This window comes from Acipenser ruthenus, chromosome 23, assembly GCF_902713425.1.
Source record: "Acipenser ruthenus chromosome 23, fAciRut3.2 maternal haplotype, whole genome shotgun sequence".
Classification (NCBI taxonomy): domain Eukaryota; kingdom Metazoa; phylum Chordata; class Actinopteri; order Acipenseriformes; family Acipenseridae; genus Acipenser; species Acipenser ruthenus.
The window spans coordinates 5,797,143-5,858,090 of record NC_081211.1 but is presented as its reverse complement, the minus strand read 5'-3'; the positions used below and the strand labels follow the sequence as shown (position 1 = coordinate 5,858,090).

General features: G+C 39.3%; 1 protein-coding gene across 6 annotated transcripts; it reads right to left on the bottom strand.

Moving 5' to 3' along the window:
• Positions 1–1,802: 1,802 nt before the first annotated feature.
• On the bottom strand, positions 1,803–58,897 carry LOC117413259 (leucine zipper protein 1-like). 6 transcript variants are annotated; one of them, XM_058997598.1, is made up of 6 exons: positions 49,488–49,648; positions 49,078–49,211; positions 34,238–34,321; positions 12,885–16,133; positions 4,978–5,202; positions 1,803–4,428 (listed from the first exon to the last, which is right to left on the bottom strand). In XM_058997598.1, exons 4-5 carry the CDS (start codon positions 15,849–15,851, stop codon positions 4,999–5,001), a joined length of 3,171 nt encoding a protein of 1,056 aa, XP_058853581.1. In that variant the 5' UTR covers positions 15,852–16,133; positions 34,238–34,321; positions 49,078–49,211; positions 49,488–49,648; the 3' UTR covers positions 1,803–4,428; positions 4,978–4,998. The 6 variants fall into 6 exon arrangements, with proteins under 6 accessions (XP_058853581.1, XP_058853582.1, XP_033878054.3 ...); XM_058997599.1 differs by lacking the exons at positions 49,078–49,211; positions 49,488–49,648 and adding an exon at positions 58,702–58,897; XM_034022163.3 differs by lacking the exon at positions 49,078–49,211 and having other exon boundaries at positions 49,241–49,648.
• Positions 58,898–60,948: the final 2,051 nt, after the last annotated feature.

The following is a 60,948-nucleotide window of genomic DNA, read 5'->3' as shown; positions in this document are numbered from 1 at the left end:
ACTGTATAAACTAACAGATATAGAATACGAGGGAGCGAAAACTGCCAAAGAGTCTTGCTTCCTGGTATTTATATCCAACATTTCAGGGGAAATCCATGATTAGCTACAGCCGTGACCTGCAACCTTTCTGCACCCAGGGGCCATATATCAGCAATGCTCGCCAACTCTGTAAGCTAAAGCAGCGAAACAGCAGTACTTGACTTAGTAGGAATAAAAAACTGTAGGCTTACTATTGTAGAAATGAATACTGTGGATTTAAAGCCATGCTTTGAGAAGCTGGGGTTTCAAAAGAGTCAATCCGCCTTGTTTTTTCTTTTATTATCATCAAAGTGAAGAAAGTGAATTGCTCCTAATTAGAAATTCCTAGAGCTGGGTTATGGAAAAAGATTGGAGATCACAAGGCTGTGTATACTAATATGATTTGCATCCAAAGAAACTGGGGATGTCTAGAGCCATCACCATAATTCCAGTAAATCAAACCAAATAACACTTCACGGCTCTCACATGTTCCTATATGAAAGAAGACGACATTATGGTATGTTACTTTCTAATGGTTTGTTCACAGCAATCAATGACCATTGCTCTTGCACGCTCTACATCTCCATGAGAAGCTAGTTCATGAATATTAGGTAAGATTTACTGGAATTTCATTTAAGAAAAGTTGCAGAACATTCTTCTCATTCCTGTGCACGCTGGTTAAAATGAAGACAAGAGGACCGATATAATTTAGTACATAACCAGCCACCTCTCACAGGACTGTAAGACAGCCATACCCCAAACCTCATTTTAGTGGAAGAATACAAATACTGAAAGCAGAAGCTGAAATCCCGATAGGATACAATTAGAGTTTATTTACGAGAAGGATTTTTTTTAAACGGTGGGGAAAACCAGCGTTTTCATAATTAACAATACATATGGCTACAAATCAGCTTTGACAAGTCTGCAAGGCAAAGCTTGAGGCATGTCCAGGGTGACTCCTGGTCTTTAACAGACAAACACAGAGGCCTTCGGGTTAGAATTATTATACAGCTGGGGGATTGCACACACTCCTACTATCAGAAGTATGGCAAATTAAATGCTTTTCTTTAAACTGTAACTGAAATGAATGGATGAGAGACAGGGGATTATTAAATAATACCCGCCAGCAATCGCTTTCTGATTTATCCTCCTTAGGGTTTTGCCATATGTAGCTCCCTTGTATTTTGGCTAGTTTTTGGTTCCCAGCTCCTCCGTCCAGACATAGTCCTCTTCAGAGGTTGTAGTAGTAGGGTAGTTCACAATTAAACTAGTTTCCATTTACAAGATATTCTTGATGTAAGGTTATTACTCTGAACATGGCAACTGGGTGGTACTAAAAATCTAAGCAGATTTTTCCACAGGTCTTCACATCTTACACCTGGGTAATGCACTGCGCTTATGTAATGACATCACACCAAGGCTCTATACAAACCAGTCAACCAATGAAAACAGTTCACTGCTTTTTACAGGCAGGTACAGAGGAGAGGTCACTGAGGTGAACCAATCATCTTTGTTTAAGATACTTGCAACCGTCGAAAAAAGTGTTGACACCCAAGTGGAATCCATGGTCAGGTCACCACAAATGAACGTCTAGACATTGGCTTTCGATAACATACATGGTGGTCTTTGTTTATGGAGAATGATGCAACACAGATGGGAGTTTGTCACTTGAACAGTAGAGTTTACAGGAATAATATCATCAGCTTTAGAGCTGGAGTCTGACTGTGGCTTTCCGCAGATGTCTTGTGAGAGGAATTCAAATAACAACCCAAGGGTGAAGACACTACAGCTGAACCTCTTTATTAAGGAGAAACAAACCAGTGTGCTAGCTCCTTAAGGGTCCATGCAGAAAGGACAAAAATTAAATACAAGATCTGGATAATAAAGATTTGCATTGACGTTCTTTAAATTGTATGGCACAGTGTTGTGTGAAATATCCTCCTGCAATGCCCAAAGGTATCTACACAGACTGTTAAATAAAATTAATTTAAAAATAACCACACACAGTTCAGGGAGTTTGCACTGCAAACACTCCATTTGGTGGTCCTTGTGGGTCTGCGCACTGTGCAAAACAACTGCCAAAGAGGACCAGGAGATGGAAGGTTTCTTGTAGTTTGTTAGGTTTGCAGAAACGCAGGTTTTGACAGTGGCAACCCCATCAGGAGAATACAGGATTGCAAGGAATCACATCAGCTAAGCATTGCTGAGAATGCGAAGTCCCAGGAAAGCCAGAGTGTGGGAATCCATGGCGGTGCAATGACCTCCATTTGAACTCAGATTGCTATCAGTCTACAGTACATTAATTCAGAAAGACCTCTGACCACAAGGCTACATTTTAATCACAGATCATCTCAAATCATGGCTGACCCATTCCCTAGATTTCAAGGAACTTTCAGAATGTTGATTTCTTTATTGAGTTTCAAGAAGCCATTTACTGTACTTGGATAAGCAAAGCAAAATGCTGTGGCAAAGGACAGCAGGGAGCGAATTACAGAAGACACAGGCTTGACAAAACGTACATGCTCATGGCAACATCACACCCTAAAGATTTTCAGTGGAAGAATGTGATCCATTATTTGAAAGCAAAAGAGTATTAACCTTCTTCAACCAGTTAGTAAAGCCAATAGTATGATATCAGGAGTCTCCAAAGGTGTTGCTTGTACATCAGAATAATGCCTACATTTAATTTCAAAATATCTAATGTGTTTTTGAAACACTGCAGGGGGTTCCATTCAGGTCCACCATTCCTCTACTGTGACAGGAGTTGGAAATCATCAGTTATCAATGTAATAGTGGGGCGAGGATAGTTTCACTGGTCATTAAATTGACACTAATTGCTTGATTAGCATAATTTAACATTGGCAAACTGTCAAATAGGTTTTAGTTAAAATCCTTTTCAGTGCTTCCAATTTATATAAAGTTTATTTAAACAATTTGTTTAAAATAGCTTCAATATTGTATTTTGTTTTATTAGGTGCTTAACCTTCTGGAACACAACCCTTTCTAACTGCAATTGATCCCAATTTCCACCAACCAGAACTAAGCTAAGAATGTAGAACTCTGCATTAGCAATCTTCAGCACACACTGACTGGGAATTCTGAGATTCTACTGTGGCTACTATTCAAACATTGCTAGTGAAGCAAGTGTATAACGTTGTTCTACAGCTCACAAAGCCAAGACTCTTTAAGTCTCCACAAAGGAAGACACATTACATATCGCACAAATACATTTAAAAACAATTCACTTTAAATGGTTTAATGGAATTATTTGAATGTAATAATGCATTTAGATAAATCCATTTTAATAAATCCACTGTAACAAATCAGTACTAATGAAGAATAATTCAGTTGCATTACTGTTGAATTTAAATTGTCTTTTCAGTATGCATTACACAGCAATGCTTATAACACATCTCTTTGCAAAAAGGTCCTATTTTGCTTGTTTTCTATTTTATAACAGTGTGTGTATGTGTGTGTTATGCTTGCTATACATTACATTTAGTGGTGTTTAAACTGTGCATTCCTGTACTCCAGTGCTGGAGTTCCTGTATCGGATATGCCAGTGCATTTTATTATAGAAAAGTCCTTCGTCTATTGTAGTATATCTATACAAAGTCTTTCTTTAGTTACAGAACACAAACAAAGAGACTTGTGAAACTTTGTAATCATTCAAACAATTACAAGAAATAAAAAAAAAAAAAAAAAAAAAAATTATTTAAAAAAAGAAGTAATTCGCTCCCTGCGTTTGGTCAATTCTGACTCCCACATCTGGTCAGTAACTTACAATTTAATTACAAAAGAGCCCTATTTTAAGGCAATTGCAAAAGCACATTTTCTATGAGGAATACAATTATAACGGTGCATAATTAGCTACCCTAGTCTTACTCCTTATGCACAAGCGAACCTGTGCCGAGAACATGATTGTGAATGAGATTTTCAATAACGCAGTAATCGCGCATTATTTAAGTAGTACACCATTTAAATGAATGTATTCCTCCCCTGATAACGTGCCTTTTGTCCTTGCAGTTCAAAATAAAAGCCCAAAGTGTGAATCAGCAACAGGTGCCTTATTGCCAGTTCTGACTGTAATGAGTCCTATTGTGAGAGTTTCTCCTGAGTGATGGATATGCAAAGGTCTCCCTCGTCAAAAAAATAAACACACATTTATATATTTAGATATACAATACATATGTATGCAGGTTGTATGTATCTATCAGCTGGTAAAACTACATCCATGGAGAATAGTTCCTAGAAAAATATACAAGTGCCATTTCCTGTGGAATGGGCAAAAACAATATGACAACAGTATCTCAGGAATATTTTCTTTCAGAAAGGCGAGAGGTGCTACTCAAAAGAACTATGTATAACGGAGATGTCTTCCCCAAGGGCACCTGGAATGGGGGGAAAACCCTGAAATGAAAACAAAACATAGTTAAAACAAACAATTATATTCTGGTAACAACAAGAAAGCTATTTATTACACCATTCAATAGTTTAGCTCTGTATCATTAGAATGCAGGCTTGGTTTACACTCCCAGTTTATTTATACTCCCTCCAGTGAAATCAAGTTGCTACTACAACTCCAGTAATAAAAATTAAAACATGCTACTGTTTGGGTTCCATTCCACATACCCTCCTAAGTTTTAGGAGTATATTTCTTCATTTCTACCTACGCTGTAAGAGCAGGTAGCGTTGGTAAATCACAGTTAATCTTAGAACTATTATTAACTCTTAACTGATTTGAACAGTGTTGGTTATAAATCCCGCTACCCTTTAAATTCTGTATGAATCCGGAGGATTCCTCCAGGGAGGATTAATCGAACCCCTTATTACCATCACTAAATACAATGATAATATTTGCAAGATTCACCACTTTTATGGCAGGTTAACCAGTTTTATGGCAGCAGTATTTGGATCCTCCAGTGTTTAATCATTAAAAGCAGTTTAGCAGTTCCTTACCGGTGAACAGGGGCGGCTGGTTTAGTTGTCGGATTGCCGGTGGTTCCAGGTTCGTCCCGTGGAGCCCCTCCCCTCAGACCGGCTGCTCAGGGGCCGGCTGGATATCCCCCCTTGGCTTGGACACAGCTCGTGATTGGAGGACTGCCTCTTGCTCACAGAGCCCAGGTCCGATGGAGACTGCCTTCTTCGGGAGGTGGCCGATAGGTCTGTGCTGTCCTCTCTTGCCTGCAAACAGGGAATCACACTTCACATAATGGCTAAAAACAGCAGTCTCTAGCGCATAGCTCCTTCTTATACAGCACAGCTTTCAAATAATGGCTGTAGGGTGCTAGCTGGAGAGCACTCCTTGGAGATCTGGGACAGAATATAGCTAAGGGGCCAATGAAATAAGTTTGGTCTAAATTTAGTCGCAACAGTCCACATCACAAACCACTGCACAATTCAGTCTCATGTAGAGAGAGGCCCATGACTGAATGGCAGACAGGTCTTTCAGGTCAGGTGTACTAGCAGCTCCCATGGATACTGCTGGCACCGTGCTTGACCGAGACATCTCGCTTCCCATATTTTATAGTAATTCACAGCTAGCTCATAGACCCCGATTAGCAATATTCTTTGATTTCTATTTCTGAATCGGGTCTGTAAAACTAGCTGTAAAAGTTAAAATTAAAATAGAAAAGGACAAATAAATAAATTCCTGTACAGATTCGGATGTACCCCCTTTTTAAAATCCGATCTGTTACACTGTATTCAGTTTGGTGTATTACATGACGCGTTTCCATACAAGGCACACTTCAATGAGAATCACACACCTAAAGTAAATAACATAGAAGGAAGTTGATGCGGTCCTCAAGCTTCAGTAAACAGCTGCACGATGAGGAATACAAAACGCATTTAACAAGACATGAGCAGGTTTACACGTGCAGTACACTCACAAACTAGAAACCTGTATAAACAAACACACACGAATGCTACCGGAACAGAATGCAGGCACTCGTACTCCAATAATACAAGGCTCTAGAAGATGGACATTTCACCTACAAGTCATGAAATGTATACTACAAACATTGCTTCATATTTAATAGGGTATATTTGCAGGAATTAACCACCCTATAGCCACATTGTTATTTTTACCAGGTGTATCGAATCCTGCTGTATGGAGGCACATTTGTGCAATTTTGCTAGTTTTTAAATGCGAGACCCACCTTTAAACAAGTCTTCAGTATGTTTAGTGTTTTGAGATGTGATAAATAGTAAAAATTACCTTTAAAACTATAGCAATTGCACAAGCGAGCCTACAAAAGTTTACACATGTAGTTCCGTTACAGGTGAAAATCAACTTCCATTATAATATTTTTGGCCATGACTTGGAGGCTAAAGTCCCCATCTACAGACCCTTGTCGCTGGACATGACTATCCAGCAGCCTGGCAGTCAGTCAGTTTTGATCACAGCTGAAGTAAAACCCCTGCTCTTATTCACTGCTGTTCTCGGGAGCGGCTGAGCTGTTGTGTTTGAACTTGGCCCTCTGTCCATTAAGGCTGTCCAATTTCAAAAGGCTGCTAAACCCGGTTTGTGTTGATTTGTATACGACTACAGGTGCATTCCTGTGTTGGCAACCACAAAGCCAAAAAGTTGTCTTATTTATAGTTCAATAAAGCAAGCATTCACGTTGCACAGGATGTTGTGTAAGGAATGTACTGTGGACTAGAATAGCAGTGAAAGGTGTGGGGAAACATTCATCGGGAAAACAATATTCACTTTTCACATGCTCAGCTCACCACACGTAACTCGGTGGCATATTTCAAACAGGTTGTGCTGAGATCATTCTCAGGATTTCATATTGGTTTTGTCAAGATCATAAGATGAACGGTTTTAAATGCGAAATCCTGAGACACAGTCCTTAATGAGCCACTGTACACATGGGTCATTTATGTGTTAATGTGCACAAGACTCTACTTCCGCTAGATAAGCCACAGCATGTGTGTATACAACCCAAGCAACTTTGTCAGCCCTCTACATACTTTGTTTTTATGACAATCAAAAAAATAAATCAATAAAATACTAGCAGGGGTGTTTTTGCAGGGAAGCAAGCTCGAGTCAGAAGCAGTGAAGACTTCATAAAGCAGAACTGCAGCTCAGGATGGCCGCTGTACGCCCCTGTAAAAGCGTCTGGCTGGTTGTTATTACAGAGCTCCCTGAATCACCACTGTGCAAAGCTGTGCTGCCGAGTCGCCAGACAGTGTCTGAGAGCTCTTGGCTGCATTTCCACTGCGGCCTGCTGGCCCTCCAGTTGAGGAGGGGCCTACAAGTAGTGAGAAATGATAAGCTTAGGTCTAGAGCGCTTACTAGGCAGGGCATTGCCATACATGGTCCAGTGAACCCGAGGAAAAAAAAAAAAAACAACTACAAAATGATTATTCAGATATTCAGCTGTGGCCAAATTAACTAATTTTGCTTCATAGTCAAATGTGTTGAATAATGTTACATTGACGTATTGAATTACTAAGTATTTAAAATGATCTATTTGCTTTATAACCTGCAGCTGAAAATCTGGCAAAGAAAATGACAAAAATAGAAAAATGTGACATTTCGAAATTGAACGTGAAATACTGTACTATTATTACGGCTTCAATTATGCTCACAGCCTCAATCCTATAATTCTTGGTGATGCAAAACTTTTGGCCATAGCTGTATATTAGAGTATTAAATAATATCCAAGTGGCTTTTAGGCAACAGTAGTAAAAGAAATTGCAATCCCTGACTCCAGTTAGATGTATTAACAACACTGTACTATTTTTCCACATGCAGGAACAGCTATATTAAAAGTGGACTTCAAAGGTTAGTACATTACCACATATGTACCTTATGCTCTGTATTGGTTGTTAAGGTAACTCCAGGTATTTTCTTTAAAAACAATTAGGACCGTTTTATGAGCTCAAGTGAGATCCTACAGTGAGTTTCCATGGAGGGTAGCGGTCAAGGCAGAATTGTTAACAGAGTCACTGCCAAGCGGAAGGCTTGGTAATTTAGGAGTGAACACAGGGGAGCTGGAAGCCACTTAGATTGTTACAGTTAAAAAACAGAAAGGAGACTTGGTTAGGTATGCAATGCAAAACAGAGACGCTTCATAACCTGCGGCTGAAAATCTGGTAAAGACCTAACACCTTTTCTTTCAGTCTGGTTGTCATACCCTAACAAGGTGAAGCAACTCTGTTCCCACGTTTCTTTACCAGTTCAATGGTGACTGATACAGAAATGTAAACATGTAGATGTTTCAAGTGGAGATATCTTCTTTGAGAGTAAACATCAACCCCCTACCCTTTGTTAGCATACTAATCCCACTGTCCATTTTCTTCACTTTGAACAGACAATAAAGAGAAGCTTACTGGCCAAATAAAAGCCCCTTACCATTTTCACAAATCTCCATGGTTGCCTATAACTAATCAAATGAAACATTGTATCAAATTTGTGGGTTTGTTGGTCTGGAAATACTGGAAAATTAAAAGCTGCTAATCAAAAAAAAAAAAAGTAAATGTTGGCTGACTGGCTTCATTAAAAGGAATCAGATTGCCTGTGCTATGAATGGGAGAAATGTCCATGGTCCCTAGGTAGATATGATAACCAGCTCGCATTTCATGCATGGCTTTTGTATTCACGAAAGCATTGTAAAATAACCTATAAATTAAGTCATTCAACAGAGCTTTCTTTAACCTACAGTACCAGATGTGAGCCCTACAGTGTAATGAAAATGGAAGTGACGAGAATAGTGATATCCAACCTACTATTACAACAAATGAGTGCAAACTGTTATCATCATCAATAGACATTTGGTTATCTTTTTAACATATTGACATGTAATTAACAGTTATCAAATAAAGGGGACGGAAAGGGGGACAGGAATTGAGACACCCTCTCCCTCCTCCACATATTTGTTGCCATGTTTGCTTTCACACTATTCCAGGGTCACTTCAAAGAATGATAATTGCATTTTAATATTAAGAATATACTGGCTTGGAAAGACCATGCCACTGTAATACAATGTCCTATTAGTCTGCTGTATTCCTATGTGCCGATGTGAAACTAGCTGCCTGTGGGTCAGAGTGGCTCACTGTCCATCCATGTCATCCGTCACTGAAGACTGCCTCCTGCTGGAGACAAACTCATATTTTACAACCACAGTAAGTGGTCTTGACTACTGGAAACACCAACCTCTGTTCAGCTATCATTTTTTTAATGCAGAAATGGAATTGCTGGCAAAGATCTCATAATCTGAATGTGTGTTAACAGGAATAAAGTAGGAAATGGAAGTGAACGAAAAGCACACCACCTATAAACGTCAACCCCCTCTGGACAAATTGTGGCACAGTCTCTCAATGTTTGACCCCTTTAAAGAGAGTACCAAATGGAAATAAGTACAAATTACACCAGAATGCTACAGTAAGATAGAAACAAAATTGTGTAATGAAAACCCCAATGGCAATTATCAGTGTACAGTGTGACTGGTTCGGCTAGGTCATCTGGTTCCAAATGGGCTGAGTGCCAAGAGATCCTGACAAATCCCAGCTGAACCACGGACTCCTCATGCATCCCTTGGGGTCATGTCCTTTACCCCCTTGGGCACCAACAGAAAGCGATTGGCTTTGTTGCTGTTGATCCTGCGCCAGCGCTCAGGAATACACATAAAACGATGACATCATTGCTTTGCTACAGTTATGAATCTTTAGTATGATAAATATTAAATTATAAGCTGCTGAGGATCCTTCATGCAATCAAAGTGCCGGCCTCGCCTGCTGTATGCCTCAAACAAACCCTGCATCATATTTTGTTTCTGCTGTGCTGAATCCTCAATATTGTTATGGTTGACATCAATATCTTGAAGAAAACATTTTCGACACCTTATCAACAGCAAAGTCAATTGAAAACAGTTAGTCACAATTGGTCACGTACCACAACCACCTAAAACAGAATTCATCTTTTGCTTCTTTGTATGACAACAGACAAAATAAAAGGTGTGTTAATACAGTTGGACCTTGTTATTCATACAATAAATCAGTAGGTACAGTAATAGTTATATGATTGTAAGTGTGTGTGTCGAAAGTGTGTGTTTGAGGCTGCATGCTTACTGTCTCCACAGTGCTATGTGGAATGCTGACTCCTAGGTTTCACACAGGAGCCTCATAAACCCCAGGATCCCCCCTAGGCTGCAGACCTGAAGTTACACAGGTCGTATACGACACAAAAACAAGCCATGTCTTGACTGGTATCAATGAGAAAGTCAATGAGGTGGAGTTTTCCAACAATAAGGCATCATATAAAATCATTCATTACCAAGAATGTGCATGACAGGTGCTTGTTACTTACCAAATGTATACACACCAAGCAACTATATAGAAAGATAACCAACAGTCCTAGCGTCTTATACTGAAAAAAACATTGAAATGGTTGCATAGAGTTACAGAGGTAACCCACAAATGCACGCTGTACCTTTTTAAAAAAAAAAAAAAAAAAAAAGTGGGGGGGGGGGGGCTTTTTTCAAATGCTGTATGACTCTCTTGAAAACTTCAGTTGATTTAGCATGATTTCATTTGTAATACTGTATGAGTAATTAATTAATATCGAGCAAAGTATCTGAAAATACAGTACTGCCTGTAGTGCAGGGTCATGGTATTTTAAAACACTAGAATAGGTGACTGCTACTAAATTGTACAATTAGCAGCTACCAGTTAGAGACAGATTAACAACATTTTCAATAAAACATGCTTAAGCATGACTTCCGTTGTACATCATAGCAATTACTGGGTAGGCTAGCGCATTGCAGATACTTTTTTGCATTTTTTTAATTTTTTTTTTTTGCTTACGCTGATTTCTTGGAATCAGCTTTGTAAAACTGCTGTTCCCAGCAAAGTCTTTCGCTATTGCTGCAAAACATGTGAGCTTACTTTATATAGCCTAGTGAAATCCAGTAGTTGAGCAATTTAAAAAGTGGACTTGTTTCAATTATAAATGTGAAAGTGAAACCTGTGTAAAAATGGTTTTAGTTTTACATAAAAGATGGAATTTCTACTGCAGTTGAAAGTAAACTCTTATTTTACTTTGGTGGTGTGTGCTTGCTTGAACAGGAACTTCGTTCATGAATTTCCACCCTGAGCACTTTGTCTGTGATTCAGCACTAGTAAAAATACAGAACCTTACAGTGCTCTCTAAGATATGCAACAACTACATACCAGTTTAGACTGTGATAGTTACTGTAAAGTAACTGGGCTATTTCAGGTTTTACCTACAATAGTAGCTACTGTGTTGTCTCATTAAATCCCAGTTTTGACAGACATCCCAAATCTCTGTTTGTGACCTATATAAATGCCTGCTTTGAATTTTGAAGTAGGCCATGGATATTAGTTGTTGAACATACGCATCTACAGTTGAATTGAGCTTTTTTCCCCCTAGTAACAGTTTTCCCTTAGAAAACTGCTGTTGGTAGCCATTAAAAGGTTGGACGAGTCAGGACACAACATAACAAGCATAAGTCTTTCCACATTCCCTTTAGGTTAAGCAACTCAAGCTAAGCATTTAACAGGAATAGAAATCTAATTTAACAGTAAAAATGTTTAATAACAAAAGTATACTTAAAGAGAATTGTTTGAGCTTTCTGAGTTAAATAAGGTCATGTCTTATCATTACAGCACAGCTGCCTTGTATTTAGTTTATTATATATTTATCTTACAGTATCATTGAAATGTATTTGTTGTTGTTTTTTTTTTCTGCTGTATGTTGTTTCGAACTACGGCAATGTGTATTTTTCCCTGGGAACTCAATGGAAATGAGACCTCAGTCTGTCAGTAAGGAATTATTACCGTAAAAAAAATTACGTAGTGTGCGGAATGTGATTTCCTGACAATTGTATTAAATTTACTAACATTCTATACAGGGTTACAACTAGACTTCCCTCCTTGAACACTGGCATAGAACAACATATACAAGACACACAAAAAGCACTGTGTTTCCTTATTGTAGCTATTACCTTAGTCTGATTTGTGCTTTCCCTTACTGCACTCTGTAAAATACAAGCTTGTGTTAATGCTGACAAGCCAGCGAGCAATACCCGATTCAGAGGAGAGTGGCGGTAACGCACCAAGTGGGCTGCAAGTCGAGACGCATCCTCTTGCTGAACCTCCCAGCATTTAGAGAATGTCAACAGCAGCCAGACAAAACACTCTGGATGTGTGTTCCTGGGGCCTTGCCTAGCTGAGAAACGCAGTAGAAAAGAACTGGCGACAGATCTGCACAGAAAAGGCTATCATCCCTGTGAGGAGAAGCAGTGTTACCCGAGATGGTGCTGTTCTCTACGATTCTACTGGAAATGTATATTGAGCAGTGTATATAAAAAGGGGGTAGGCTAGTGTGTGTACCGACCTTTCCTTCGCACCATTTCTGCTACAATCACTGTAGTTTGTGTAAAGAATTCCCTTGTTTAGGTCACACTGTCACGAGGAAGTAGAGAACAGTGCAGAGGGAGGCTGTTAACGTTTTCATATTTTGAAGCGACACACTTCCTTGTACCAGGACAGGAAATAAAAATAAATCAATAGATGTGACCCAAATATGAGACTTTGTGCAAGTGTCTTCTCATGAGACAGGACTGCTAAGCTGATCTTCTATCATAAGACTCATGATTTATAACTAATGCTTATAAATCTTCTGGAGCAGCATCTAGACTTCCAGTAAATAATTGGGCAAGTCCTTGTCATCTTGCATCACCATATCTATTCCACCTAAAATACAACAATATTGTTTAAAGTATGCAACCATAGTGAAAAAGCAAGTTGCACTGAAAAGCAGAATTCAAATGAACAATGAACTGTGGCTGTTGAATATAACTGGGTGTCATTCAAAGGTGATGCCATTGACTTACCGGTGACTTTGGGCGGTTCCTATAGGACAGCTCCTGCGCGGTTATTGGCTCATGGGCTTGGGTGTAGCTCTTCCTCAGGAGGCCCTCGGTTTTGCTCCTTCTCACCGGTTCTGGTGGTTCCCAGGGACCCACAGTGCTGTTTATCCTCCGCATGTACAGCTCAGCAGGGCTGGGCTTAGAGGTGTGGCTGGTCTCCTCCCCGTCCAGGACGGTGGTGGCCCGATAAGCCCTCCACGTACTGGAGGAGTCAGAGTCCTCGTCGCCGGCATCACTCTTGGGTCCCTTGCCCTCATCAGTGGAGAATGCCCCTTGCTTGGTCCTCCAGGTGCTCCTCACAGTCACGTTCTTCACATCTGGAGTGTTCTCCTCCCTGGTAGACTGGTGGCTCCTCCAGCTGCTGCTGCTGCTACTGCCGCTGCTACTGCCGCTGCTGCTGCTACTTTCAAAGGACGTCTCATTATTGTTATTCTCCATTGGTTCCAGGGCCTTGATGGTGAACGTGCTCCTGGAGACCTGAGCTTCTATCTTGTCCTCTGCTGGAAGGTCATCCTCGGCCTCCTCTGAGGATTTTAGAGTGAATTCACTCTTGGGGATAGAGATCTCGTAGGGTATGGATACAGTATTAGGGGACTCCCTTGGAGTTATCACTATATTGCTGGTAGAGGTATGCCTTTCCTTCGGTGCATCGCTGCTATTGCTACTGCTGCAGCTGGACCGAGTAAATGTTGGCTCGGAGGGGTATATGGTAATGCTACTAGACATCTTGCTCACTGATTTGGTGGAGGTTCTGGATTTGTTTTCTGGAATCAATGGCTCCACCCCAGTACCACTCATAACCTCCTTACAGTCGATCTCCACAATGGCTGGCTTGATGACTGCTTTGGATCTCAGCGCCTCCCTTGGGCTGCACACTCTACGGATCTCAATCCCTGTCGGGGTGTGTGTTGCTTCCGAAGACATGCCTTCAGTGGCCGTGGCTCTGGCTGTTTCTTCCTCAAAGGAACTTCGAGTGGATGATCCTTCTGAAACAGAATCCTGCAGTCTGGCATAGCGAGTATACTTCGAGGACACAGACGACCTACCACTTAACGCAGTCACCTCAGGGGCTGGATCGAACTCACCCAGGGAGGACAAGCGCCTGGATCCTGTGGATTCAGTCTCAAAGGCCGAAGATGGGCTCTCAGACCTATTATCCTGCAGTAGTAAAGCAGCTGAATGAGAACGGTAAGACAGGACTGACCCGTTGGACTTGGAAACAGGGGTTGACGCCAGTCTCTCCACTGGCTGATCCAGAGAACATGCCTTTGTATTCTGCTTTTCAGAGAGTAGTGCACTGGCAGATTTATTTGGCTTCTCCAAAAGTGTATCAGTGTTAACGGATTCAAGGTCGCTTCCAGAGTACAACCTCTCTGCCCGGTTTTTGCCATCACTCTCATTGGTTTTAGAAGATGCTTTCCAAGGCTTTTGGACACTCTGGACGTTAGCAGCCGGAGGGTAGCGACTGAGAACCGAAGGCAGCTCCCTTGTTTTCTTCACCTCATTCTGGGATGTGCTTGTGGACATGTAGCTGGAAGTCACAGCTTTTTCTTCCACTCCCCTTCCCCTTTCCTTGACCCCAGCCTCAATCGGTGCTGTTGTGCCACCTTTCCCAGCCCTTCTGCTCTTCAAACTAGGACTAAGAGCCCTGCGGACAGATTTAGGAGAGCTCTCCTCTGGTTGACTGTAGTCTCTGTTCCTTATCCTTTCCCTTCTCTGCTGAGGAGAGAGTTCTCGGGTTTTGTACTTGGAGACCGACTGATCTGTTGCCCCGCTCCTGTACTTGGGCTTTTCCTGCCGGAAGCCTCCCCGGACATTAATTTCCTCATTCTCTGCTTTGCCATTCTCAAGGATTTTAGCACCGCTGAGCAGCACCTTCAACTGTTCCATCTGATCGCTCAGGGCTTTGCTGTGGTTTTTCTCCATCTGGAATTTCTCCTGAAGCTCTCCATTCTTGGCCTCTGTGTTTTTGAGTTCCTCCTCAACCAATTCGAGCTGCTTCAGGCGGTTTTTGAGTCTCTCAATCTCCTGGTTGAGATCCTTCACCTTGTTGTCCTCCTGGCCCTCACTACTGTTCTTTATGTTCTCAGATTTGTTTCGCAGACCCACGTCATCTGACAGCTTCAAGTAGTCAAGACTCTTCTTCCTCATACCAACCTTGGTTGTCAAGCCCGGGGAAAGATCATCTTCTATCCGGAGATCCCCAATCTCTGAGGAGCGATGGAGGAGATTGGATGCATTCCTGCTTTGGTCTGCCACGTTGATCCTATTGTTTTGTTCCAGTTTCTGGGTCAGCTCCTGTATCAGCTGCTCGTCCTGCTTCTGCTTCTCCAGAAAGCTCTTCCTCTCATTGACGAAACTCAATGTAAACGACTTTAGCTTTTCCAGCTCTCCCATCAAGCTGTGCTCAGCTTTGTCCAGCCTGCTCTCGGAAGACTCAATCTCTTTCAGCCGTGCTTTAAATGTCTCCAGCTCCGAGGCAAGCTTCTTGGTCAGGTTCTTCTCCTCATTCAAGCTCAGACAGAGCTGGGTGCAATCTGACTTACTCTTGGTGAAGGCTTCTTCCAGCTTCTCCATTTCGGCCATCCTTCTCTGAAGCCGTTCGGTTTCGGTCTTCAGCTCTTTGGTCATATTTTCCTCTGCCTCCATCTTCTCATTGAAGAGCCTGCAGAGTTCCTCTGCCTTCCTGACTTCCTCATCCTTGCCCTCTATTTTCAGGACACGTTTACGCATGGCATCCACATCGCTGAGCAGACTGGAGTTGCTGCCTTCCACCTGGATGACCTTGTCCTGGAGGTCCAGAAGTTCATCTTCGGCTTTCTGCAGGTTCTTGGTAGCTTCCTCAAGCTCATCCAGACGGCGACCAAGGCTCTGCAGTTTGTGCCGCAGATGGCGGCTCGTAGTATCCTTATAGCTTGTAACGTCAGCCATGGCTGCTTTTACTGGACAGTCTTCCCAGACGACCACATTTGCGTGGTAGTGCGTTGGGCACTTTTTATTTTTTTACAATAGGTTTTCTTGTTGCACTAATGAGAAGTCTTTTTTCTGAATTGTATCTTTGTCCTTTATTTTGTTCCCCTTTTTATCCTTTTTTTACACAGATATTTGATATACAAACGAAGGTAACAGATCGTTATAATCCAGTCTTCTGTGTTGTTTTTTTAATCTGGCCTTTTCATCCTTAGGGTTCGCTGTCAAGATGAATATACAGACCTGAAACGACAGAAGAAAAAAACATTAAGAAATCCTTCTCACTATTTTTGTATCTTTAATAGTATCTTAAAGTGGATGCTATTTTTTCATTTAAAACTAACAGCATTGACCTTTGGCTATCTAAATTTGGGATTCATTAAAAATATACTGTACTATAATTCAAATATATTAACCTTGCTAGGCTATTGTGGTTGAACCTTGCACAGTACATGGTTCACTTTAAAACTGTTCTTTTACTGTACAGTGCAGTCATGAACATCGCTGATATGATACTAGCAGTGAACAACCGATGAAGGAGACGCCCTATAATTGAAGCTTAAAATTCGGATGCCTCCAGTTACGTTAAAGGGTCAATAAAAAAAATCACATCTGGTTGAAACAGAAGCAACATGAATGCAGTATATACAAGTTAAGAGGGCAACTGCACCCCTTTAGATCATTAAAATAATGTAAACTGTTACATATATACCCTTAATTTACACTGCAATACATATGCAAGGTTTGCAAATTGCACAGAGCTCTCTGGTTTTAGCTAACAGAAGCTCCTGTCAGAATGGGGGAAGGGGGCTGCTCGCTCACTCTTGCACACGGTTTCCGACTTTACTACTGTGGTCAGATTATTACAGTGGGCCAGGATTTAATGACCATGTGGTTTAAGTGCAAAAGACAACCTCTGGAAACCACCTTCCCTGTGTCGCTTCGCCTCTCCCACCCTTCCAATCCCTCCTCCCACCCTCTGGTCATGGATTTCCTGTTTGACAAAGTGCTGATTACAGCACTTCTGAAATGCAGTCTTCCAGCCTTTCACTCCCCAGCGCACAGACAGCTGCTTCCACTGCAGCAACGCATTTCTGTATGTCCTTTGTTATTACAATTTCTACTTATTATACAGCGTTCAATCACAGCATGGACAGACGTTCATTTATTGCACAAAAACTGCACAAATTGTGCTAGAAATACCTTCAACCATGCAGTTATACAGCTATTATAATTATAGAATATAGTTATATTTACAGCCATGGGTGACCTTGGATCACAATTGAATTGGAGGTTACACATGATGCCATGATTTAGTTCCAACACAGCTCATTTCATATTACTGGCCATCCATTAAGTAAATTCAATACCAAAAACACCCTTTGCCGTCTTCAACTATAATTCTATACATTTGCCAAACCAGTTACCGCTGAGCTCATAACATCCGTGCTTTAAAACAGTACAGAGAAGGAACTGTCAAAGTTGATATTATTGTTGATTATTTAATAGATTTTTACTTTTTATTTCAAAGTGTTGAATTATATCTAAGCATGAATTATATCAAATCAAGCAACAGCATTAGTAAACACAAGCCCAAGGCTGTCTGCATGGAAACGACTCCTTCTTAACCAGTGGTTGCTATTGCATTATTTTATGTAGTATATTTATTTGTGGTTGTTATTAATACATACTATGGTTTTAATTTTACAATAAAACCGCAGTTATTAAAAATCAGCAGTTTCATCACTACTGAATGATAATAAACCTTTCATAAAAAAAAATGATACTGCTGAATTGATGCATGAGAGCTTTAATAATTCAGCTTCTCTGTGCTGTAGTTAACCTCCATTGTGCTCTAATTTTAAAAGAAGCTATCACCCAAGTCTCCTGGGTCTCCACAGAGAAACACGTTTGAAGTTTGACAGGCTGGGATTCTAATAAGCTGACAGGTTCTTGCTCCAACTACAGTAGGTACCGATAATATTGCTTGAAAAGTTTGATACCTCAACACATCTGATTCTATGCCTGTTAGTTTGCTGTTAAAAATACATATATAGTGTATTAAAATCTGAATATATATTCAACATGTGTTGCAGATTCTGCTTGGCTGTAAGCAAGCATTGTTTTGCATAATACTAAAACAGTTTAAAAGGATTTGCCAGGGAAATTTGAAACCTTGGTATCTCATAGCCCAAACTTGACTACTATTGGGTACATACTCTTTGTCATCCCAGTTGTCCACATCATTGGGAGTTTTGTTTTTTGATCCCGAGTCAGAATTTGTGTCATACCCCTGAATCCTGTGAGTCACTTTCCTTGTAAACTGAAGACTAGAACAAAAAAGGTACTTCAGTAGGAACACTGAAGGTACAAACATGCTGTTATTTATGAAGCAATCCAATTATTATAACACATGTATTGTTTAACCACCATGACAACAGCTCAGGAAACCTTAAGAAAAGCATCATTTCCAATGGAAGTCAATGGTGCAGAACAGGCTTGAAACCAGCTCAGAGTGCTACTTTCATCTACAGCATTGCTTTTCAGATGTATGTTCTTGCTTGTCAATAATAATAATAATAATAATAATAATAATAATAATAATAATAATAATTTTGCAGTTTGTGGTTCTCACTCTCCTGTAATTTTTATGTACACACTCGCTAGATCACTTCTTACATCAAAACTGCCTGGAGAAACTGTCCTAGTATACTGCTAACTGGGACTACAGCAAGTCCCATTTAAACCAGCTTGGAAATAAAAACTGTATTCAAGTACTTTTTAAAGTTGCTTGCAATAGCAGGTGGACATCAGACACATCACGTGTTCCTGGTGTCTACCACAGCAACTTTCATAAAGTGGGCTTATAGCAGTTTCCATGCATGCTCTCTGTTACTATAGCTGGTATCAGATCTGAAAGTGGCACCTCAGTAAATAAATCATAATCTCCTTGACTGGCATTGCTTACAATTTCACTCCCAGGCTTGGCTGGAGGCTGCTGTGGTTGATGTTTCTCGATTCAGCATCATCGTGTTCCCCTCGTCGTGCCACCGTGTCAGTAACACTTACAAGTGTAAAGAGATTGAGGTATTCTCGGCTGACATTACTTTAGCCTAACAAACACACTAATTGAAAAAAAAATCTCCTGCACTCTTCACAAAACCTGTAACATCATGCAGTAAAAAAAATATACCTTTCACAAAACAGACACGCAGATGAGAAGCGAGAGAGAGGCGTGGAACCGGATTCAACTTTGCAGCCTCCAAAAACAAAATCCACATACAATCTTATTCTCTTCCTCATGTATATGTTTAAAACTTTTTAAAGCCTACCTTTGCTGAAACCTCAAATTGGATAAAAAAAAACAAAAAAGAAACGTGCAACTTGAACATCGTTAAGCGTGGACAGGGTGTGGAAATATTTTGGCTGTCACCCAAACAAAGCACCTTTTAACAAGTCAGACAAGGATATTCTCAGCGTCTTCATTTTTTGACTTGATACAACTTGACCGTTTATAACCCTAACATGTCAATTCTTGTTTAATTGAATCAAATTGAAATCAATGCGTACACCCAGTCCATCTAGTTACAAACATTTATAAAATAAAAGTATTCACATATAACCCAAAATAAACTTGCATAAAGTTACTTGGGGTATATCTGAAGGCTTATTTTGGTACTGGCATAGATCAAGCAACGCAGATATATTTAAATAATGATTTGTGTGGTGTTTTTTTTTTTTTTGTGGCTTTTTCTTGATAGCCAGAATGTGCGTTGTTCAGGTTTTACTCTTTTGTATCGCCTGAAAAGCGAATTGCTCGGTTGATGCCCAGCAGTATTCATCTGCTTCGTGCTGCTCAAATTAAACAGCATCATAGATAAGAATCGGTGGGTGACGTACCGCTATTGCAACAGTATAAAGTAACCTGCAGCATTAGTATAGACACGCACTGTAAACATTATATACCGTTTATATGCAACCTAAAAACGAGTCCACCAGTTGTGCTGGAACTTGGCATGGGCAGTATCGGTTCTTGAGGGTATTGTAAATTAAGTCACAGTGATCTACTTAACAAAAGCTGCTTGTAACCAACTAGGATAATGAAAAACAGTATCGGCAACTGTTTATCTGTCTTTAATCAAACTTTCTATTGACTCACTTGCAAACCATGCAGGTCTCACCACACAAGGTAGCATGCATATTTGTTTAATGTTAAATGTCTGTTTGCTTAAATTGCTTTGGTAAACAAGATGATTAGAGATAAATACAAACATGTTCTACTTGACAATGCTAATCAAACATGGTAAGAGTGGGTCTATGAAATATACAGTAACAACGCACGATAGGCTCTACAGTCTGCAGCAAGCAAGCAAGGTCAGGAAAAGTACATTTCAAATGAAAGGGTTTCAGGTTTCTCAGATGGAAGTGGTTTCAGTTGAAATTTCATGTTGAAAACAACAACTACTGCACGTCTTTGAATTAACTTTCTTCAACCCTGGACTGGCAACTCCATTCAAGTGTAGGTCCTGCCAGTGCTTTCCCTGACCCACTTTCATGGCTCCCTTCCTGCTCTTGGAAAAGCGTGTGCCAGCCATCTTTATCTAAACGACTGCAATCAGAGCGGGAGGAGGGGGAAAGGTTAAGTAATGAACTCCCCTTTGCAATTGCAGGAAGTGGATGCTGTGTCTCTTGAGGAGCCAGCAGAGATCAGGGTAGGAGAGAAAGGAATCAGGATTTACCGTAAAGATTCAAAAGCTGAAACTAGGGCCTCCGTTTCCATTAGAAGAAGAAAAAAAACAACAACACACGTTGTTCTAAAAACTACACTGAATGTCAACGTACACAAGCAGTACCTCTTGTCCCAATTATTTTATTTAAATGTTTTTTGTTGCTATGCCTCATTGAAACATTCTTTAGTTTATTTTTTTTTGCAGTAGGATGCTTTAAATTACAGCTGGTTTAGCTCAGGAAAAAAATATGAAACCCAGACATCCAAATACCTTCTTGAAAATCTCTTTAAAACAGTAAGGGACACTGCAGCTGGACAGGGATATGAATCCTCTGCAAAAGGACAGATCTTTCTACAGCCAGATACATTCTGATAGCACTTTGTATACAGGACTGAGCTTCTAACCACCTGCTGTCCATTCAAGAAACTTCTTGTAAATAAACCTTCTTGTGTAATAGGGTGGTTAAAATCTGATATCCAGAAGACAGCCTTCCTACAACTCTAATAAAATGGCACAACACAAAATTATGAATATAGAAACTGGTCAATATTTAACCCCAGATATGGATGTGCTGTGCTACAGTACTTCCAAGAAATTAGTTAAATGATGCCACAAGCCCCTTCTGAGAGGATACAAGATTAACAAAGCACTGACTGTACCCGTAAGCCATTTCCAGAGCAAAGTGTTTGGATTAGCCAAGCTATTTACTATTCAAATTAGAGGCATCGGCAATCAATTTCAAGTGAACGCTCAGTTAGGCTTGCAGTCCTGCGCAGGGTAAAAAAAACAAACGAAAAAACAAAACAGTATTGAACAATTTGCTGATTAAGCTAAAAACAAAAAAGCAATCTGCTGGTGGGACATAAAATTAGCATGATTGGAGTAGTTTTAAATTGTTAGCAGTCTCAGATCTATAAAAGGTCTGGTGAACTGAACCAAACTAATGCTTCTTTTACTGGCAAATAAAACCAAGCACAAACCTTCACAATACAATTAAAATAAGTAAATAAACAAATATTCATGTGTGTGAGAGAAACAGCTCTTCTGCTTTAGTGAACAGGCCATTTTTACTTATTTCATATTCTGCCCAACTCTAACAAATTTGGAGGCAAACAAAACAAAAATGTACACATATTGGTGTTGTAAACAAAGAATACAGTTATGTACCAAATATGAAGCCAGTATCTCAAAAGGGAACATTTAAAATCTAACTATAAGAGATACGAGCAGTTGAATTTAAAAGAATAAGCTCTCTTTCAGGGGATTCTTCGTTACTCAGAAATCAGAGCAGTACAGTAGGTGTAACACAGTGTTTGGTGAGTTTATTCCCAAGTGAAATTGTGCCAGGCTTGCAGATGTACCGTACACTCAGTATGCATATATGCAAAAAAAAAAAAATCAAAGGAAAATGTCTGTGCAAAAAGTGATGATGTTTATATCATAAAATATGGAAAAACAAGTCAGCAAATCGATGGATTTGCAGCATTGCCTTCTGCAAGTGAATCACAAGTAAGATTGTGGTTATTTCTGTTAAGCTTCTAAGCTATATTGTAGATGCGTGAAACTTCAGCTGACCTATTTCTGTATAGACTGTACAGTGCTGCAAATACAGCACATAGATTTGTCTGTAAAGGACCAGTCTGTAATAAACGGCAGAGGTGCTGCGCGGTTCCCCTTCAATTTGTGCAGCCCCCCTCCAAGCCCACTTCAGTATGCGAATCCCATCCCATCTCATCTCAGTGCTGCAGACCTCCTCTTGCAAAGTCATTTCCCATCTCTCGGGAGCACAGCACAGCTTTCTCCCTTCAAAGGCCCTCTGCTAGCCTGTAATGCTGTGAGTTAGGCCATTATATTCAATATAAAACTATTAAATCAGAGGCCAAGATCAATGGACTGAGCCACCTTTCCTTCCCAGCACACTGGTTTGCAATATTACTGCTGGCATGGCATACCGTATCAAAAATATCCTTTGCATGCAGTTTGAATAACAGCTATTCTCATATACCCTGATTAGCATTAAGCAAATAGGTAGTCCAAGTTTAATACCAATTGGAGTCCGGCACTTGTCTACTGTGTATGCCAAGACTATATCTAGAAGCATGGCAGGATACGTAGCAAAGACAGGAAAGAGGTGACTTGAAGTTTATACAATCCTAAAATGGTATAGTTAACCCAAGCCACTACTTCAAGTTAACATCCTACCAGGTGAAATAACAGCTTTATAATAAAACCTCTCTTTGCTTTATGTACTGAAAGCGCAGTGACCTAAATCCGGGTTTAGTGACATTTTGAAATGTCTCAAAGGTTTCTGCCTGTGTAAATATTTTATTAATTTGTAAATAAAGATATGCAAAGTGACAGTGTAGGCACTGCAAGCTACACTTCATCCTCCACTTCCCTTTGCCTGCCCATAACAAGTGATGAAACCGAAGAGGAACACGCTTTCAACTACAGCACCCATCTGTCACTTAGCAATTAGCCCTCTACTGAACTGAACTGAACAAAACTGCGAAAGCTGTAACCTGGTACAGCAGTTGAAAATGTTACGTTTGGAGACAGAGGCTTCTTCAGAACTGTATAATCGGGCTGCATTTGTAAAACTTTGCAATTAACTAGAAATGGGAGTCTGTAAATAAAAGCAATGGGGAATGTTAAACGGTTTGCAAGCAAGTAAAATGGATATGAGAAAAAGATCATTGATGAGTCCAGAGGCTGAAACGATGTGGTTAACTTCTACTGTACACCACCTGTAATGAAACTGCATTGAGAGAAGTGCAGAGGCTGCAACACTGTGGCTTGTTATAATAACTTCCACAATATGACAGAGAGAATCACAGAATACAGCTGTGTACAGAGTATGAATGCAATATCCCGATGCTCCCCATGACACTCCCACATCTTAGGTCACAGGTGAAAGTGAAGGATGGCGTTATATTTTGCTCAACAGTGAAAATATGAAATGTTTCATTCATTAGCAGTGTGGGTGCTGCAGCAGATTTTCATGAATAATGCATGAGAAGTTACCTGCAGGAGGAGGATGAAAAAGCAGCAAAAAGGTTTCAAAACAGCTGCTTGCTTCTCTGTTAAGCCAGCTTTGCCTTTTAGCAATGCGGCAGCTTTTAAAAATGCATTGGTTGCAAAAAACGAACCAAGGTAATAAAAAGCACTGCCGCAGGAAGCACCTGACTTCTCTACAGTTCCCACTGCACTATGCTTACAGTACCTTCTTCATTCACAGCGGGCAATTTCATATCCCTTTCCTACATTTACCATTTGATCTCAACACCAGCCACTTGCAACATCATGTGTTCTATTTATTACCACCACATCTGTCTTTCTATAAGTATAGGTTGGCTGTGTACTATCTAAGTATCAGAAGACAATAAGGTGCTAAACACGCAGCACATTGCTGAATCCCACACAATATTTAATACATTTCTACCTAACAGACAAGAAGAGAAATCATCAATAACTGGGATGGCAATGAATGGGTTACCTAGCCATGCTGTTAATGGTGACTCACTGGGATACACTGGTTCGTAAATGTTATTATGTTCTTTACTCCAAAGTTAAAGGCTTCAAAAACAAATTTATAATAAAGCTATTCACTAACTAGTTTAATTAATAAAAAAACACATGCGCATATAAGTTTTACAGGTAATTCAAGTCTTTTTTTTCTAATGAAATACCAGTATTACCAACTCAGCTCAACTAAGTGTTTCAAGTCTCTATAGGTTTACATAACACAGGCCCTGCTGCATCAATAAATATCATTATAGGGGTCTAGCTGTTATTGTCTGAGAACATTCCCTACTGTTTTTGTTTTGCTTTTTATTCTATCAGCACCTCCTCTCTGTTGCCTCCTTTCACAGTTTCTCTGCTCCATGTGCTGACGCAGCAGCTTCTGCCTCTTGTAAATCTCTCAGCAACTCAAGAGTAAATCACAGCTACAGAGCGAGCACGTATCCTGCAAAGTGCTGCAGTCTTCCTTCTACCTGCACTGCAGTGGCTGATCCATTACTACAGCAAACAGCAATGCGCAGGACTACACACACACGCTGAATAACTTGGCACTGGGCTCACGATGCTGTACTCTGTATCACACGCACACAAACCAATGACAAACAGCAGTGCTAAAGAATATCCAGAAAGAAAACCTCAGGCAAGAAAGTATTAAAATGAAATACTAATCCCCAGCTGCAGTTAGTCATTCTCCAGAGTTCGGCTCAGCGAGGTAATGTTAGTAAATAGCTTCGATACCCATGAAACATTCATTCCAGCCAATAGTATTGGGATATTATGGAATTGATAAGTATAACAAGTTCTATGTGGGTTAGCTTTTCAGTGGCCTGAACAATATCCGGTACAGTGGCTGTTGTGACTGTTACTCTAGCGCAGCCAGTTGGCCTGCAACATCCTTGCAAGTATCCCCATATTAAAATGAATATTATAATTTTTTTGATGATCCCTAAGTGATGTGCAGTTCTCTCACTTGCCCTTTGTTGTGGGTCAGATGAAATAGAAGATGGTGTTCCGTGGGATGACTCCGTTCCCTCAGTGTGTTTACTTTGGGGGGGGGGGGGGGGGTCGTGTAACTGTATTACAAGGGATCAGTTCGGAAGCAGTCCTGCTTTTTTTAGTGTAAAGTGAATCTGTCCAGCCCTGGCACCAGCAAGTTCCTGAGCCATTGGCTTTTATTGTGCGACGGCTTTGATGAGTCACAGTGTACAGGAAATACACAAAGAATATGAATATGTCTCATCCACAGATCATCACACATTAAATTATTAGTAAAAGTATTGGCTGACTCACAAGCTAAAATATATATATAGTACCCAATTATGTCATGCTGTAGTAAATTCTGATGGATTAAATAGAGTCTGCTTTAAATTGATAGTCAGGCCTTTTAATAAATCATCACTTCAAGTGGGTTGAGTGGGTTAAAAGCCTTGGCCATTACCTCTATGAGGGAGACACTCTGCAGCCTTGTTTTTTTAACACTACCTACGTAGGCGATTGCGGGACTAGCTGGTTCACGGAACGATTCACTTCCACAAATTTAATGGATATGCCTGCTTCACCTGAGTCCAAAACGAGCTTAGTATAAGCCATCAGCACCCCTTACTGATGTGAAGCGCTGCGTTCAGGAGCTCTCAATTTATAAATGATTTCCCACTGCTGTGCATTGTGCAGAATAAGACATATTGAGGTCATGAGGTATGCAAGCTGGTTTTAAAAATGTTCAGGAGCGGCATTGCTCTCCCTGTTAGCAGCAATGGCATTTGCTAAGAGCTTGCAGTGCAGCACCCTTCTCAAGCCCTACTGATGCTGGACAATTATAACATCGGCTATACTGGATGACAGTACTGTACAATACTCAAATGTGACATGTATCAATAAGCACATTTCACTGAATAAGTAGCAAGCAATGCTGTCCCAAAATGGTCATAGTAGCAAAGGGGCATGGGAAAGAGGTCTGCGAGTTTCAGCACAGTTCTTCCAGATACCTTATTTAATGCTGCAATTAGAATGGTACCTTGTCTTTATTCCAGTGAGGCTACCAGCAGCCTGTTGTTTACCTTGGCTTCAAACAGACATACAGTTTACACAGGAAGTGACATCAAAAATCGTTTTCCTGGTTTTTCCTCTGGCTCCCTTTCAAGAGGGTCTCGTCCTTCTTAAGCCACAGGACCTCAGAGCAAATTCTACTCAGCTCTCAGAACACTGCTCTGCCCAACTCACTTTGTACTACACTAGTTTTTACTATAGTAATAAGTCATAATTGATCATCTGTTCTGCATTTGGTGGGTCATTTCTTCCAATGTTCCTCAAGAGATATGATAAACAGTCATTTAGTTAAGTTAGCTTTTTTTTTTTTTTTTTAAAGAAGCGATTTGGAAACTAAAATCTAAGGAAATATACAGTTGGGTTTACAGGTCAAGATGTTGATAGCTGATTGCTTCCTCAGAAAAGAACAGCAGGGGAAGTGAACAGGAAAAACAAACTTTTTTTTGATGAATTAGCTCAGATATCCAAGAAACATTCCTATTTTTTGGTTTGTTTTTAAAAGAGGTTTTGCTTTTTCTCTTTTTACAAATACCGTTAAATTCATAAATACATAAATAAGTCTGCTTAAGTATTTGTGTAAAGGCCCCACTCTACTGTACTGTATGAAAACACCCCTTTTGTAGACAGGCAGCTATGCAGTGAGGTTCAAGGATGAAATGGCTCATCTGAATTCTTCCCAGACTCCCAGCTCTAAACTCCCCAGAGTTAAAGGGTAATCATTGGGTCTGCCTGTGATTAATGAAGCCTATTTACAACCTCAGCCTTTCAATAACAATTGACAGCTTAACAGCTTTACACAAATGCACAATCCAACACTCGACCAGCAATAAAACTCGCTCCCAGGAGCCTTCCCATGTCTTTGCCTTCAGGGATGCTGGTGTGTTTAAACTTGGTTCAGGCAAGTCGCATGCAAAAATTCATACCAGTCATGTGCAGCTGCTGAAAAATAATACCAATAAATGCCCTCTGAAACTGAATTCAAACCACGTCTTTCAAGTTTGAACAACGCTAGGGAAATCCAGCCAAGTTTGGCAGCCAATATAAAGATAGAGAGAAAATAAGATCCTATTAGGGCCAGTATTTATAAAAAAAATCATTTGTGGAGATGTTTTGATTTTGTCAGAAGCAAAACCTTGTAAACTCGGCTCAGAAAATCTGCAGCCACTCTTTCCCTGTTTGTCTGGTATTTCTCTTAACACCCCCAGTAGGTAGGCACAAAGTCTCATTTTAGCATTGCCCTCATCCCTACCACCAACAACTGGCACTAGACAATCACTGCAGCAGAACTGCATTTTGGGAGGTGTAGTCTTCTATGTTCCCACAGCAGCACTGCAGAATGCTCGATAGAACTACAAAACAGCACTGCAGCATGACTGCAGCATGGAAGGTTTGTTTTTTGGCACTAAAGACAAGGGAAATCAATTTATAGGACAATACATATAAAAGAGAACACTACCAAAAGTATACAACACCTGTGAATGCCATGCAACCCACATGCCTAATATCAAACAAACACATCAAGGTGTACATTTAGAGGACTAGGTAAAGTTACAGTCACCCACTCTGTATTTCTGCTATTAAAAGAGGGAATTAAAGGTAGATTACAAGTCAGAGCGTTGGCTCCGAGAGCGTTCCTCAAATCTGAGGTACAAATACCTGAAGATAACTGCGATTCAGTGCCAAACAACAAGCTCACACATGCTCTCCTGAACACAGCCAGCCTCACCTCAGCATATCAATTAGCTCCAAGGACAGCTGAAAAGAACTAGAAGCTGTGATTTATGGAGAGAAAGGCCTACTATTGCAGCATTTTTATGTTCAAGCAGAGTTCAGCCAAGACACCAGAGGCACTTTCTTATAAAAAGGTTAAAAGTCAACTGGTTTCTGAAACTACAACACCAAAAGGTTAGAAAACTGTGAAATACACGGTGTAACAAATAATCAATTAATAAAAGGAGCTGGTTTACTAAAAAGCATATTGGCTTGCTGTTTAAAACTGCTGAGAATGTGTGTTCTAGATACTGCATAACTTTTACTCTCCTGACAGATGTCATAGTAATGCAGGTCACATAGATCTGTCCTCAAAGCAGCACTATGTACAGCACAGACAGAGAATCTGTAAAGGCTTTGGGTTGAAGAGAAGTATGGCTCTTCCATTTTGATAGACTCTCTAAAGTTTGGAGCTTGAAATTACAATTGGTGGATTCAGTAACGTATAAAAAAAAAAAAAAAACACATTCCCAATGATTTTTACATGGGAAAGCACCTCCTCTCACATGCTTGCGTGAGATAAGGTGAAGGTATGTGAGAAAAAGCTGTGTGTCAGAAGGGATGTGTGGGAGGTAGCCTACATCACGTCAAGGGTGACAGACTGAAAAGCTGCCAGTAACGTAGTTATGGTATTTCAGGTTTTCCATAAAGAGAGCTGCAAACTGCCACACTGCTCCAAAATCTAATTGGGGTCGATGATAAAATTCTCATTGGTTTTTAATTTGAACTCCCATTAATTGTGACTTTCTCCCTCGATCGTAGTTCTCAATAATATCACAATAATATAATATTGTTCCACCTCTAATATTGAAGGAGTTCTGCAGTATTAGATAACTATCATAAGCACATATTTAAAAAGCACATGTAAACACACACACACACACAATAACTAGCTCAAAATACAAGGGAGCCAATACCACAATAGTAGTATCCAATAAAATAAATAAAAAATAAATAAAAAATAGGCAATTCTAAAACTTTGAATAACATAATACAGTACTGTAGCAGCTACACACTTTTTTAAATTTTTAAATATTTGTTTTCTGTACGTGTTCTGAGACACGTATTACTTCCACAGTACCTTGGGACTTGAAGAATTGTGATCCTTGCTAACTCAAGACTGCCTTAATGAAACTATCTTCACAAAGCAATGCTCTTACTGTGCTGGTTGAAACGCAAGGATATCTGTCTGCGTGAAGCACTGGAAGAGTGGCACCACAGTAAATCCATCAATATCTTGTTCTGATTACATCGTTATTTCTTATGTGGTTAACAGGCTTTCTGAGTACATAAATGTTTTAGAAATTGTACATGCACGCTCGAAACACATTACGACAAAAGTCGTTGAACACCATCTTAAATTTACTTGAGGATTTCCACTCCCCACAGGAGCTGCTGTCTAATTAAACTGAACTGTCATATTGAATCTAAATCACAGAACCTGACTCGATATCAATGCAATCATCCTGCCGTGAACGAGGAACTCTGAGGGGACTGAATGATATCCTCAGAGATGAGAATATTTTAAATACCTCAACCTGATCTCTCGGTCTCCCAATTACTGGGTGGGATTTATATGTAAATACAGATCTGAACTACAGTATCAGGCTCAGGCAGCGTACAGGTAAAGACTCTGGAATACTTGGCTTCATTTTCAGGAGGGCTACCTTTTCACCAGAACCCTTTGTTTTTTATTTGCCTAATTAGCATCTATCGGATTTAGAAAGTGTAACATACAGTATGTGGCTTTTTGTAAAGAGTAGTGTTTCTGGTTGCCCAGAGTAGAGGTGTAGTTTTTGAGTAAACTACATAATTGGACATTTATAATCCAGACCCCTATGATCGATATTTTTGCAGTTCTTCAGTGTGAATGTTACTGGTTAAATAGTTCTGTACTGCTCTTTGGTTAAGTCAACATAAATCAACATTTTAATCATTTTGGTGTTTTTTTTTTTTTAATTATTATTATTATTTCTAAACTATTACTGATGGAAATGAGAAGTAGTTTAAAATTGATAATCAATAATGAACCAGAAATTACTGATAATATTCTGATCATTACAACACAAATTCTACAGTAAAAACAGCTCAGACTGATATGCAATGTTTTATTCACACACCTATGAAAACATGACTTATACTTCAGACATCTGAGAATTAAACAGATCCCTCTCAAACTGCACAGAAAGCAGATTTCAACTACAGCACAACCACCACCCTTTGAAAACATATACAGACCACATCACGAAGATGAGCCGATATCCAGCCAGCTCGGTATTTCAAAGACAGTAAAGCAAATCAGCAGAGAACTCTCGGAGAAAGCAACAGAACAGACGAGTCAGCACTGGAATCCAGAATATTCTACATGGAAGGCAGTTCCAGTCATTCAAGCAGGCAAACTCAACAGAGAGGACATAATCTAAAGGAATCTGGTGCGGCGCAGTTTTAGCACAAGGAATTCTGCATGATGTCTTACAAATAGGGCAGCACTTAATATTTTACCTGTCATATTAGATGACCCTGCCAGACCTGTTTTTAATAAATACAGGATGACGTTGCTATGATTACATGCCGTACTGGTACTTATCTAAATAGTGTCACACCTATAATGCCACATGCACTACATTCATTCAAATAGTTTCTTAGGCGAGCCGGTAATTGCTTAAAACATTCTGCATTCCAAATACAAAACAATTAAAATGCTTATTTCTGACTCTCATGTGGGTTGCAATGGGAGATGGCAATACGCCTCGCCCCATGTGTTAGCGTGACTCCCGTACAAGCACAGTCAAACCCAACAGCTAGTCTCACTAACTGGATTAGCACCAATCTATTTGGAGTGTGTGAAACCAGCCTGAAATCATAAGCTCTTCATTGACACCAAACGATCCAACAAGGCGTGTTGGTTTTGTTAAGACACAAGCAATAAAATAAAAATAAAAATAAAAGAGGCAATGCTGCTTAAGTAAATGTCATTTCCTGCCTTTGAGAGTAATCAAGGGACCCAGGCTATACCAGGGGAACATGCCCCACACCAGGGTGATGCCATTCCAAATCAGGGAAACAGGTCCTAATAAAACTGGCTAGGGGGTGTATGTGCGGGACAGTAAAAAAGTACAGGAAGTATCTAGAGCCTCTGAGGAGATTGTTAGGAGTCAACCTGAGGAAATTATCCCAAATTTGTGTGCCCAGCTGTAAAACTGGGCATGTGACATTTCAGGTTAAACATTAAAAGAATTAATGAAATGTATTAAGCACGCTACAGTGCCAACAATGACACCTCTCAATTACCACAATTACATAATGCATGTTTACATTTGGATTATTTTGTGAAAGGAAAACTAGCAGAGCAATGCCGCTATGACCGTGGGAAACGCACTCTTCGAACACTGACAGCCCACTCCCTTATCCAGGCCTTCGCTCCACTCTGGACTACACTACCACTTACAAGTGTCCTTCATCCTCCAGACCATTTAAAAAAGGGTTTCCTTTGAGAGGGTTCATTTCATTCATTTTAGAATCCCATGGTTTATGGGTTACCTTGTTGTGCTGTTGAGGCAGAATCACTTTTAAGACTTGTGACAAAGTTTTGATATCAATCAGCTACTAGGAACCGTATGAGCTCAGACTCCTCTAGTTAGTAAATTATTTATTTTGTTATAAATGTTCTTATTTATTTTTTATACAGGTTCTAATGGGGGGGAAAATGCCAAAAAAGACATTTTCTAGGTTAACATCTTATGATCTGATTAAAATACAGCAAACACATTAAAAAGCAACAGGGTAAACAGTTACTAAATTGGCCGATATATTTATTATTCTTGAGAACAATTCTATTTTCAGCTTGTCCTGTATAGCTCCCCCCACCCCCTCTCAGTCTGTACCAAGTTTTCAACACGGAAATGCTAAATCTGATAAGCTCTGTGGGAGAATTAAGTAAAATAACCAATACATTAAACCTTGAAACGGGATAGCCGAACCAATAAGGCACAAAGTCACTTGACTGTGCTGCTGCTCAGTGAGTCACTTCCACCTAGCCTGTGATTAACACCCTCTCCTCTGCAGCACAGTGCTGGGGAAGAGCTAACCAGTGCTCCCAGCCTAGCACGATGCTCTTCCTGTGCTCTGATTAGACATGGTGACAGTGCAATAGGGTGGGGAAGGATTCGGAGGATTTTACAAGAGAAGTTGCAACCAAGGCTCCCAACTAAGGCTTACTGTATCATTTACTTCCATTTCCCACACAGAAGAATTACTAGGGGGAGTAATGGTTCCATCTATATTTTTAAAAACACCCAGTCATACAAAATGAATACTGCAGCACCTTCTTTGATATTCACATTTAATACTGACTCTAGCTCAATATTGTAGTGTGTCATTCAGTTGACTGATCCTGGGGACCAATCAGGATGGGGGAGCCTTACTGGGACTGTTGGCACTGATGCAGGGCCATGGGGGTTATTGACTGTATAAAAAATAAAAATCTTCCATGGAGGGGTCCGTAGGACTTGATAAACCACAAAGTAAAGAGTTTTGATGAATATCATCATTATTGCTTTTGGTTTGTCTACAGTTGGATGAATCCCAAAATATTAAATATGTGATCGTGGCAGTCTGGATTCCGAATCACCCCTAAAAATAAAACAATACTGCTGTCCAAGAGGAGCAGCTAAGAGCAGGTGAGGCTTTCATTTAAACCCAAAGACACTACTCAAGGGCACAACTGTACACCTGCCAGCAACTTCAAATAGTCTTTCAGCTCAAACAGCTCCAGATTGACTATACCAGGCCAGCCCTGGCTAGCTGACAGCGTGTTCTTACTTATCAATTATCCTGATGCATCTTTCTGAGTGGGATCCTGTAGTTTAGGTCTGAACATTCTGGCTCATGTATTTAATAGACGATAAGAGGATTGTAACACAGTCTCTCTATAGCTAAATGTCACCAGGGGAGACTCACTGGATGAACACATTTAAACAGTTTCAAAAGCAGCAGAGGAGATACAAATCACTGCAAGACATACAGCATGTAAGAAAAATCTAGTTTTCAATTCACAAACATTTATGTTTTGTACTATATGTGTTGGCTTCTCACTCTATTGATAGTAATATTAATTAGATTTTCTCAAAATGACTTGATTATATAAAGTATGTACCAGTCACCCTGTCTTGTGTGGTACAACAGACCGCAAAGCCTTAGCAGAGTGCTTCTGTTAACCAAACTGGGTCCTGTTGGTTTACGTTCTGTTAATGTATAGTTTGGTTTCCTGACATTTCCATGTACTGTAGTTTTGTGAAGTCGTAACCAAATAAGTAGACAGGACTGTATTCCTATTGTTGTATCTTATTGGGTAGTACAGTTCAATCTGACAATCTCACAGAAACAGTACTGCTTTTCACTTTTGATTTACTTAGTTTTATAAGTAGAAATGCTTTACTTTTGTATTTACCTTAAAGTTACGCTTGCAGCAAAATGTAATTTGTTTTTTAGTTCCAGAACTTTATTGGCAGAGAATAGTCAAATAAGTTACCAGAACTCCCGTGCTGTAATATGCACTGTGTTCCAAATTACAATATTACTTGGGTGCTTCTTCCAGGTCCTCAAATCGTTACATGTTTAGAGTAGCACAATAATCTTATCAATATATACTCTGAGCATCTTCAGATTCCCTCCAGGTTTAAAGGGGAGAGTTTATTATATATACACATTTATATTTCTTTCAGAATATAAAACACAACAATACTGAGCCACATATTTCAGTGGGGTAGTCATTTTTAGTTTGAGCTTAATAAAAAAGGTGGCGTGCTGCTTCTTTAATCCAGTTATACAGATTGAACCCCTAATAACAGCCCCATGGAACTCAGTTTAAGAGCTACAAGAAGTCATAAAAAAACAGCAATAAATCAGACTATAGACTTCCAGGTGGCCAGATAATGACGGGTAGTGAGAGTGCGAGCGACTGTAATTTTAACTTCTACACATGCGCCCAATACAATAAGGGGCCCATTCTGAACCGAGCGGTCCGGTTTGTTTGAAAGCGTATATGAATGCTCCAAAAGAACCATTCTGATTTTTAAAGTCTCCTTCAGAGATTGTTTTAATTGAACTGGGTTAATTCAACTAACCATGTGTACACATTTTTTTTTTTTTTTTTTTTTTTTTTTTAAAAGTATTTGACTAACAAAACCCATCTCCAGTATTAAACTTGTCTTTGTTGATATATTACTTATAATAATATGGATTGTTTTTAAATACATAATACAGATATCTCTTACTAACCTGTATGAGTTACTGCTGCATAATTTGAAAATTCACAGGTGCAAAGATTTGAATCTTCATTTTTAATATGGTCAGTCCTGGGGCCTGTATGTGACAAGAAAAAAGAAAATATTTATTACAGTAAAAAAAAAATAACAATAACAAACGCATTTAACATTTTACAGCTACTTTCGGATTCCTATTTCGATCTGTTCCAAATAGCATCACTTCAATAGGCTGGCTGATTCTTTGAGTCACCTGTCTGGGAAAAGCTGCATTTCCACTGCCCAGGGTTAAGGAGCTCACATGCGTGACAAGAGCAGAGCTGCCACTGAACTTGAGTAACCATGTTTATTTACCCGTTCCCAAGTACAAACCCATGCTTTGTATAACCACATTTGTACCTACATCTGGTAAAGCTACGGGCAAGAACCACGGATTCTAAAACGTCATTTCATTAGCATACAAATATTCTCACAGTGCTGGTACCTTATGGTGCTGTGGACTGATTTATTTATTTTTCACTATCCCTTCGATCCAGCACATTTTCCTGCCAGAACGCTTTTCATTCACTTTGTGACAAAGGTAATGGGACCCCACCTAGCTGAAAACTTGAGTTCCATGCAGCCAGAAGAAAAGGTGGGGGACAATTTCACTCTCCAGGTGAAATGACCAAGGAAGTGCAACACTAGCTGAAAGCATTGGCAGCAAACAGATTTCTAACCCTGTGTAGCACCAGATACAGTCTTTTAAAATGAAACTCTGTGTTAACTAGAAAATGCTTCTTTCAAAGCTTAAGACCAATTAAGAGTCTGGAAGTGCAGAACAGGCCATTTTGTTAGGTATAGTACCATTACTTTAAGCACATAAGGAATTAACTAATCATGTTACAATTTATACATGCCAAGGAATTCATACAACATGTAGAAAGCCACAGACAATTTAAATAACCCTTCTTGAAACACAGAGAAAACCTAAATCCCTGCAGGACTCAGAACTCATGGATCTACATTTAATTACATCAGATAGTTTGATAAATCATGGATATATTATTGCTGACTGTTCCAGTAAATGTTGCGGATTTTGTTCACAGGGTTCCCTTAACAAGCCAGCATGTAATCAAAAGTGAAATCATGTTTATATAAAATCATGCTCCTGCTGCCACAAGTAATAAACATTCTCTAGCGCTTTGCAAACCTTTTGCGTTTGTTTAATTCAACTTGTATGTAAAAAATGAGAATTGGAAATAATCAATGTCTAGCTAATCATCATCTATAACTGTTTGTTGGACCAGAAACTTTTTTTTTATTATTATTTATTAATTCTAATCATTGGTGCTGCACTGCTGAATATAATAGAATGGCATGAACATGAAATCAAAATAAATATTGTTCCAACAGTCATTTTACTGCACGCACATTGGTGCTTTGTGTTTAGCCAATTGAAATTTGCTGTTTTTTCAGCGAACAAGATTTATTAAACAGAGTGTTGTGTTGTTTTGGAGTTCCGGTCCTCACCCCCGCGGGAACTGCAACGAGTGTAAAAACCACCCCTACTCTGCTAGCAGGGTCTGCTGCTACAGACTGATACAACTGACTGCTATCTGGAAAACTTCAAATAGAAGATGAGCAGTGTAATAAGCACTGCAAATAACCCTGTAGTAACAACAGTCTTACAGTACCTCCACATTTCACAAAGTACAATTTTGGTTCCTAGAACGGAATTGTAGGTTTAGGTTGTGAAGTACTTCTTAGCCAAAATTACCCGTATGCATTTGTAAAGTAGCGAAATCATTTAAACCAATTGGCAGTAAAGTCACCCGAGTGCAGTTATAGTATTGCTGGTTTACAGGAGGTTTTTAGGGTGCTGTTAATGTAAAGCACAGGAAGGCTGCAATGTGATTGTTTGAAACACTCTCAGCTTCATGTATTGTGATAGAGTTGTGGATCCTAACACAGGACTTACCAACTTCCTGCAGTTCGACAAACGGTTCTTGAATGAGGACTGGAATTTATAATCAGTATGAATAATGTAGCTCCCCCTAACTCACTTCAGTGTTGCCATGCTTAATAATCCTGTTAAATATCATACAAATGAGTTAATGTACTAGTGTATCTTTAGTGTAAAGTTTAAAAAACTGAAATGGAAAGCCAAACTACATAACGAAAAAGTCCATAACAAATGGAAACAGAAGCTAGTTAAAAAGGTAGCAAATGGATTTTAAAGCATTAGTTGCTAAACCCTTAACCCCATTTACAAATGAAATGAGTGGTTAGGAGTCAATACTATCAACAACGGTGTTACTGTAACACATTCTGCCACCTTGCCCCTTCAGAAAGGGTTTAGTTTAAGCAACTATACTTCTTATATCATTGGCTCTTTATGAAGTAACATTCTGTCTATATTCTTGCATACAACCGAGGTCCTATTGTAAGTGACTCTGCAGCAGCTGTTGATGCACAGTTCACACCCTAGTCTCTGTAAGTCGCTAAATGACTCATTACACCGTGTAACAATTTTTTTTTTTTTTTTGGTTCCTGGGTAGTAAGTGTTATTTCCTAATTGCTTATGCCTCAAAAGTATAGAAAATGGCTATTATTCCCCACAAACTATGCTTTTGTGACCAGGACAGTGATATTTTGAAATTTACCTATTTCCAATGAGAAAACTGGCAAATTTGTGTCTTTTCGTTCACATAAAGTCAGAAAAAAACAACATATGAATCCAACTTAACATGTATTTATACTAAAGTAATACAAAAATGACTACAAAAGATTTAAAAGTGAGTAGTTTTTCGAGATTTACGATTATACTGTAAATCACTTTCACGAATCAGCCCCCAAATGTAGTCTCCCATCATGTGGAAATTAGGAAATAACACTTACTACCCAGGAACAAAAATTGTGTTACATAGTGTTATTAATAATAATAATAATAATAATAATAATAATAATAATAATAATAATAATAATATCTGGGTTTTATTTCTGTGTGTGATCTTAACGCCCTAAAGTTTGACTTCCTTCTTCCTGCAAGGGCGAAAGTTCAGTCAATAAAAACAAATCAAAATGAAAAAATATGTGTGGTTACAAAAGATTGAAATATTCTGTACAGAAAAGCCCATCACGGTACACCACCTGTCAACTTCTGAGGCTTACAATGCAAGACAACAAGAAGCCATTCCTGAAGGCGATGACAAACGCACAGGCTAAAAGGATTAGTAGAAGAATTTGATACTGCTGTACAGCTAAATAACCCGAATAACCTGAACCAGGAGAGTCGTGTAAAAACGTAAAGACATTTCACACCCTCTCTCTTGCTTAATTGTTCAAGGTCTGACTTTTTCCCCACCTTTGATCACGCCCTATAAAAGCACAATATTCAATTTGATTTCATCCATAAACATATGTTAAACCCGCCCCAGATGCAGGCTTACTGCACATTAATAGCAAGTTCCAATTTACAACCCTAAACCACAAGAACAAACTTTTGTTTCATTAAGAAACTAATGCAGTTTCAACGTAGACTGACGAAATTGTAACATACAGAACAGTGTGTATTGGACCTTCATCAAGGAATCTAATGCAATACACATTGGCTGTTAGGGCTGCTAGTTATTATTATTATTATTATTATTATTATTATTATTATTATTATTATTATTATTATTATTATTATTTATTTCTTAGCAGACGCCCTTATCCAGGGCGACTTACAATTGTTACAAGATATCACATTATTTTTACATACAATTACCCATTTATACAGTTGGGTTTTTACTGGAGCAATCTAGGTAAAGTACCTTGCTCAAGGGTACAACAGCAGTGTCCCCACCTGGGACTGAACCCACAACCCTCCGGTCAAGAGTCCAGAGCCCTGACCGCTACTCCACACTGCTGCCCTACAGGCATGACCAATTAGATCTCACTGTAGTCAAGTTTTAACTGTAAGATACAGCAAGATAGGCATATCCTCCACCATATTATTTACTATATGCACATATACAGTAGGAATACTACATCTCAGATACCCCATATTATAGTTTAATAGTTATCACATCTGGTAAAGCTAAACACCATACTGAACACTGAAATTACCACTTTATTATCATTTTTATAAGAATACATCTTTGTATTATAAGTTATATTTATATTCCGTCTTGCTTAGTTAAGTAATGCAGTTCAAGTAAACATGAACAAAATGCAATTACAGATCTTTACAGAGATTTAGTCAAGTCTGACCCCATTAACACAAGCCTCAGTAAAACCCTCCTTTGTAAACTTGACACTACCCTGTAAAAGAACCTGAGGACTTTCCAGCAGACACTGTATACATCAGACCCACCAAGATACACCCCCTCCGGTTTCCACAGTCAAGAATGTACCTTCAGCCAGACAGGACTGACTAAAAATATGCGAAGAATCCTTTTCAAGAGACGCAGAAACTTTAGAGTGTTCATAACACATGCATTTCCACATGGCTGCCTCCAGACTTGCCTTATAAGGGCAAGCGGTTCAGATTTCTCTCTTTTCATTAACTTCCAAAAATACCCTGGAATCACAGGAGAAACTTCCTTGTTTTAAAAGGCCAGAGGGACTGAGGGAGGGTTGATAAGAATCAGAAGGAGCTAATTCTAAAAATATGGCCAGTCTGGCAATTCCCATACACAGTGGAATGCAGAAGAATGACAAACATTCCCAGACTGTGGCTTGGGGTCACAGCATTTTAGGAACCCAATATAAATCTTTCCACACTTACATAGAAGGGTTGTTGTATAAATTCTGTAAGCTAAAAACGGATACAATTGGCATTTCTCTTATTACATTTCACCAAGAAAACAATTGGAATTGATTAAAATGAAAGTGGAAATTGATTTTAAAAAGAAATTGATCCCAGTCCGGTTTACACGGCTGTTTTCACATACACCTGTCTGAGAGCATGCTTCTTCTACAGACTGTAGCTTTGACGTGATATAAAAGATCTTCATCACTGGCTTTTATTACACAAATACCATTTTAATGGACTTGCCAAAAGAGATATGGGCTTGTAAGGCAAAACGCTTCTTTAAAACCGCATGGGGCACAACACCTTTGACTTTGACAATAGAATCACCAAAGTGCTATTGTTGGTGGTTCAAGAGAGGTGTGGGAATACAGGAAGGAAAGTCTGGACTGAAATACTGCTGCTGTCAAATTCAAGAGAGATCTGAATGGAGATATAGAATAGAGGCCAACCAAACTAACGCATTCCAGAACAGTAGCATAGGAGTTCCCTCATGGCTCACTGGGGCTTTAAAAATAATTCAGGAAAACAGATCTGCATTCATCATCTTCTGCTTTGTCGACTGGACAAAACTGGTGAATAACTGGATTAGTCAAAGTTTTCAGTCACCTATGCAATTTATTATTATTCATTTTAAATATTTTAAACAAGTGCAGGTGGTCTTCAAACAGTACTCAGCCACTTGGGTTTTTAAACAAAGGAGCATTTCAGTTAAATATGGTCAATCCAGGCAAACTGCCCTTCGGTTGAAAGGAAAAGTAAACAATTTGATAGAACTACAAAGATGTCTGTGTGGCTTTGAGACCTCCAATTACTCCCAGCTCCTAACTCAATAAACAAAAACAAACCCCTTCCAGGGTTTGTCTGAGTGCACAATCTAGGGAGTAAGCACTTTTTCCTTGTCTCTGTATGAATCAAATCAGAATTTAAAAAAAATATATAAATTACATTTAAAAAAACAAAAAAAATCAGATCATTTTTTTCTTCTGAGAACAGCATTTGCACAACAGGTTTGGACAATACACTGACTAGAAGAAAAGAAATGCATTTTCAAAAGGAAGATTTTGAAAGTAGCTCTTTAAAATGTTTTACTTATTTTCAAAAGTGCATCCTCTAGCGAGCATCTGCTCCCAGCCTGGCTCCAGGACAGAACAAGTTGATTCCATACGGACATTCTTCAATGCAAGCCATAAAGTTGGGGCATCAACTCCTCCCTCCTTACTTACTTCTCCCAGCACTGCTGTTAACGTAGCATGGGAAGCAATGGCTGCAGGGGAATTGTTCAGATGAAATACCTCCTTCCTCTCAAGCTTAACTACAGGGATTCCCTCACCATTTTGAATGCTCCCATCTGAACCATTACGTTCTAAAGCAGTGTACTGCGAGACCTTCCGACACCAAAGCTAAGACGACCACTAGCCCTAAAAGGGCAGCCCCTGGTAGGACGAGGTTACATTTAACACAGAACCATTTTTGCAATTTGCCATCATTTTTTAAGTAAGTCAAAACTGAAGATAAGTAAACCCAGTTAGGAGTTCAAATTGGTCGTTACCTAGAGGCACAGTAAAATGTTCAGCTATGCGAAACATTCTTGGCATGAACTTTAGGGCGATTAGCTTAGCTTTCAACACCACTGTGGGACTCGACAGGACAGGTCAGATTATTCATTTCTTTTGCGCTGACTAAAATAGAACAGGATTTATTGAAAGCGAGAACATTACTGAATAGTTTTTAACGGCAGCTTTTTGCTTTGTACAAATGGAGAAACACACTGAAGGCCCCGTTTATCAATTCATTTGTTTACAAGCTTAAAAAAAAAAAAAAGACTCCAAAAGACCAGAATTTCAACTAATGGGTTTTAATAGTACAGCATGTTCACTTTCAAGTATCATCCACATAAATTAGGTTCACTAATGTGTGCTTTGCTTTGAACTCAAAAATAATCTGCTTCGTAGATAAAGCTAATCCCAAGAACGGAAGAGGGGAGTTTCTTTTTTTTTCTTTTGTTTAATTTTCTGTTTTGCTGCCGAGGACAACAGTGGAATTATCAGACAGTAGCTGCCGGTACAGCAGGGACACGTCAGTTTAGTTTGCAGATGTGGTCACAAAGCAAGCTTGTGAAGCTACTGTTAAGGATGTAGTAAACAAACTGGAAAAACAACAAGGCCCTGGAGGAGTAGACAGAACAGGACACTTGAAAGTCTATTACTTGCTAAGACAGCGTTAAGGTGTTTGACTGGGAGTTCAAGAGCTGCTCTTCAATATTATTTGCCTGCCACAGACATATGCAACGTAGGCTAGATCTGCCAAAGTGTCTTTATATTAGTCAGGACCATCTAGTGCACAGAAAACTTGAACTTTGTTTTCATTATCAAATGTGGAGTCATGAAGGTTGTACACAGCTATCCTGTCCTTTCTAAAGTCAGAGAGATCCTTTTACTTTATCATGAGGATTGTTGCTGAATAGTTGCACACGGCTGTCACACCGCTTAAACTGGTCAGAAACGTGCCATATACATCAGAACAGGATGTACCGTATCTGCTAATCCATTTCTCTGCACCCTTTCACCTGTATTCCACCACATGAGATCTGCTGTTGCTGCTTGAGCTCAAAGGTAAACTAACCTGTTTTCTTGCTTCAAAAGATGAGAGCTTGAACAGCAAACACTGTAACTATGCTACCCCTGCTGTCAACAGGCTTAAAAACTAACGCTGTCCAACTTTTGAAAGCAAACAAATGGGTTAACCAAAGGCATTCTGCATTGTTTTTTCACTGCACAAACCCCATCATTAATAAAAAATAAAAAAAAGGCACAGACCGATGGAAGCAAGCATTAATGAAAGTTCAGGCAAGTAATAAAGCAGAATAAAAATTCAGATTCAATTTGAACTGAATATCCAAATAAGCCAAGATAAATTTAGGACATTCAATCAAAATATGTTGTTTGAGATCAGCCTATGGTCATATTGGCCAAATGCATACAATCCGTTTTTTTTGGCATCAGCATACTGTATAGCAGGAATCTTTTATTCCCCCGGGAACTGTAAAGAAATTGTCTAAATGCTTTACAAGTGTAAAATGCTTACGGCTGGTATCACACCCTGATTAGCTCTTGCACTTCCTGTACTGTAACTAATATCATCTTAGGCAATGCAGTCTAGAATTAGAGCTAATCAGGGTCTGTGAAACCGGTCATTACTGTTTTTCCTAATCATTTAACTGCAGTATTTTCAAAGACATGCATGTGAAATACAGAGATCAGCTGTAGTGTTTATACAGTACATGCTCTGTGCAAGATGATTTATTCAATATTGAAAGTCTTTCAGATACACAGAAAAGCTGTACACATGTAGTCTCATACAAACGAATGCTGCATACAAAAACACTAATGGTAGGCTTCGGATCTTAAGGACTGCATGCCCCTGGTACAGGCAAAAACCTTTTTGATATTTCATTTTGGATTTGGAAACACTGTGCATAAACAGCTATACCCCTGTAAAAAAAAAAAAAAAAAAAAACTAATTTAGGAAAGACTTCTTGCAGGAATTAAATTATCCTGAATTACAGAGGAGTTAATTCTGAAATACAACATGTTCCGCTGTCTGCTGAAGCCAGGCCCCACACTGGCATAGGAAAATAGAAACCACTGCTTCCCGAGAGAGAGAGAGAGAGAGAGAGAGAGAGAGAGAGAGAGAGAGAGAGAGAGAGAGAGAGAGAGAGAGAGAGAGAGAGAGAGAGAGAGAGAGAGAGAGAGAGAGAGAGAGAGAGAGAGAGAGAGAGAGAGAGAGAGAGAGAGAGAGAGAGAGAGAGAGAGGAGAGAGAGAGAGAGAGAGAGAGAGGAGGTTGGGATGTAATAAACTGTATCAAGGTCAACATCTCCCTGCTTTACTTCCCTGGCTGCTCCCATCCCATCTCCTGCAGGGACCAAGGAAGTGATTAGCTGACTTCTGTCTACTTGGCTACTTGCCAAATTGTATTTCTCACAAGACCTGGACACCATCAGCCCGCACAGTATTGGCGAAGCCTGTTTGTGATATTCAGTTAAGGAGATTTAAGCCCTCTCAGCAGTTTTGAACTGCAACTAACAGAGCATCTTCTTAAATATGTTTAGCAGGGACTGCAAGGTAATACTTTACAACAAGTGGCGAGAATTTATATATGAATTAAAAGAAATCCCCTAATTGATAATAGTTCATTTGTACCCATGTCTACCAGTGTTCTGCTCCCCAAAAATATGTTTTCAATGGTAAGAAATATGTACATAAAAAGCAGTAATGAACACAGATTTACATATGTACTTTGCTAAAAAAAACAGTAGAAAGTACTGAAAAATATCTTAGTTGATATGCATACAGTACATACTTTAAGTCAATTAAAACAAGGAATAAGTATTTTGCCTCCATACATCATTCAGATAATTTTAAGTCCAAAATTCCTCATATTTAACCAAGCACATACTTTCCCCCTAAAGGCAATTTTAATGAACGTAATGATTTCTTACCATGAGAACATTTTGGCTCAGAATTTCTATTCACTTATTAAAGTGTGAACTAACAAGCCTCACCCTTAGATTATAATTACCAGCTCAAGATCCTTTCAATCACAGCGCTGGCACAACACTAGCAATGCACTTTCTAATATTAAACACATACAAGCAAACGAATCACACCATGTAACTCAAAAACAGCAAACAAGAAATACTTTTTATAGACTTTAAATTAGAATATCTTCACTCTGTGAACGGTAATGTGCCTAAGAAGTAGTTTCAGCAAGAATCTTAGTGTGTGTAAAGATGCCGAGGGTTAAAATGATGCCATGGTGATCAAAATGGTCGCTACGGTACTTGGAGCACCGATAGCTTGTTAAAAAAAGGTTGATTCGTGTACACGCCTCCGGGGGTATAAGAGGAAAGCACTGAATTCCACATTCCATCTACATCATGAAACAGCTTTGTGGAGCTACAATATCAAACTCTACTGGTGCTAGCTCAATCTGCAGTCTCCAATCCAATCTGCAAATTATCATTGCACAAAAGGTCAAAGATAGCCTAAGCTATAAATCACTTTGTTGGTATATTTGCAGTTTGGTCATTTCAGATCAAGTGGGCCATGAAGGGTTACACAACCCCTTGAGTCAATGGCTTTATGTCAATTCATAAATACCATTATCTGTCTAGGTCAGGAATAGGCATCCTTGCCTCTTTCACTCAGCAGGGTCAATGAAGTCATTAAGGAAGGAGTTGAAACAAAGTACTACATCGGAATGGAATTGACTGAAGGAGTCAATTGGATGAAAAATGATTTGGATGATCTGGATCACCAATTTCAATGTTCCTTCAACAGTCTTCTATTCTGCCTGCTTTTTCTGCCGTACAGGGTTTGCTACTGAACCTGCCTCAAGCAGCACGTGCACTGGAGGCTCATTAGATCATCTCCCTAAATTAACAAGACTTGGAAAGACAATTATCTGACAGTCCGGGCTGACATATACCCATGTCAAACTCTTTTGATATTGGTCTGCTGCTAATGTAAACAAACTCCACTGATTTAAAACTGTGTTTGGTCCCAATAGCAGATGGGAAGTAGGCCAATTTGAAGTGTTTGATTCCACACGGAGATCTTCCAAGTCAAGGCCAAGGCTGTGGCCAATAGCCCAGAGACTTAGGTCAGGGCCAGTGTCAAGGTCTGGAGTTCAATGTCAATCATTCAAACATGAAGTTCACTTTTAGGTAAGTTTAGGTACATGTGGACAGTTTTCGTCAAATTGATTCAGACTGTCCTCAGAAACAAGGAAATATAAGGAAATATAAGCATGTGGCTATGCAGTGTATGAGCAGTACATTTTCCAAGGTCGACTGTGCACCAATCAAACATGCCACTGAGAGCTCGAACATGGACAGGATAAAAAGCATAAGGCTGACAAAATGAGGGGACAGCCCCTTCCACCTCATTATTCCTTCCAGCTTATCCAACAGTGATAAAACTTGCAAAACACAAGTTGCTGAGTATCAGAATCGTGGGGTATGGAGGTGCCCTGTGTCAAGCTAATGATGTTTGTACACACATCTAGACCAGTGGTTCCCAGCCTGGGGACCGCGAGTAAACTCCAGTTAGTCTGCAAACTCATCCTAAAATTGGGTTAAGCAGTTCTCGCTTCAAGCCATTTCTACACAATCACACGTTGTGCAACTACAATATGTATTACTAAGCAACACAACAAACAGCTTCAACCACATTATAAATAATGTATGTAGTCTGCATTTTTCCTCCTTCATCTGTTTTCTTTTATTACAGCTGTGTTATATATATATATATATATATATATATATATATATATATATATATATATATATATATATATATATATATTACAGCTCCCTTTGAGGCAATACCAAGGATCACCTCCAAAGCTGCCATTAACTGAAACAGCTCTCTTATGCAAAACAAAATACTAAATATCTGTTACACCATTATGATGGCACATTTGTCTTCTCAAAATTACATAAATGTCCCAGATAGTAGCACTCTGAATTTAATATTCCTAACTCGTTGGAATGACTACATTAAAACAAATAAATAAAACACAGTTTTAGTCCTTTTCATTTTCAACAATATAAAACATATGCTACACTGTTGCCAGGGATATAGGAATATCTCTATTACTTCCCTATTATGTGTTTTTGGAGAGGTTAAGCATATAGTAACATAAGTTAATGTGAAACAAAAAGAGGCTATATGTGTTGCTTGACTTGTGAACTGTACCGTAGTGTGAATGATCGATTTCAACTGTTATTATATGGGTTTATTCAGCCAGGTGTAACATCTCACAAGACAATATGCCAAAAGGACATTCTCTTAACACTAGTTCTGGGAGTAATGTGTACAGTTAGTTCTTGATGCTGTCATATTGAACCAAAATGCTACAAATCCAGTGCGTTATTTGTCAGGAAGTTTTGTCAAACAAAACTCTTAATCCTGCAAAATTGAGACGTAATTTATCTACAAAGCATTCAGAATGTGAATAAAATAACTTTTTTTTTTTTTTTTTTAAACAAAAGAAACAGGAACTTTGCCATCAGCAACTTTCAATGTGCAAAATGATATTGCTTGACGGTAGCAAAGATGCATTAAGTTAGGTAAGTTATATAAATACTTTACTTTCTACATGTACTTATACATATACACAACAATTTGTTTCAAAATGCTGTTGTGAAAAATACAAACACCAAGGTTGAACCAGAGAGCTAAAAGACCGCTTATCCATTTGTAAGTAAATTCTGATTGGTCATTCTTGAACACCATTTAATAAGAGTATTGGACTCTGGGGGTAACGTCTATAGAGGCATCTTCTTGTCTGTCATGGCATCAATCTTAGCATGTGCATATGCTTGATGTAGGCCATGGTGATCTACCCATTCATGTTATGGATGGCTTATTTTTTTAATTTGATCTTACAGCTGTGGTGGGGAAAGTCTGTCATTAAAATACTATTTCAGTTTCTATTCAAGTCACATCTGTGTGTAAGTTTTGAATATTGAATCGCTTGTTTTATTGCAAAGCTTGACTTGCAGTACACATTACAACTGTAAACTATAAAGGATAGTGAAATAGCAGGGTGACTGTAAAACTGCACACCTGTCAGCTACTGTCCGTACTGCATCACAGCAAATTGCTGTAAATGAAATAGTGAATACTGGAAAATAAGCAGAGAAAATGAAGAGCACCACTAGCACATGTGTGTAACAGTATCCATTCTGCAGTGGTTTAATATAGCCCTGCACTGCACACTACTTTACAAGCACACAGCGAGGTAAGGAGGACTGCTGAGGCAAGGTCTCTGGTACGGCACTGACCGAGTTAAAATAGCCACATCAAAGCAATACAGGCAAAAGCAACTCTGAACTGGAGAAACGGCAGCCTGCACCCGACACATCACTCCCCCAATTAAACCAGACCCCTACAAATATAACCCAGTTGTCCACCTTTCATTGATGTGAATTTGCAACCCACTACCTCCGTTTAGGTTTTCCGTTTGCCAAAACAAAACAAAAAGGAGGTCTCAATCTGTTCAATGGCAAGCAGGGTTAGAGGCCATGCTATGCAGCACGCACAAGCAATTCAATGCATTACCTCTCATGTTCTATAGGTCTGCCAGAACTGCTAAGCATAACCCTTCTTTCTTCCATGTTTCCCCTCTAGGCTCCTCAAGTGAACATTTTCTTTATTATTATTATTATTATTATTTATTTCTTAGCAGACGCCCTTATCCAATTATCCAATTACCCATTTATACAGTTGGGTTTTTACTGGAGCAATCTAGGTAAAGTACCTTGCTCAAGGGTACAGCAGCAGTGTCACCCACCAGGGATTTAACCCACAACCCTCCGGTCAAGAGTCCAGAGCCCTAACCACTACTCCACACTGCTGCCCACAGCTTTATATCCATGTTAAATTGGCAAGTGTGAATGGGTTCCTAGTCTTCAGAATTCACCCACCTCCCCTAAATTGTGTCAAACTCCAGTTTACTGGAAAGCACTGCCAACTTCAATATAGGACAGGTTGAGGCAGGCAACACAATTTCAGCCCCACCTTTTTATTTTATTTTTTATGCTGCAGTGGCTGTGCACTTACTTATTTGCAGACTTTCACATGAAAAAACAGGATCCCTTGTCCACTTCTGCACCTCTAAACAATTCTCCAGGGACATCAGGCAGGCTTACTTGTGGTACATAAGAGAGATGCCTAAGGTAACCACTGCAATCAGATCACTCCGTTGTACTGGACTGATAACCTCAAACGTCAGCTCTTTACAGTGACCGAAGATCTCAAAGCCTCCACTGTACATAACCATACCACAACACAATGGAAGCAATCTGCAAATCTAAAGGTTCTGCACCAAGCTGTGTGCTGATGAACGAGGACAGCGCACAGTTAGTGCTTTTAAATCTAAGTGTGCAGTATGGATTACTGTCGCATTGGGCTGTAAAGTGGAGATACTGCAAATTCAATTTTAAGAGGCATTGCAATCAATGTTGGTGGCGCTTAACATTACACAGTGGAGCTTTGCAGATGTTCGAGCATTTTAAAAATGTAACACTAAGTATATGGTATACAGAACCATTTCGTATTACATATTTTGGAGCCTTCAGAATATAGTATCTTTTGTAACTATCAATTGTAATCCCACAACAAGTTGTATTTTATTAAGGAATTCAGTTTGCCATTGGAAACAGAGTACAATGTATTACATAGGCAGACACTGGCTTCACATTGAATCATTTCTAGTTTTAATACTTCACTTTTCTGACTTGACTAATGCAAGCAAAATACCAAACGTAATGAGATGCGAGCTATGCAGCAGATCTGCGTTGTATTGTGTTTGTTTTTACTTTTGCGTCATACATGCTGTAACTTAATACACTGTGTGGGTTGTATAACTGTATCCAACGAGAAAGTCAACTTCACAAAACGGCAACATCTGTTAAACAGCTTCAGTAACTAACGCGGAGTTAGCAACGCTGCAGTCTTAAAAGAGTTTATTATGACAACTTCAAACCTCCGTGGTTCCACTCCACTGTTCGTGTTCCCCCCTTTGATTTGGGAACACTCTAGTCTAGACTATAGCATTTCTTGCACGGTGGGTACATTGTTCTGTTCAAGAGCACTTCCTTTCCGGAGAACTAAACTCCCAAGCAAGCACGTAAATTCATTTAATTTCGCCGCAGCAGTGCGCGTTGTTGAATTACTAAAGGATCTAAAATGCTAACATTTCCGCTGTGCGCTTTTAATCCAAGTTCATTAAGCGACCCTTCAACGCAGAAACACAAAAGCGAAACGGACAACGGTTGACAAGTCGTTAAACTGTGCCAAGCAGTCAGAACAAGTCCTACTCTATATATAATATACATACATTGCTGTAGAATGCGGCTCCATAAGAAATCGCCTTTCAACCAAAGCACACGGTTGAGTTTTTAAAAAGTTATATCGTATAAAATAAACATTATTTTAATTAACGGCCCCCCGGTATGGTATCCCGAAATATCTTTAACAGCTGCTTCAGCAGTCTGCACCACACACACCTGGTCTCAGCAGCATTGTTGAGGCTTTCTTTGGCTTTGGCTGAAAACAAAAACTCGTTGGAGTTTCGATAACCAGTTCGTGTCAAAGCACTCGCACACAGCAGCTTCGTTTTCAGTGTCCCAGCCAAGCAACTCTGAAAGAAATAAGCACATGCCTTCTTACCTTGCCATATGGGAAAGACGCAATATCCCTCTCAAACAATCAGCTCAGTGTGTATGACCCAAAAGAGACAGGATCGCACTTTAAAAAGTCCTTTTACAAGTTCAGCACGCCAATAGCACAAACACTGGAGGTTTCCCCCACTCTCTCTCTCTCTCTCTTCCCCCTCCCCACACTGCAGGATCAAACCATCACATTCCAAAGTGTCCTAAACAATGAGAAAGGTGGGTTTGCCAAAACATCCACCCACCCTTGCAAAAAAAAGGACGGCCCTCGTCCAAAAAGACCGCCTCCTTGCGGTAAAGACCGCCTGTAAACCCGACAGAACCCGCTTCTCCAACCGGAGTACCGTCTCCTCGCTAGGAAGTGCGTAAGTAGCCGGACTTAATGAGCAGCCAGGCTCAGAATACACTCCGGGCGAAATATCCGCCCATTCTTTCCCGGGTGTTTGCGTCACCTCGTTGCCCAAAAAAGGTATGGCTAAGGTTATGGAAATTGCAGGCGGGGCAAACACAGTTAGGAGCTGCCGAGAAAGCTTTTGGGTTGCAGTTCCTTGACAGGGTTGGAAAAGAGGAGAAAATGGAGAGACCTTTTCTTTCGCTCTCTCGGCTGTAATAACAAGTCAGATCTGAGGAATTGCTCGGTGCAGGAGAGAGTGGGGGAGGGAGTGCGGATTGCTGCTTTCATCGTGCTAATTCGCGTCCTCTCTACTGAACAAACCGCTCCATTTTATTATTGTTATTTTTAGTAGAAAAGAAAAGCACAAAACAGCTAAAGTACACTTTATTATTATTTTTTTACTTTGTTTAACACAGGTTTATTTTTGTGACTTATTTCCAAAAATACCATTGAGTATTAATTGAATATAGACGTAGCATGTTAATGTTTTTGTTTTGTTTCATGCTGTAATTGTCACAACTTAGACCCCTACCTATTATTATTATTATTATTATTTATTTCTTAGCAGACGCCCTTATCCAGGGCGACTTACAATTGTTACAAGATATCACATTATACATTATTTCACATTATACAGATATCACATTATTTTACATACAATTACCCATTTATACAGTTGGGTTTTTACTGGAGCAATCTAGGTAAAGTACCTTGCTCAAGGGTACAACAGCAGTGTCCCCCACTGGGGATTGAACCCACAACCCTCCGGTCAAGAGTCCAGAGCCCTAACCACTACTCCACACTGCTGCCCATTGCTTCACTACCTAGCCTCTTGACAATTCATATGTACAGAAAATAATTCCATATTGACACTGTATGTGCACGTACATCAATATCACAGTCCTGCTATTAAACAATAGGGACGGCATGGGGCACAATATTGTGGTCCTTAAGTTGTTTCAGACTCTTGCAGTAAGGTAATGTGATGAACACGTGTTGAGTGGCTGTGCATTATAATTTTGTGTCACAATAGCAAGCACAAGAAGTGCACGCTGCTAGTGGAAGTTCTCCAGTACCACACTGCCCTACAACTCTTTTCACAACAAATTAAATCCTTAATCTGATCCCAAATGATATGACCTAATCCTGCTGGGCACAATCCAATCCATTTGGAAAGTAAGATACTGAATTTAAGGATCTGTTAAAAAAGCAAGATCCGTCCCTTCCTAGCCCCCCCCCCCCAATTTAATAGGACTGAATCTACCGTCTTTATGAATGTTCCTTGTGTTTTAGATGTCAGATCCTCACCTAGAAGTCCATGCATTTATACGATTAACTTTATTGGCAATGATTCTGTATTAAGGGCACTGGTTGCCACAGAGCAGTTTATTATTATTATTATTATTATTATTATTATTATTATTATTATTATTATTATTATTTGTTTATTTAGCAGACGCCTTTATCCAAGGCGACTTACAGAGACTAGGGTGTGTGAACTATGCATCAGGTGCAGAGTCACTTACAACTACGTCTCACCCGAAAGACGGAGCACAAGGAGGTTAAGTGACTTGCTCAGGGTCACACAATGAGTCAGTGGCTGAGGTGGGATTTGAACCAGGGACTGCAATATTTTCATGTTGTTTCATCCAGTTGGTTTCATGATGGTTTGAACCACGGATCCAGGACAGTACCATAGCAGTGCTTGTGTGCTTCCATGTCTGAACCAATGGGCAATATTTGTTCCAAATCCATTGTGTTGCCATGGTCTCATAATAGTTCAGTTATGATTTCTCATGGTGACAGAGTGGAATTTTGTTAAACTTTGCTGAATGGAAAGAAAGGTTCTAATGTATTTGTGTTCTGATTCAAGAATAGGATGAACTGGAAACTTGCACAGGACACACAGTACATTCAATTTTTGCTTTGTTTATTGAGCATTTATTTAACCAGGACAGGCCAAAAAGGATATAATCCAGGACACGGCAATAAAGATACGACAGCACACCATCAGAACACCAACAATACAGAAATCTAATACAGAGATAGCACTGTAGTCATATAAAACTATTGAAGATCTAGAAATAGCTAAAGCGCTTATGTTGCCCCATTGTAAAACTCCTTCAGTGACATCAATGTAATTTTAGGTCATTTTTGTACGATGTTAATAAATAGCCACTGAAAGTTATTTGACCAAACTTCACTTTGGCCTCCTAATTTCTCTTAATTCTCTGAGCTTCTACAACAACAAAAAGAAAAAGTAAACATTACGTTATAGACACCAATCCACGATGAGTCATTTCCTTTGAAAAAAAAAGGGAATAATTGTCACACCTAGTTTTAGTGTTGCGTAGTGATCGCATTGGTTAAAGAAAAAGCAAGTAGAGATTTTTTTTTACCAGGTAGGTGTGGGAATGGTGGGAGTGTGGGGGGAGTTGGAAGGTTCTATTTATTCACCTGCCTCCACTCCTTGTGATGTCAGCGTACAGATCTGCAATAAACTGAACGTCAACGGCAGAGACTACAATGGGCACAATGTTTGGTACTAGTGTTCAGAGTCTGCAAGTAGTTACAATAGGTCCTCCCAGTTTTCAAAACCACACTTAGGACCTGACCAATCAACCAAACACACTGAAATACAGGGCTACTGTAAATACCATAAAATTGGACACTTGGAATTGTAATCCCAGCCCTCCTGGATTATTTAGTATTTTCTTGTTCTTATTATAGTATTATAATACAGGAAGAGCCATCCAGTGGTGCACTCTAGTCTTTAATTATTATTATTATTTTTTTTTTAATAAAGGTAAACCTGTTCAATTTGAAGTTATAAATATATAGTGACACTACAAAGATGTGTTAAAATATTGTGGTCTGTTTGAAATAAGGTCTTCGTTTCGGTTTGTGTTTTTAGTTTTTAAATGGCAAAAAAGGAGTTTTAATTTAGAAAATGACAGCAGAGTGCAAAGTCTCCAGAGAACTTCACCAGCCTTTTGGAACCCTTTTAATTCCCTTGGAATTCCTGACAGCTCTAAAGTCTTCACACAGGCAGACAGACAGAAAGGAAGCAGGCAGGCCAGCAGGGTAATATAACATGAACCCTAGCTGCTGCAGGTTTGGATTGCAGACCATTCAGGTTTTGAAGTCCTGGTTCTCAGTTACTCAGTTCTCAGTTACTAAAATGAATTAGTCAGTACTGGTGTAGTGTTATAAAGTGGTGCATCGTCACAATGTGGTACGCGTACCAAAACTTGACCCTTGTAATGTTAGGAAGTGGTACGCTGTAATATTTTGGTACAGGTGCAATTTAGGTATATTTACCATTAATTATATATTTTTGCAAACCATTAATTATACATATATAGTATACAGTCAATTTCTCTAAAAAGAAAAAACAATTCACGATGAACAAGACAAAATGAGAAGTCCATTGCAAAGTTGCAGAAGTAAAGAAAATGTACAAGACCCAATGTATTGCATATGAGAAATATTCGTTGTTTCGCGCACTTTTTATCTGCATACCTGAAAATAACACTACACCGGGGTTAATGTTGTCCTGCAGATTTGGGCTCCCTCAGGGATTGACAGTTTCTATTATACAGAAAATTACTTTGTGTTTTGTTTTATAAACATGACTCTGGATACCTTGTGTATCCAGCTATTGCTAGTCAATGTACATTTTCTCAAGGGAGTTTATAATGCTTATACATTTTGAAATGTTTCAATGTAAAAGTAAAGTTGAATGGTCTAGATTTAAAATGCAAATTGAGGGATAGCAAATATTATTCTGAATTGCAAAATGATATAATAATAATAATAATAATAATAATAATAATAATAATAATAATAATAATAATAATAATAGACAAATCTGTTTAAACAATATAGATCTTTTTTTTTTTTGATTGACAGTACAACGCCTATTGAGGGGCAGAACGACTGATTATTTGCCAGTCAAATAAAGTAATAATAGTCAACAAGTCTCCACTAAAAAAATTAAAATAATAAATCATGTATTTAATAATGTCTGGTGCTCTATTTGCACATACAGTTGTGTAACACTTTGCTGTGTGTGCACTATATTTGAAAACTGCTTGGAATTTTCTAAAACAAATTATTCACGTTCACTTTTTTTAACCACTGAAATGCAATTTGCTGACTGGAGATTGCTATGTCAATAATCTGTTTATTTTAAGGTTGTAAAATAATATGGGCAAACACATGATACTATATCACTTTCTGTTCACAATGTCTAGTAGTCAAAAGACAGGAACCTGCCTCTGCTGTTGGTAGTATTCATTCCCCTATGAAACAATCCAAACTGCAAACTTGCAGTGTAGCAGGATGTAGTCATATCTGCTGTAGACTGAGGGTTATTAAAGATGCATTTACTGCCAATGGGGGTCAAAGGGTGCTCACAACCGACAGTTATTACCCTGCCACATGTCTTGGTTATTGTGTGGACAATAGTTATCCAACTTTAAATTCTACCTGTCTGTTTTCTCTAGGGTTTTAGAGCAAAATACATCCTGCAAAATCTCCAAAAAGCTTTCCCTCCAAGCTCTCTTAAAAACCTTACCCAATTGTGTGACAGGTTGATACTGAGGACTAATGTCCACTGGGTCATAACTCAATACCAGATTTGAACTCAGATATGTGACTGTTTAATTGTGCTCATGATAGTTTTATTGAGCTTTACATATGACTGTCAGGGTACTTTCAAAACCAGATGGACACTTTGCAGTGGAGACACTAACATGGGCAAGATTCTAACGGATATATCTTCAAAGCGTTTACTTCAGTTTTCAATTAATTTTTTGCAAGAGGTAAAACGCCCGTTAATTTAACAAAACTGGAATTAAGCAATCGAGTAATTTGATGCAAGTTCTCTTAAGCACTCTCAAACTGTCTGTTTCTCATTAAGATGTTTTTTTTTTCTCCTTTAAAAAACATAGGAGTTAATCAAAGCATTGAGGAAATGCTTTGAAAATATGACCCTAAAACCTGTAAGTCTCATTTGATATATGTAACATTGTGCTAATATTTGATTTCTTGTTTATAGTGGTTGTAGCTAACGAAATAATTCCATGAACCCTTCCTGCTGTGCACCTCCATCCACAATACATGTTTCAAATGTGCAGTTTTGGAAACTTCCAAAACATCTAGTAGTGCACTAGGTTGTAGAACAACATCCTCTGTTTCCATGCCTTTCTCTCAGGAAATCTGTTGCATTTTCACTTGCAGAACACACATAATAGGCTATCATCAAACAGGTCAGAAGTGAAATAGTAAGAACATGTAGATGATAGAAAGTATCCATTTAAAAGGGGAACGGTGTGTGCTACGGGATGTTGTCTCAAGCGAAACTGCAGAATCCAACATTTTCACTATGACACTATGTTTTTTTCTCCCCACTGTAGAATCCATATATGGTACAGCTTGATTTTCTTGCACTCTCATGTCAATATTCAGCTAATTAATCAGACTGTGGGGAGCACGTTAGTGTAATTCTAGGGGCAAGCCCCCTTCTCTAAATACTTTTTGCTAACCAATTACATAAAGAAGCTCATTTTTCTTCCTTCACACTGCCTTCTCATCTCCGTTGTGGGGGCTTGATGGTCCTCTGTCAACCACCTCCTTGTTTGACCTCTAACCAGGGGCAGCTAACACAGGACTGGAAAGGAGAGATCCTGGGCCAAACAGTGTAAACATCTCTATATTACAGTACATTCATTTATTACGTCTGCTAAATCTGTGCCTCAATGTATATTTAGTGCATATTCACTTGACCTAACTGTTGATCAGAATTCATATGCAAAAGATCTTCTTTTTGGCAGTGGTGGGCAATCACAACTGTCACTAACACGTAAACTAGCATAACATTTTTTTTATTTCTGAGTACGTACTGCAGTGACTGCACTCGTCTCTAAACTCCCTTGCTTTGTGAAGCATTTTGAGATGATTCAGTACAGGAAAGTTCTGGGGGGCAATCCTCTCATACATCATCAACAAGGGTTGCATTGAAAAGTGGTAAGAGTCTGGAGGGTCTGCCTGGGCTCCTGCTGAAGCAGGTCGAAGATCAATAATTTGAATGCTCCTACAGGGTCCTTTTTTTTGGCAGCGAGAGAACGCGCTCGGGATGCATGACTAATCAGGCGTGGCGTCTGCATCAGCATCTGCTAGGATTTATACACCATTTTAGAGGCTGTGCTAAATATAACATACCCTTGAAGCACAAGTGATGGAGGATGCAGGTCCCTAGTCACAAAACACTAAGGAAAGTGGGTTTCAAGCGACAACATGGTTTGTTCTTTGAAAAAAAAAACCCTGCTTGGTTTGTTTTGGGGGAAATTAAGATCACTTAGAGTCATGTATTACCTGGAAAGATAAGCTCTTAGCTTGTACCGTTTCAGTATTTTCTGTTATGTGTTGTGTTCTGTGTGACTTGCCGTACTTCGCAAGCTCAGAGCATTATGGGATGGCAGAGACCATCTTGTGTATTCATTGGTTGTTCTCTGTAAACTAATAAAAGGACGTCGCTGTTGACTCACCTCGTCCAGTGATTCTGAAATACAAGAGACAGTAAAATACTGTCTACTAGGACACAACAATTTCCTTTTCTTTTTCAATAAATGGGTTAACATTTTGAAACTAGAAAGCAGCAGTAAAACATAATCTTTATTACAAAGGACATAAAAGTTTTAATCGGTTTCATGTTGAATCCGATAGCTTTTACTCTGTACACAGAATTATTTAACTATTTCTTAACTGTTATCCATAATGGTGTCAAGTCTACTTCCCTTTGCTCTCACTAGATGGCAACCTAGAGCAGCACCGTAAGTTTGGACAGAGGGGGCTTTTCCATTGTGGGACGACACAAAGGTAAATATTTTCCTTTATAAAGGACACTCAGTTTTAACACAGAGAGTACTGAGGGACTCTAATACCTGCGGACCAATATGAAGGAGAAGGATACTCTGTTGTGATAGAATGGAGATATTGACAAGACTATATAACACACTGCTGAGACTCCACAGACTGAGTTCAGTCCTGGTCACCACATAACCAAAAGTACTTTGTGAAGACTCTAGAATCTTAATAGGAGTGGACACAGTGGCCAATAGTGAAACATAAAAATCAGGACCCAGTTGGAAATGAAGTGGCGATATACTTGGAACAGAGGGTAGGGGGCGCTTCATTAGACAGAGACTGGTGAGGTTATGCCGGTGATGCTGAATTGTTGGGATCCTTTAAGACGTAACTTTTGAGATTAACCAGCTACTAGGAACCGGATGAGTCCTGAAGGGCTGAATGGCCTCCTCTGGTTTGGAATCTTCTTAAATGCATGTCTGTTTGAACAGAAATGGAAGGCTGTACAAATGTGACAAACAGGTGATGCAAGATAATATAGACAAGGACAAAGAGTTAGAACTTCCTCCTACTTCTAAGTTGCAGCGGCCAGTCTTGTACTGACTGTTCTTACCTGGTCCTAGACGAACATTTGTCTACTTGACTTTGTTTCTTATGAGTTTTAATTATTATTTTATTATTATTATTTAATTCTTAGCAGACGCCCTTATCCAGGGCGACTTACAATTGTTACAAGATATCACATTATACATTATTTCACATTATACAGATATCACATTATTTTTACATACAATTACCCATTTATACAGTTGGGTTTTTACTGGAGCAATCTAGGTAAAGTACCTTGCTCAAGGGTACAACAGCAGTGTCCTCCACTGGGGATTGAACCCACAACCCTCCGGTCAAGAGTCCAGAGCCCTAACCACTACTCCACACTGCTGCCCATAATTACAGCTCTGTGCTCTGCTGATGCTTTTACTGGGGGTAAATTGGGGTATAATCTGGGGTATACAATGACCTTCTAAAGGTCATTGTAGGTGTTAGTGCTTCAGACAAACAGCACACAGGGCGGGGGCTGAGTGAGAAGCACTATCTCTGACTCACACTCAAGGCAGCTAACCCCGGCAGCCTGCAGGCAAACAGCTGCATGTCTGCGCTGATAAGAAGAGGCAAGAGGAGCTCCTGAACAGTGAATCAGAGGGCAAAGCTTGACAATGAAGAGTCCCCAGGTTTGCAACAGTGAAGGGTAGCAATGACTGACACCACCCTACATCAATATGACACACACTGTCCCTACAGTGGGCCAGTTGATTCTTCAAGTTTACACGGCGATCTAGCATGCTGTCTTTATTTTCTACAATGTTAAAGGATGTTTGGTCCAGTGGTTAAAGAAAAGGACTTGTAACCAGGTTCAAATCCCACCTCAGCCACTGACTCATTGTGTGACCCTGAGCAAGTCACTTAACCTCCTTGTGCTCTGTCTTTCGGGTGAGACATAATTGTAAGTGACACTGCAGCTGATGCATAGTTCACACACCCTAGTCTCTGTAAGTCGCCTTGGATAAAGGCATCTGCTAAATAAACAAACAAATAATGTTTAAAAGGTGTAGGACTCTCAAATTGCTTTAGTCAAGTAATTTACTGCTGTTTTTTTAATTATACTTTTTACAAATAGAACAAATAAAGGGTGTTTTAAGCAGTTTCAAATCTAATTTATTTACAAAATGTTATATTTATTATTTTATAAATGGTACAGTCACTATGTGTTCAAGAGCTGCTCTTCAGTTCTAGCTGCCTGCCATAGACAAGTAATGCAGGTGAAATAAGCAACAGTGACTTTATCTAAGTAAGCGATAGCACCATCTAGTGGCAGATCATTATATGCCACTGGCTCTTACTTCTATAAAGACGCTGGCCCTGATCAAAGCTTTTCCGACCTCCGGCTTTGTGGCGGTGTTTGAACTTTCCAACTGTTTTTTGTGTTCCGAGCAAAAATCTAAAATGGCCAGAAAAGACGAGAACATACGCAAAACGCCGATTACGACACTCTGAAGAATGCTATGCAAATTAAGTATATCTATCTATCACAACAGATTAGAATGAGTAGCAGCTTTCCCACAGCTTTTAAAGTGTAAACAGGGTATGACCCTGCATTTCCTCTTGCCCACATACACAATACTAAGAGCTTTTCTCACCTTTTGTTGTCGGATCCTGTCTTGATATGCATGGAGTTTGGACTCAGCAGGTCGTTAATCTTTCATTAGGATCAGTCTTGCCCTTGATGTAGCTGTTTGGGAGTTGATGATGATTCCTTTGTATTCTCGCCATTGTTATTATTTGATTCTCGCTCCATTTGGTGTTTCCCATTTTTCTGTATTTTAATTTTTTGCAGTACGCCACCTCGGATTCAAAGCTTGTCAGATGTCAGATGCTATACAGAGACTGCACCTGATTAGTATATATATATATATATATATAGAGAGAGAGAGAGAGAGAGAGAGAGAGAGAGAGAGAGAGAGAGATATGAACTCAAATGAAAAACAATTCAGTACAGGGAATGGCCTTTAGTGGTACCTTGTTTACTTACACATTACTTTGTGGGCCCCATTGTTGCAGGGCAGGGATGTTTAATTGGGTTATAAATGAAGAAATAATCTACATCACTTCAGTTTTTAAATATTTTATTACACACTTTAACTCAATAAGTGGTTCCTCTTTGTGGATAACAAAACGTATTTTTTTTTTAAGTAAAAAAAAAAAAAAGTATGGCAATATGTCATTTCAATACTACTTCTGCTAAGCAAACTAGCGTGCGCAGAAAGCTAAATTACACACTTTTAATGTATCTTCTTGAAAAGAGTATTGTGAGTTTTAAAACGTCTGTTTCAGACAGCTGATTGCAATATTACGATATGGACACTAGATGGTACTCGTGTTCTGTTTGAAATCCAGTTTCTTCCCATTAATCACGATTTTGTACATCAGTTCTAAATTCCAATATCTAAAAAAAAGACTAACATTAGAAAAACACCAGACAACTCACGTTTGAAATAAAAGCAGGATTCTTATCAAGAAAAACAAATGTTGTCCATTTCTCGTGTTTTACGTTGCATTTCTCTTTAACATTTTCCAGAAACTCCCCTTAATGAGAGATTACAAGGGTTTGTTATTCTGCTATAAATGCGGTGCAAAACCAATTATAATTTGAAACCCTTTGCAACTGGGAACTCTATTGGCTAATACAGTGTCACATGCCCAGCAGTAGTTTATGCACAAAACTGTCTAAGTCATAGAAATATTGACCAGTGACCACAAGTTTAACAAAACAGATTTTTAACATTTCCAATAGATATACAGTATACAGATTTTTTAGAATTTTACCTTAGAATTACCTTGGAATTCTGATTGAGTGTTTTAAAGTTATCTATGATAAAAAAATAAAAAAAATAAAATAAAAATAAAAACATACTTGCAATGATTAATACGATGGTCCAGTGGCAGCCTGGAATAACAGTTGCTATTCTTTAAGGCAATCATATTAATTTAGGTGAGGCCTTCCCCATTCACAGCAACATTAAATGTATAAACCTGACATAACTGGTTCTATAAATCACCCAAAGTAGACATCAGCAGGATTCATTTGGGGTCAAGCTCCTCCACAGTTTAGATCATTAAAGTGTTTTTTTTTTCAAACAACAGAATGAAACCTATGCACGGAATGGCAGTGAAGCCGAGACGGATGGATTTTACTGGTACTATCTTTGTGAATTTTAAATGAAGTTCAGAAATTTCCACTGCAAAATAAACAAAGAGACTCAATTATTTTATCTGAAACTTTCACTCGCCAGGATTTTCTGATTAAACAATTCGTTTTCTGGTTCACATAATGGTCTGTTTTGTTTTGTTAGTGGATAAAGGTTAGTTGTAATGAATGGCTGGCTGTCATTTTGTCCAAAAATGTAGCACCTAAGTTAAACATAATAATAAGTCATAGTTTTCAAACCTAATTTGTTCTGCCTTATCAGAGTGAGATAAGAGCTAATTCATTTCCTCTTCAAACACATGGATACAAGTGAAAAAAACAGTGGGGGCTGAAACATTAAAAAAGACCCCCCCCAAACACCCACCCACACGCACACGCACACACACACACACACACGCACGCACGCGCACGCATGCATGCACTCACGCGCGCACGCACGCACACGCACACACACGCACGCACACACACCCACCCACACCCCCCACACACGCACACACACACACACGCCCCCCACACATGCACACACACACACACACACACACCTACACCCACCCACACCCACACACACACCCACACCCCCACACACACACACACACACACACACCCACCCACACCCACACACACACCCACACAGCCACCCACACACCCACTCACACCCACACCCACACACACACACCCA

Coding starts and splice junctions, on each gene's coding strand:
- LOC117413259 (XM_058997599.1), bottom strand. CDS start 15,851: ATGGCTGACGTTACAAGCTATAAGGATACTACGAGCCGCCATCTGCGG. Junction 5,203..12,884: donor GGAACCGCCCAAAGTCACCG/GTAAGTCAATGG, acceptor CCCTGTTTGCAG/GCAAGAGAGGACAGCACAGA.